The 72,089-nt window shown below is 43.0% G+C and overlaps 2 protein-coding genes across 4 annotated transcripts; one reads left to right on the top strand and one right to left on the bottom strand.

Moving 5' to 3' along the window:
• Window positions 1–12,618: 12,618 nt before the first annotated feature.
• Window positions 12,619–18,499, top strand: RFXAP (regulatory factor X associated protein). Its single transcript, XM_051778655.1, has 4 exons — window positions 12,619–12,667; window positions 13,352–14,139; window positions 16,766–16,873; window positions 18,285–18,499. Exons 1-4 carry the CDS (start codon window positions 12,619–12,621, stop codon window positions 18,393–18,395), a joined length of 1,056 nt encoding a protein of 351 aa, XP_051634615.1. The 3' UTR covers window positions 18,396–18,499.
• A 7,250-nt stretch (window positions 18,500–25,749) lies between these two features.
• Window positions 25,750–70,614, bottom strand: SMAD9 (SMAD family member 9). Of its 3 annotated transcripts, none has more exons than XM_051778895.1 (7): window positions 70,283–70,614; window positions 56,041–56,667; window positions 50,130–50,387; window positions 46,951–47,088; window positions 44,897–45,118; window positions 40,300–40,556; window positions 25,750–35,844 (listed from the first exon to the last, which is right to left on the bottom strand). In XM_051778895.1, the coding sequence occupies exons 2-7, from the start codon at window positions 56,450–56,452 to the stop codon at window positions 35,701–35,703; spliced, it is 1,431 nt and encodes a 476-aa protein (XP_051634855.1). In that variant the 5' UTR covers window positions 56,453–56,667; window positions 70,283–70,614; the 3' UTR covers window positions 25,750–35,700. The 3 variants fall into 3 exon arrangements, with proteins under 3 accessions (XP_051634855.1, XP_051634857.1, XP_051634856.1); XM_051778897.1 differs by having other exon boundaries at window positions 46,978–47,088; XM_051778896.1 differs by lacking the exon at window positions 70,283–70,614 and adding an exon at window positions 57,228–57,341.
• Between the last annotated feature and the right edge of the window lie 1,475 nt (window positions 70,615–72,089).

The following is a 72,089-nucleotide window of genomic DNA, read 5'->3' as shown; positions in this document are numbered from 1 at the left end:
CTTCAAAAACCTACTTATAATGATGTCACATCTCAGGTTTTCTTATTGAGTGAACTTGTGTCTCACTCTAAAGCCATTCTTGCACTTAAATCTCTGATGTAAAGGGTGGGGTACTTTTGGTTTATTTTTTGTTGTTGTTGTTTCCCATGTATATATTCAATTTTTATAAATTTTTTCTAAAACAGAAAAGCTCATGTAACTTTTTAGTCATATTTCACAACGAAGTTTCACCAGTGTTCCATAAGAAAACGAACTTGTCTCCCTAAGTGTGAGTATTGAAAATGACATTTTTACCTGAATATCACAGTGTGAGATTTTAGTGAGACGCATGCATATTGTGACCTTTAAATCATTTTCAGAAACTACGTTCTTGCAGTAAAAGTTCACCATTCTGTGAACTTGGCCTGAATTTCATGTTCTTAGTTTTGTACTGTGGTAAAGTACATTTTTAGAGGATGACAGGGACACAGCCACAGTCTGTAATTTACCATACCATATATCTTCATACAGTCTGCAAATTTCATTAGCTCTTTGTATTTACTTCCACACCATTAATTCAAATGTTGAAAAATGTCAGAATTACTGCAAGTCCATGTAAAATACCACTGCAGACATTCATACTCAGTTATGACTCTATGTGGACAATTCATCACTGGCACCTGTTTAAAAAATTATTTCCCACAATATTTTCTTACTGTTTCTTTACTCTTCATATACTATACTGATCTTAATCAGAACACACTGGTGTACAGCCAAATTACTTACCAAAGCCTAAATAAATTACATTTTGTACTTTTCTCAAACAAACATACACTACGTTAAAAATACAATTAAAATCACCCAAAACCCCCCAACCAAAATCAGACTCAACTTTAAAAGTTCTATTTCCTATGAAAATGAACTTTCATTGATAGTTGTTTTATGTTTGATATCCAACTCCTTGATAGCTATGATTCATGTCTAGTCTTCACTACTGAAGATTTATATACCTGTGACTTACATCAGGATAACCAGTATATATTGCTTTGAGCCATCATCCCTGTCTTTGGCATATTGCTGCAGCATTGACAATCTTCTTGCCTCTTGGAACAGCTGTGGTGTTTCAAAATTTATTAAAAATGAATTTCAACAGAAAAGAGATCCAGCTCCTCTGGTCTCTGGGTACAAATTATACAGGCCTGCAAACTTAACAGAATTTTTCTTTTGCAGATATTTAATATCCTTCTTAGTTGCTATGGAACTGAAAGATACTCTTAATTTTCTCCTATTATGGGGAAAAAAGCATGGTACATTTTTCAATGAATTAACATAAATATTTATTAAACCTCTATTTTTTTCCTTAATAGTAACTTCATCATCTCCCTTTAATAGCAGGTCTAGGAAGAATTTCTAAAAATCTTCAGCTTCTCCTTTATTCTATGTGTTGTTAACATTCTTAGCCATTTTTTTACATTTCATGATCATATATGCCTCCTTACCCATTTTTCATTACATATCATTTTATGTTCACAAGTCCTGCCCTGGTTACATTACTGTGCCAAGACTGGCTCTAAGCCAAAGTTGTCCCTTCTGATAGATTAGAACTGTCCTTTTTAACCATCTAATAAAATCTTCTTTAAAATCAACTATTTTCTATTTTTTCCCCTACACTGTTTTGCTCACAATTTTTCCTGTGTTAAAAGTCAGCTCCTATATGCATGATGTGCATCTTAATGTGTAGTACATATTTTTATAATTGCTGTTTAGGGTAATCTTTTTTTCACAGTGACTGCAATTAGTCTTGGCTACCGGTTCACCAATCTTGTACTCTGTGATTAATTCTTCTTTACCATAATCTGGCACTTAATAGTATCTCTCATGTAAGAAAATTACTATGTCAAATTTTTAGAAAGTGTAATAATGTCTTAGTACTGGCAGTCTGAGCCCTCTCTCGGTATTCTACACTTTTAATGTAATAGGATGATGTACTTGTTATAGAATAAACTGCTAAAAGATCAAAAGTTTTGTTGGTTTGCCTGGCTAGGGCATGCCTGAAAGACCATTACTTTAAGTACAATCACTTTATTATGTGGGAGTAAAGAAGTAGATGAAAGCTAGACATGGGTTAAAGAGCAATTCTCATGGATTACATTAATACACTGGGTAGTGCTGGCTGTCTTGCCTGTCAACAAGCTACCAAGAAATTAAGGATACTATATACAAGCTCAAGTCTGCTGCCAGTGGAAATAGGCCAAACACAGCTGCAATTGGCCACGTCATTGCAAACATCTGACACACTTACTCTTGTAACAAGGGATCCAGGTCATGGGCGAACTAGGAGCACTAAACACAGTGAATAAATTATTAGCCTTCAGGGATCCCACTGCAGTCAGTAGTGGTGACTTATTTTTATATAAATGTTTCTTTTTCTTTCTTTCTACAAGCAAGATGGATCTTCCAGACGTTGCCTTAGTAAGTAAAGGCATTGTGATTTCCTTGACAGTAAAGCTTGAGTAAAAGAAGAGATTGTCAACAAATAAATGGCTTGTAGGTCCCAATTCATCTCTGAGTGGTATTTGCATAACTATGTGGCAATTGGCAGGGTTGACTTTCAATCAGAGCTGAATTTTGCAATTAGAAGTTCTTCACACTAGATAGTAAACAAATACATATAGGCATAGAGTCACTTTATTCATACTATTATAAAAACAATCTAACCAATATTGCCTGTTTAAAATTGGATGAGAGGGCAGACTGTAACATCTAGATTCTCTGGATCTAAAGATCTTTTGCAATACAGACAGTTTCAGGGAAACATCATGATTTAAACTTCCAGCTTGTGTGTATTATATATAACATGGCATTTGCATTTTTCATCACCACTAATCAAGTCCAAAAATCTGCATCTGTGTACTCCTCACACTTTATTCTCAAAGCATTGGTCTAAAGCTACTGGTCGTCCTAATTTCAGTATAAAGAAGAATGAAGGAAACTCTTGGTGGAGGGAAGTGCCAAAGAGAAGCAAAGAGGAACAGATTTACAGTTTCCAGACTTTGGCATGTTTCTAAACATGACTTATAATTATTTATTGAGAAAAAGCAGCTGAGCAAGAATTACCTGGTCCTTAGTCAACTTTTACACATTACTTGGAATAAGATTGTCTTCACTAAAACTCTTTTGTGAAGAATAATTTATAATAAGAAAATAATACCACGGGAACCACTTTCCATAACATTGTACAACGGTTGCAATATAAAGAGGAACATTTAGAAGTAGTCAGATTTTTTTATACTAAATATTCTGTTGAAAAGAGGATAAGTCATAACTATCAGTATGTTAATACAGGGGAAGCTAAACAGAATTCCTCAATGGTCTGAGGATATTCAAATTGCATTTAAGCTTCCTACCCTTCTTTTAATAATTTAAATGCCAAACTCTATACAGGATGCACAAAGTAGTCTAGAAAACCAAGATGGAGGGCAGAATCATCTAGGCTGCACATTTTTCACTTCCAAACACAATTCAATGAATTGTGTGGCACAGACTGCTGTAAGACTGCTCACAAAACACACAAAAGGATCTTCAATGCTAACAATTCATTAAGCCTACAAGTTGACATCTATTTAGGACATGAAATTAACTTCACAATTACACATACAAAGTCTTTAGGGAGCACTTGTCCTTACTTCTCTCAACATTTAATATGCCAAGATTACTCAGTACTTTTTCCATGTTTCCCACACAGTTATCCATGAATCTTTCTACCTTTTAAGCTAGACTTGCAGACTCAACAACTCATTTTCTCCTCTAGGATACTACCTGTGGCCCTTGGGAAGTGAGGAATCCTACTTTTTTGCAAGTCATTTACTCTGTACCATTTACAAAGTTTATTATGTATTGTCAACTCTTTCAAGAGAAAACCATTATACAAAAAAACCCCACCACTGCAGTCCAAACAGCTTGATTTTTCTGTGCTGAACAGAGTTACTGAAAATATGCAGCAATTGAGGTGGAACAGTTCAAACAGGAAAATATGCCCTGCTTCTTTAAGGAGGTGGTCTCCTCTAAGTGCTATAACACAATAACTCCTCCACAAAGCTGCCTGACTATCTGTCTCTTCTTGGAAAACTGCTGTATCTGAAGCTGACCGTCTCCAATATACAAAGGAACATAATCTTCTTTAATGTTCCTGTACCAGAATATGCAACCAGTAGCATTACTCAGCACAGCTATTAAGTCTGCAGAGACCAAATGAACTTCTATTTTTCTGTATGCCAATAGCTGCTTCTAAAACAATAACCAGGATCTGGTCAAGGTCTGAGTGTCTACTGAATAATACAAACCATTGATCCCAACTGGGAAAAGTTCAGCCTGTGGATCACAATATTTATCCTTCAGGCTGGAATGTATAAGAATTACATAGAAACAGATGTGCCTCAGCCAAATGGGACTTCTGGGTTCACAAAAACTTTCTTTAAAAATACATGGAGGAGCTCTTTTGCCTAGAAATGGCTTTTGATGCTGAAATACAACAAAGCCTGTGACACGCCTCCAGAAATACTTGCACCAGGTGTATGAAGCTGCAATGTCAGAAGGGTAAAATGACTGCAGATCAATATGAATGCTTAAGGTAAGGTTGTGTGACAGGATGAAGAAACTCAATGTTTGAGAAAAAAGTTTTATGTGAAGTAGCAGTCCCAAGGCACTTGGTAACTAAGGAGCTGGATCTCTGAAAGAGAAGAATAAAGGCAACTGAAATTAGAAGATACAAGCTAATGACTAAGCAGTGCACTAACAGTACATTAATGACTCCTTTTTGAGCTCCCTGAAAACTGTTTTCAGGTTTCTGTGTTTGGAACCAACTTGATGCTGTTGGAAGCCTGCACCCTGACTCCTCCAAAATTAAACTGTTTAAATATCTATCTTTAATAGAATGGCTTTGAAAACAAGTGGGTCCCCAAGGACTTTCCAACAGGCTGTTTATCACAGATGCTTCAGGGGCAGCATTCAGGTCCAAATTAGACATGTTCTTGGTTGCCAAGATGAAAGGCAGAATAGCTGTATGCACACAATACAAAGACAGCATACTTATCTAGAAAATGTTACTCCTGTACCCAAATACACAAGTCTTGTAAAACCAGTCTGAGAAAGGAGAATAAATAGTTTAGGCAGAAATTTGTTATTTTCTGAGGATCAAGCCATGCTTCAGTCCTGCACAGTGATAATTCCTTCCCCTCTTGCCTGCAAAAATGAATCCCTTTTGATCTCTGATAGACTGAATCTGATCATAAAAAAGTCCCTATATATGAACTCCCATTGTACCTGTATTTGCTGAGCATTTCAAAGAGAACAGGAATAGGTCATTGAGTGGAATATAACAAAAGAGTTAAAAAGCTATGAATTTGACTCCTTTTCCCCTGACCTTCTGTGAAGCAGAGGAGTGACCTAGCAAAGCATATTATAAGGAGCCTACAAATCTTATTTACTTGCAGTTCTTAACATGTAATTTCATAAACCGGGGCATTTTGACTTTCCTGTCTCAGGGACATTTTATGCCTCTGTCCTTCCCTTTCTGGGTGCTCACCCCATCGCTGCAGTCATGGCTGGGCTTTGTGAACGAAGATTTGGGAAAGGTCTCTACCCACATTTGTCACAAGCGCGCTGGTGGCTAAAAAGGCCAATACAAGACAGGCACGTCTGATTGCAAAAGGCACAGCAGAAAGACTCCTTAGGTGGTAAATTCTGCAAGGTACGATTCTTTCTGCGTTGCCTTTTCTCCTCAAGGGTGATCCTGCGTGCTTTCTCAAAGGCATCAGCAGTGTTATAGATGGTGTGTCTCCAGACCTCCTGGTTGGAGGCCAGAGTAGACCAGTTATGTTGATCAATATGGCCAAGGCTGAGATGTTGTTTCAGGGAGTCCTTGTATCTCCTCTTCGGGGCTCCTCTCTTGCGGCAGCCGGTGGCAAGTTCACCATAAAGCAGGATCTGAGGGAGGCGGTGGTCCTTCATCCTGGAGACGTGCCCTGCCCAGCGCAGCTGTGTTCTCAGCAACATGGCCTCAATACTTGTGACTGCTGCTTATTCTAGAACAGATGTATTGGTCACATAATCTGACCAGTGGATGTTTAGGATTGTGCGGAGACAGCATTGATGGAAGCGTTCTAGGAGTCGCAGGTGGTGGTGGTAGATGACCCATGATTCAGATCCATATAAGAGAGTAGACAGCACTATGGCTCTGTAAACACTGATCTTTGTACTTTTCTTCAAGTGTTTATTTTGCCAAACTCTTTTATGAAGTTTTCCAAAAGCTCTATATGCCTTTGCTAACCTGTTGTCTCTCTCTCCGTCAATCTTACCATCCCAGGAGATGAGGCTGCCTAGCTAATTAAACTGCTGGACTGATTTGAGCTCTGGTTGGCCAATGGTGATATGGGGATGATGGAAGACTTCCTGAGGTGCTGGTTGATAGAGAACTTCTGTTTTCTTTAAACTGACTTCCAGCCCAAAGAGCTCAGCAGCATCTGCAAAGCAGGATGTTAAACGCTGCAGAGCTGCTTCTGTGTGGGCAACAAGGGCAGCGTCATCAGCATAAAGCAGCTCCCGGACAAGATGGTTTAAGGTCTTAGTGTGGGCCTTCAGTAGCCTTAGGTTGAAAAGGCTTCCATCAGTATGGTATCACTGCAGTACAAAGAAGACAAAGGGATTGTGATTCTCTTACTCTTTGAAGAATGGTGGCTTAAATAGAACAAATCAAAACAAACTTAGTTTCCTATTGAAGAACAAAACAGAAAACCCTCTGTGAATGTGTAGAAGAACTGACAAAGTTGCTATTTCACGGTTTCAACAAAGTGCTAGAAAAGTATGCAAAAATAGCTCCAGTTCAAGAAAGAAATTCCTGTTAATGGGTCAGAACCATCCCCTTCCATGAGGGGGACTTTAAGTCCCCTTCAAGTGTGAAATACATCTTTCAGAAAAACTAGACACCTTTGATAACACTTATATGTGAGAAATGTGTGGCATTAAGCCAGAAATAGAAAATATAAATTTTGCTGTCCAAATAACCACACCAGAAGTAAATCTTCCAACTTTTGCTTGAAATGACATGTAAAACATACTTATGAGAACAATACAGGAAATATTTCACTGCTCAATTAAAGTGATAAAAGACTACTCGAACACAACTTGTGGAGTAACTCCAAGGTGTAACTCCCATAGATCATGAAAGGGAGTCAATGACAAGAAGCTCAACATGACCTAGAATGTGTCCTTGCAGCCCAGAAAGCCAGTTGTATCCTGGGCTGCACCAAAAGCAGCATGGCCAGCAGGGTGAGGGAGGTGATTCTGCTCCTCTGCTCTACAGTTATGGGTACTGCATCCAGCTCTGGGGTCCCAAGATAGGGGTAGTGAGACATGGGCACAGATTGCCCAGAGATGTTGTGGATGTCCCATCCCTGGAAGTGTTCAAAGCCAAGACTGAATGGGGTTTTGAGCAGCCTGGTCTCGTGGAAGATGTCCTTGCCCATGGCAGGGGAGTTGGAACTAGATGATCTTTAAGGTACCTTCCAACCCAAACTGTTCTATGATTTTATGTATGTCAGCATAAAGGCCAAAACACATGATCAATGTTAGCAATTGTTACAAAATAGGAAGGAAAAGATGCTGACATTCAGATACAGTTATGAGTTGCTTGGCAGCCACAGCTGTTGGCAATGGACAGAGCAGCTAATCTGACATATTTCCCTGCCAACAGAGGATTACTTCCCTTATCTAGAGCTTTGCTTCCATCTAGTTTTAACTTCCTTAATAAGCAAGGCTCTCCCTACTTCTACTGAAAGAGAATGTTTCATAGTCTAAAACCAAGCTCGCTCCTTTTTTTTTATTATTATTTTGTAAATTTATCCTGTTATTGACATTTACTGCCTCATAAAGCAGAGTGACTATCCCTTTCTTTTCTGTTATTCATGGTTTCTTGGCTATAAGGAGAGAGAGATTGTTTTAAACTAGGCCTGAATTCAATGATTTAGATTGAGAGGGTATCAATCTGTGAAACAGTAATAGCTAGAACTAGCAACACTGACCTCTGCTAAGGTGATAACTGTTCCATACCACAAAGCCTTATATCATGACTCACACAGACCAGGAGACATTTCAGAACACATCCAAGGATGCTGGCCCTGCATGAGAGGAGAATAGAATGACACTGACCTTGCTCAGATGCCAAAAGCAATTATCACCCATACATTCATCATGAATGGAAATCACCTAGACTAGCAAAATGGGCTCCAGATAAGTTTTACTTCAGCAATTGAAAATGACATCAAAGAAACATTGTTCTGAGATTTAGAAGTATTCTAGTAATTAAAGCTGTTGAGAGCACACAGGCTAATAAATGTTCGGTGTGAGGTTCAGAGCATATTCTAACTCCTGTCCTGCACAGTTTTATTCAGGCCTATTTCTGATTGGTTTTATTATATTGTGAATGTGAATGTTAATTTTATTTATAAGCTGATTAATTTATGTCTAATTAAATGTAAATATATGAAAGGGGAGACTCTGCAAAATGAGAGAGGCCCTTGTTTTCTTTCAAAACTTATTTCTGATGACCATTTTATGTCACACATTTACTAAACTGTCGGGGATGAGGATGAAGAAGGCTACAAGAAATGGAAAAGAGAACAGGAGATTTGTCACGAGATCTGTGGTACCCCGGAGAATGAAACCCCTCTTTGAAATAACTGAGAATTTTAACCCCTATGCATTTTGGATTTTTACTGTTATATTCAAGAGTCCATTGTATTTTACCCTCAACTGTACTGTAAAACAGTTTTATGAAAAATCCCTCTGTCCTGTACACCCTTTAATCCCTGTCCTTGATTGGCTCCTGCTTGCTGCATCGCAGCAATTCCTTTTATGGCCATGATACCCTATATGGTAATGTCAACCCCTATTTCTCCTTTTATGGTCATTATTTGCATGCTCCTCCCTGGTTCCTCCTCTCTTTCTGGCGATTTCTACCCCCAACCCTATATAAAGCCAGAGCTCCCTTAATAAAGTGCCATTTTCTGCAACCATCCCAAGAGTGGCGAACCCCTTTTTCCCTTTGGGACCACGTCACTAAACCCAGAATACATATCCATGATGCAAACAAAAGTTCTGTTTAGTTTTTTATTTCCATGATTTGCAAAAATAAATTTGTCTGTAATTCATAAAGCCTAATGAGTTTCTGAAAATACTCATTTAATATATTTGAATGGTGTAAAAGAGGATGTTTATTTTTATAAAATGAAAAGTTTGATAAAATTGGCATCAAACTTTTGTACACTTATCTGAAAACCAAGCTTTAACAGGCTGACTACAGCAGCTTGAATTCCTTTGCTTTCTATTATTCATAAGACTTCACCACCCATTGTCACCTGGGCATTTGTATCAGTAAGTACATTGATCACTCTGAGCTTTGTCCTCCTTTGAGGGCAGATCTGTTTTTAGACTGCTGAGCTTTTGAATCTTTCCATGACTGTATCACTGTGCAATTTGACTTGAACCCCAAGAGCAGGTAGGAAGAATAAATGAGGAGTTTGCTAAGCAGTACAAGGTACAACAAAGCAGAAAAATCTCTCTTGACTATATATACTTGCATTTTGATTCCCTCATCAAACAATGTGTTTCTAAAGAAATGTGCTTTAAAAACTATTCATTCTCAGCCCTCCAGCAGTCTTCATTCCCGTGCATCTTTTGAGTACCATTCATTCCTGTTTTAAAAACCCAAATGCTCTCCTTGAGTCAACCTGTTCATTTTATAACAAATAACCAATATCAATAAGGTTACGAGATAATTTGCATTTAGATTATGTCTCCTTTGTAGGGTTATCACAACACTGGAGGTATGAATTTCATAGTTCCACATCTCATAGAAGTTCTTAGTATGGCCTGTGCTCTTACAGCAAATGATAAAGATAAATGCACTTCTGTGTAAAAGATAGATAGATAGACAGACAGATAGACAGATAGACAGACAGATAGATAGATACACATATTGAGTGAACAAAATTCATATCATAACTAATCAAATAGTGATAAAATAACTTCCAACACTTGAAAATATTACTTCAGCTATAATCATTAGTACTATCCTGGTCTGTAAGTAAGACAAATCAGCCTCTCCAATGATGATTACCTTCCTGAATCATAACCTGTATCTGTTTTTTTAATACATGTTGTTTCCCAAGACAACTAAGAACTGGATATTAAGAACTAGCATAGAAATCTAGAAATTAAAATGAACTATTTCACAAACACAAACAAAAGAGATAGCAGAAAATTACAGAATCCACTTAAACAACAAGATGTCAGCAAATGGACAAATTAAGTTATTAGATTTCAATAATTGTATTTGGCATCTCCTTTTAATTGCAGCTGGGGAGACAAAACATGATGCAGCTGGATGGCAATGATGTACAGACTGGTGTCAAAATTTTCCAAACATGACATTCCTCCCCAAAGAGCCAGACTGACAGAAGTGCAGCCCAAGGAAAGGACTATTTTCCTTTATTTCTTTTCCATCACAGATTTCTCTTTTCTGAGCGAACTAGGCGTATAAAAATAGAAAGCATCAATGGCAGCTTTTTAAGAAGGGCTTAATTTGTTAGCTCACACTAATTTAATTCCTATTTATGATTCTATGCCCTAAAGCAAGTAGATGATAAGGTTCTGGGGTAAAAAGAACAGGATAAAACTTCACGTTGCAATACAGTATTAGGCTCATTAAATATAAAATTCATTTGCTAATTAATTAACCCTTGCAGTACCTTTGTAAGGTACTGTTGGTTTTCTGCAGCTTTCTGTTGCTCTTTGTTCTTCAGATGAGGAAAATGAGAACTATGGAGTTGAAGTATGCTTCCAGGCACACTCTCCAGTGAAATCCCCATGTATTACCAGGGTGTCTAAGGCAGAATCCAACTTATTCTAAAACGGAGGGAGTTTTCAGCAGAGCATTTGGTTGGAAACCCTAACTCCACGAAAAATTTTCTCATGTAGCCTTTCAGTGCTTCAGTCTACTGGTCTGACTGGCCCATGACAAACTTATGTGTCTCAGTGGGGCTTCAGAGAAGTGGTAGTGAAGGACACAAGCAACTCTGCTTCCCAGGATTTAAAGGTTATCAGCTTTCCATTTCTTTTAGTTACCATGTGGATACGTGCAGGGAGTGTGGCTGGAGAAAAATATTATTGATTTTGATTTGTTATTACTTTGAACTTTTCTTTAAATTAATTTCAGGAGCACTTAGAATTTTAAGATGGAATTCTTTCAAGATGCATTTAAAGCAAAAAAAAAATATTTCAATGGAACTATAATGTGAAAAAAAAAACCCAAACATTTTGTGACAGCCTCTGTCTTAAGGAGCTGACATAAAAGAGATGAGGTAGGAGAAAAAGAAGGCTACGTGTAACTTTTACGTGTTTCACTACAGGCACAGATATAAGGCTGAGTTCTAAAGAAAGCTTCTGGTAAGTTGTCCCAGCATGGCTGTAACAGAGATGAAGAAGACACTGAGGCAGATGTGGGGAGGGTAAGTCTTCACTGACCAAAAAAGAAATAGTTTGTAATTCCAGTTTAAACACTACAGCTGGGAGTCACCTTAGCCATATTAAAGTTGACTGGTGGGTCAAAGGCGATGAAGAGAGAGTTACTCCGTTGACTGTAATTTGCCTGTGACTATACCACATCATTAACTATTTTGACAAATGAAGAACTGTATTATGACAAGATCGAGGGTGAAATGGAATGGTACAACTCTAAACAGCATAATAATTTACCTTAATGAAAGGAAAAGGGGACTGTGGTAATTGCCAGGGAATAAATGGAGTCAGTACTGTTCTTTAATATGGGATTAACCGATGCATGCAATGAGAAAGGCAAGAGCCCACAGACAGTAAGGAGGTAAGAAAAATGAAGGGGGGCAAACAGCAGGAGATCAAGGAGATGGCATTCAGTGGGACTTCTCTGCAGGAGTGAGGAAAATCCAGTGCCTGACACAGAAAGAGTAAGTAAGAAGAATACTGAAGGTAGGCACGACAGTTGCATTACAGGTAATGTTTTTCTTGGAATAAAATGCAAGAGCTTTGCAGAGAAAAGGACAAGATTGAGGAGTGACAAAACATCTAAGATTATGGATACACCATTCACTTACATTGCAGAATAAAGAAATTTACTTAGCAAAAATGTACTTGGCAGGAATTGGGTAAAGATAAGTTTAGCTGCTCAGATGAACCTTGTAATAGGGAAGAAGCATCCAAACCGCCATCCAGAAGTAACTCAAAGAGAGAATCGATTTCCAAAGGAAGAAAGGGAAAGGAGCAGCATGCTGAAAGCTACAGTGGCAACAGCAAGCTAGGGGAAACAAAAAGGCTAAGTGGGAGAAGCCAAACCGCATCACTTTGTCCCCCATCTGAAGTGACAGTGGCTGAAAAGCAAGGACACAAGTACAGCCTAGAGACAGCACTTCGGAAGATCAGTAGCAGGAATGTTTAGGTCTGTACAGACATCACAGGACCAGAGCAGGACAGGAGGCTGAGCAGGCTGACTGGGTGTAGAACCCCAGAAGATAATGGGCTAATGTGTATGTCTCAAGAACAGAGAGCCAGATGGCTGTGAGAGACAACCAAGGACTGTTGGTACTAACAGACAAGGATTGTTGGTACTAACAGGCTGTGACAAAGAACAAGATGTGACTGGAGAAGGGGAACATGTGGAGGTAGGGCAGCACTTTTCTGGACAAACACCCTTGTTCTGGAGATAAGCACAACACAGTACTGTGCAAGTCTAGGAATGAGGCCAAGAAATGGGCATGGACAGTAGCGGGGGATCAAGACCACCCAAGACACCTGAAGTCCTCCAACTCATTCCCAGAAAGATCTGAAAGAACAGACTGCACATGACAACTAATTTACATGGAAAGCAAGAAACCTATCTTCAGGGTCAGGAAACCTATCCATGAAATGGTATCCCCACAAGCCCAGGTGGCACCCCCAGGATTCTGAACGTCTTTTTCTCTCTCCCTTCCTTTATTTCTTTCTGTCTCTCCCCTCTCCCTCACTCCCCTTTACTTCATCTCTTCCTTTCTCTCTTCACTTTCAGGCTTCCCCTTTATCCAAAACCCACTGCCATACGCCTGTAGAGTAGGTCAGGAGCTAACACATAGATTTCCATGCCAAGTGTGCAATTTACTAATAAAACTTCGATTGCTTGCGGACCCTCTTGACTTCTGTCGTTCCTTTCGATCATGAGCATTTACGAATCTCGGGTGTTCCCTTTCCCTTAAGGGTGGGACGTCACACCGGCCCAAACCACACTGGTGTCTGTGCCGTGACTAAAAAGGCTTCCAGCCATCGTACGCCGCCGCAGCCTCGAGGCGAACCCCCCCAGGCCACCCAAGGGGCGGCGCCGCCATTACCGCCCCCCCGCGCCCCCTCCCTCAGCACGGCCGGGGCACATGCGCGGCGCGCGCGGCGCCTGCGCGCTGGGGGCGCGGCGAGGACGCGGCGAGGATTCGGGGCGCGGCGCGGTCGGGCAGGGGCGCCCCACGGGGCTGCTCCGCCGCCGCTCACGCCCCCGCTTTCGCCTACTCCTCCTCCTCCTCTTCCTCCTCCTCCTCCTCCTCCTCGCCGCCGCAACAGCTGGCGCTGCTTCTGATGCAGCCGTGCGGCGGCGGGGAGGCGGCGGCTGGGACGGCGGGGGTGGCGCTGCAGCCGGTGTCGAGCGCCGACGGGCCGCTGCCGCCCTCCTCTAGCGGCGGCTTCATGGTGCTGTACGGGCTGGGGGGCCCCGGCGGGGCCGAGGCGAGGGAGGAGGAGGCCGAGGCCGAGGCGGCGGGCGGCGAGAGCACGGCCAGCTTGGAGGAGCTGGAGGAGGAGGAGGCGGAGGCAGAGGCGGGGGCGGCGGCGGGGGCTTCGAGCGGCGAGGCGGCGGCGGGCGGCGAGTGCAAGAGCTGCACGTACCAGGGCTGCAGCGAGACCACCACGCAGGTGGTGAAGCAGCGCAAGCCCTGGATGTGCAAGCGGCACCGCAACAAGATCTACAAGGACAAGTACAAGCGCAAGAAGAGCGACCAGGCCCTGGGGGGCGGCGGGGCGGCGGCGACCGCCGGGGGAGGCTCCCGGGCCGAGGTGAGGCGGGGTGGTCGGCGGGGCCTCGGCCGGGACACCCTCGGGGGTGCCCGGGGGCTGCGGCTTCCCTGGAAAATCGGCTCCTGTCAGACCCGGGAAAGGGATCTTGCTGGCCAGGGGAAAGGGCAGAAATGTGGGGCGGTGCTACAGCTCACTCTTCCTCCGGTTTGCCGGAGCAAAGCCCGTTTCTTCTTAACTCTCTGACATAAATTGTAGTAGCATACAGCTAGACCAGGACATTCCAGGGAAAGAATTCTTGCTAGAGGATGCTTCGCTGTGTAGCGCGTGGTTTTTTTCACAGGAGGAAGGGTGAAAGTATAGATCTAAGAGAGGCTTCTTGTCAGATTTCTTGCTCAGTTGATACTGAAATAAGTTTTAAAGTCACAAAGGCCGTTAGATATCAGGTTATATTGTATATAAGAATCAGTTGTGTAGGTTTTTCAAGATGCTTTTCGGTTATTATTTTTTATATTATGTGGCATTTATATATTTAGACCACTGCTAGTTCATACTTACTTTTTATAAGCTTATGTGTATTGTTTAGATGGGGAAAAATTGTCAGTGGGAGAGCTGATGGTAACGTTCGACTTTTTAAATAGTTTTTTTTTCTACAGTTACTGACACAGCCAGGATCACACATTTTCACATTTTTGGTCACTTGTTACAGAGTTAGCGTTTAAGATCTTGTATTTAGATGAGACAGAAAGAGGGAAATGGTTTTACTCTTGAAGGTGCTGACTAGTTTGTGCTCAAAGGGGCAACTATAAAATAGTGATTGCCAGAAGGAAAAAAACATAAGCTTGCCTGACACTTAAGCTAGAAGCAACCCTTTTATGTCAGCACAGCTGTCTCTCCAGTTATGTGGCTGGCAACTGATCTAACTGCAAACTTAACCACCAAAAAACTTATCCTTTTTCTGTTTTTCTTCATATAAATATAATAGTAACCATACTGGGTGTCACACTAAAGAGTCTTTTTTTGTGTAGCTGTAAAAGCTGGCATGAAGCAGGTGCATTAAAAAAGAGAAGTGTACATGATGCTGCTAAGAAGTATTCTCTCATCTTCTCTCTCAGTTCAAAGGACTTGCTGAAATAGGTGTAGGTTTTGTAGCTCTTAAGTAATGCCTGTTCCATGTAGTATTTTGGATTTTTTGTTGAACTGTGTAAGCTCTGAGCATCTGTTACATTCTGGTAGTTTCTTCAGGTCTGCTGCTTGGTTTGTATGATCTCCTTGTTTTTGAATCTTACTGCTGTCAACCTGATTTGCCAGTTAGTGTTTACATGAGAAGATACAGTGAACAACTAATTCTGTTCAGTTTGTGACACTTAAGACTTGCCTCCTAAGTTGTTTCCTTCCTGCATTGAAAAGGCCTAACATGCTTGTTTTCAAGGAAAAAGTTACATACTTTTATTAGCCTTGCCATTCTGTTAACCTTTTCTAGTTCTAGTGGCTACTTCTCTTTTAGGTGAGGGAACAGAAGCTGCACACAGTATTCAGTCAAGATCAAAATGAATTCTAGATTTATATACTGGCATGACTTCCCCTCTTCTCTCTTTCTTCTCTGATAGTTCATCCTGCTCAGAGCCGGGTCTACAGAACTACTTCCTGCTCAGTCTACAGAAATACTTTTGCTAGTTCAGAAAAAAGGACAGTATGGGAGAAGGGCAAAATCATAGCATACTGCATAGTGATGGGTTAAAATCTTTTGATCTGTAACATGAAATAGTGATTATTGCATTTTGGAAGAAAGTGAGCTTGCTTTTTTCCCAGGTTTTGCAAATGCAGGTTGCTTTGAATGTTATGAAATTAAGGCCTGAACTTGCAGAATAAGGCAGGATATTTAGTCCTAAACTTAGTATGCTTTTTTGCAGTGGTCTCTGTTAAGACTTCACAAGATACTGTTGTCTTGTGGGGTGAGAGTTAGGTTCCCAGTAGATGTTTTCATTTTTGACTTCTGTGGACAGGATTGAAGTGAAAGATACTGGGATACTTTGTTCTTCCTTTTGATCCCTTTCAGGTAAATGGAAGTGTCAGTAAGTTATGAATTTAATACACAAAGAATTCAACATAGGTTTAAATTTTCCAAACCATTGATATTTTCTTCAGAGCGGATTGTAGAGCCATATTGTATTCATATGTCTAATTCAGATGACTGGTGATTGTACAACAAACAGAATAAACTTGCAAAGAGAAAAGTAAGCCTGGGGCTTTAGCAAGTTCATAATAGTGTTCTGAAGTATGTTTTGTTTTGGTACTAGAAGTATTGTCATTCCTACCCAGTTGTAAATGGTAAATATCACTCACTTTCAGAAGCTGGAGACTGAACTGTTGTAAGTGACTTCTTTTTTAAGAAATTCAGTCAAATAAATTCAAGGCTACAACTAGCCCTAGTAACCTGGTTACTTTTGCAGTGTGTAAGACTTAAATCAGCTGCATTGCTTTGCTGTGACTGGTGAAACGGTGAAAGGATGTGGAAAGAAGAGGCCCAGTCTTGAATAGATAAATTTCCATTCCTGTGCTGTTACTTTCCTCTGCAGATTAGGAGGCAAATGTTCTTTACTCTTGGGATTTTCTGTGTATCACTATATCAGAGTTTATAGTCTCAATTTCTCTTTTTCATGTGCAGGATAGTGTTGAAGGTTCAGTTCCTGTTACAAAGCAGAGAACAGGATCCATTGGAGATCGCCCAGCAAGACCTACTCTTTTAGAACAAGTACTGAATAAAAAAAGGCTGGTAAGTCTTGTTTCCGTAGAGGTTTTGAACTCAAAAATTGTTACACCACCTTTATTTACTTAACTGGCATTGCTGTGAAAGAAGATCAGTTTAAGATTGTTCACTACATGTGCATATTTTCAAATCTGAAATACGCTGCAGAGCAGATATGTGCCTCGGCCTCTCTGTGAAGAATACTAAGATAACTGAATTTAGTGATCACTGCCACATTAACTGAAGTTGTGTATTATGGTAGTAATAAACAGGCATAGTTATTTCTTCAGTGTAAATAGTGCTTATAGTATAACTGAGGGTTTTTAGCTTGTTAAACCAAAGCTTTAGGTAGAACAATGTATGGACTTTAGGTCTGATGTAAGATTTAATTAATTACTCTGATGTGTTTAGAAGTTGTAGATATATCACACTTAAGATTGTGTATGTATGTGTTAATAAACTGTAAACAGTATGACTCATCTGTAGAGTGCATGAATGGCATGTGTTCTGAGTTTTTAAACACTTTGTTGCTCCTTTAAAGAATTAGGCCCAATGAAGGAAAATAATTCAGTACTTACAGTTTCTTTGGCTTCTCCATTACAATTTTCAGTCCTTCTGGCTGGACTGCTGTTTTGAAGTGTTGGGAAATTCTGCACATTGAGTGAACACAGCATCATAGAATATCCCGAGTTGGAAGGAACCCATAAGGATCATTGAGTCCAAGTCCCTGCTCCTTGCAGGTCTACCTAAAACTAAAACATGTGGCTAATACTCCAGATGCTTGAACTCTTAATAGGAACGTGAGCTTTGCTGCAGAATTACAGTATTTTGTTTGTTTATTATAGTCTTTTTGAGCTATCTGCAGTGGGAAATGTAGAAATTGGCTCAAAACTGAAGACACAATTGAGAGGTGTTTGTTTTCAGTATGTCATTAGATTATTCCTGTTTGTTGTATTTGTTTTTTTTGCAATATTGTATATTCTTTACATTATGAACCCGCTTTCAGGATGTGTATTAATGCTGCTTCTGGTTACCTGGTGGTGTCTTGAAACAGTGCCTAGATGTCTTGTGAGTGTGTTTTGTAATTCTGCATTTGATTGAACTCTCGTTTGGATCGGTGTGCTGGTATTGACTGGGATACAGTTAATTTTCTTCACAGTAGCTTGTATGGGACTGCGCTTTGGGTTTGTGATGAAAAGAGTGTTAATAATGTAGTGTTGTTTTAGTTATTGCTGAACAGTGCTTCATTCCACAGCAGGGAGGGGGCAGGGGAGGGAGTGAGCAGAGGCTGCTGCTTAGTTGTCTGCCACGGTTAAAGAACAGCAAGGAGTAATGCGCAAATTAATTTAATGGAAAAATATTATAATATAAACATAATATAGCTATTTAAAATATGTGAGTTCTCTAAAGTAAAGTTCACTTTCTTTCTTTCTTTCAGTCCCTACTCAGAAGCCCAGAAGTAGTGCAGTTTCTACAGAAACAACAGCAACTGTTAAGTCAACAAGCTTTGGAACAAAGGCAACAACAGTTTCAAGGAGCCCCTGGGTAATGAGAACAGATCAATGACCTTCAGATCAGTCTGGTGCTGAAGGAGGGATAGGATCTGTATTTTGTATAAATACAAAGAATCTCAATGTTTAAAGGAAAATGAAAGTTGCTTTTGTTATGTATTTGTATCTTGTTTGCACTTTTGAGCTTTTGAGCTGCTTGGGTGTCAGCAAACTTCTGAGCAAATCATAGAATCATAGATTGGACTGGATTGTGTTAAGGAAACTTCCCAATCTGACCATTCACCAGACTCTGGCAGTCACGCTCCCAGTGCCAGAGACTTTAACTGCTGGGACCAAAGCCCCTTCACTGCGAGTGGCTCCAGTGAGCTGATGGCTCTCTGCCTTGCTTGACTCCCTACAAACCCCACTCACATGCAGTCAGACCAGGTTTCCTTACAGGTTCGACCTCACGTTTCCTATAGCAGAGTCTCAGATGTCTCATTCCATAAAGCACTTTATTCACAGCGCAGTCACACAGAAACAGCCCCAGCTGGTGCCTCTGAAGAGGGACCTCCAACAAAGGAACCCTTGGGCTTTTATACCCTCACAGTCTAAGTGCCAGCAAGTCTCGCTCTTCCTCCTGAATCTTTGGCTCCTGATGTGGCTCTGTGTCCACTCACCTGGCTAGTGCCATCGGACTTCATGCCCTTTGTTATGCAAAGAGTTGGCTTGGCAGTTCATGGTCTCTTGGCTCCTAGCTAGAGCTCAATCTGCATCTCAGTCTGCATCTTTGAATTGCAGCTTGCAAAATGAGCTACCTGCACCGGATGTATTCCTCAACAGTTGCAAGGGACCTTAAAGCTTCTTCACAGGAGAGTCGCTCCATCCCTCTAATCAACTTGGTGGCCCTCCTCTGGACTTGCTTTAACAGGTGGATGTCCTTCCTGCATTGGGAGCCCCAGAGCTGGACACAGTACTCCAGGGTCTCACTAGAGTGAAGTAGAGGGGCTGTAGTGGGTTGACCTTGCATACAGATGTATACATTTGCATTAACTACTATCCCCTGTCCTTTTACAGATAGCTATTATTTTCCCATTTCATGGGCTTCGTCCACCCCTCCAGATGTTCAAAACCAGGCCATGACTGGGACTTCATTCCATCAGGATGGGTGGTCAGGACAGAAGCAGCAGCACACTCAATCATTGGACACTACCATAGCCCAGCTCAGGGCATTGTCATGCTCTCCTTGCACCTCACAAAATCCACTCTTCATTGGTTCATGTCATTCCTGCAACATACAATTTCCACCACAGATTATTTTTCCCCCAAGGTTAAATCTCCTTGAGGCACACACCAGGTCTCCCCATCCTTCTGCATTACCCATCAAGTACACCCAGGTCCTTGAGCAAAGACAATCCCACAAATGGGTTTGCCTTTTCCCATGGGAGGAGAAATCCACACTCAGCTTCCCTGTGTGTAGTATGGGGAGCTTACCTCCCCCCTCAGTATGCAGGGGTTTTGTTTGGTTGGGACCAGGGCAGTTAGCAGATCCTCTAGTGTAAATCAATCAGCCAGCTGACTTCTGCTAAATTAGCATCTCAGTGCTTCCATGCCTCATTGCCTAATGCTCTTAACATAGTCTGCAGTAGTCCATTATACCTCTCAATTTTTCTAGAGGCTTGTGGGTGATAGGAGATGGGATATATCTACTCAATGCCATGTTTCTTTGCCCAAGAGGTTATAAGGTTATTTCGAAAGTGAGCCTGTCTGATTCAATTCTTTGTAGAGTACCGTGTTGCTACAAAATGTACCTTTCAAGGCCTAAGACAGTGTTTTGAGCAGTGGCCTGGTTTACAGGATCTGATTCCAGCCAACCAGTAGTTGCTTCACTGTGGTATGTAACGCTTACCTTGGCGTCAGTTTGCCTGGCCTCACCATATCAGAAATCCCAGTTCCCTCTATTCCAGGGTAATTTTACATGTGTAGCTCTCTTCACTGCAGCACATTTCTCATTCATGAATGATCTGCGTGATGGACTCATGGATCATGAGCCCATTGTTGCATCTCTTCCTAGATGTCCTGATGTTTCATGGGCCCTTCCCCCAGTCTAGTTCTATCTGTGCTATTTCAATTTTGGCAGCCTTAGATACCTGCTTATTGTTCTGATGTTCTTCAGTGGCATGACTTTTGGGCATGTGAGCATCTACCTGATGTACCTTCAGAGTCATATTTTCCATTTGTGCAGCGATGTCCTGCCACAATGCAGCAGTCCAGATGGGTTTACCCCTGTGTTGCCAATTGGCCTTCTTCCATTGCTGCTGTGAAAAATAGAAACCCAGTCGGGCAATTTCCAATCAGAGTTTTATTATATGATAAAAGCAAATTCAGCGCTGGGTGATCAGGGAAGGGGTTCAACAACTCCCAATGCCTGTCACACCCAAAGAAGACATTTGTTCTACATTTATTTCCAGCTACTACATGAATATTCATTGTACATAAGTATAAACATTACACATTGTTAGGTCAGACATTCCACAGATATTTCTTAACAAGAATGTTATCTATAAGCATCCATAATATATTGTTAAATCAGACTTTCAGCAGATGTTCGCTTGTTATCTATACAAAGTTATAAATTTTAAGAAAGGTGCTATTATCTAGCTAACTAAACAAAATTCTCTCACTATAAATCCTACACAAGGTAAAAGGGAGGTAACTTGTTTTATCTCTTTATAGGGGCCCAATTAAGTTTTACGACTTGTTTTTCTTTTCTCTCCAGGCCATATTGACCTTATACTGTTTTCTCTTAATTAGCTCGAATCATTTTCTCAGTTTATCACACTGCCATGCTCACATGGCATTAGCCACCATCCAGGAGTCAGTATAGAAGTACAGTACAGGCCACTTTTCTTGTTCAGCAGTCTTAAGGGCTAGTTAGATGGCTTTCACTTCTGCGAACTGGCTTGACTTGCCCTCTTCAGTGGTCTTAATGACTTGTCGTGTGGAACTCCATGCAGCAGCTTTCCACCTCTGATGGTTTCCTACCACATGGCAAGATCCATCAGTAAATAGAGCATAGCCTCTTTCGTCTTCCGATAACTCATTATATGGTGGTGTTTCTTGAGCACAAGTCACCTCCTCAGGCAGTGCTCCAAAATCTCTGCCTTTTCTTCAGTCCATAATTTCTTCCAGGATTCCCAGAAAACTGGGTTTTCCCATTCAGGCTCATTGTGGGATCAAAGCTACTCACTTATTCCACTGCTTGTGTAATGTATTGAGGGGATGTTCCCTTTGAACATCCAGTGCAGCACAGGCAAACGCAGTGCCAAGAGGAGACATGCTTCTGTCCCAACAACTTCTAAGGTGCCTCGAACTCCCTCATAGGCTGCTAATATCTCCTTTTCAGTTGGCATGTAGTGGGCCTCTGATCCTCAATAACTCCGGCTCCAAAACCACAGGGTTTCTCCTGATGTTCTTTGCCAGAGGCTCCACTTGAGACCATGCTCCCCAGCTGCAGCAGAGAGGATATTTTGTGTGGTTGGTCCTGTTCGAACAGACCCCAGAGCTACCACATGGCCATCTCTTGTTTGATCTGATCAAAGGCTTGTTGTTCAAGGCCCCACTTGAAATGGGGCCCCATCATCATCATCCCATGATGAAGAGACCTTCTGAGAGGCCAGACAGGGTAGATAGCTGCCTGATCTTCTCTGTATTCACAGTAGCTACAACAAAAGCCCATTGGTACTACTTTGGACTCTTGAAATACCCTCTCCTGAGGTAACCGATGCCAAGGATACAAGGGGCCTCTGGGCCAGTCACAATAGGGTGCTTTTCCCACTTGTCCGCTGCTGTGCTCATGTCGGCCTCTAATACAGACAATTTTTGGCATCCTCCTGTCACTCCAGAGGTCCAGTTGGGTTCTGCACTCCTGTGTCTTGATGGCATCAGTGTGCACTGTGCACCCATATCTACCAAAGCTCTATACCTCTGTGGATCTTATGTGCCAGGCTGTCAAATCCACACAGTCCAGTAGGCCCTGTCATCCCTTTCCTTCTCCTGGCTGAAGGCAGGGACCCTCTATTCCTGTTCCTGGTTAGAGTATTCACTGTCTGACCTTTGTGATGCCAGATCAGAAGTCCCCTCACCAGGATCAAAGGAGTTGATTTAAGTCCTTTCATGTATGGGAGGTTGCTGATTGCTTTCTTGGATCTCTGTGGCAACTACATTGACAGCCTTCTTGGATAACCCCTTCTTAACAGTTCTCTTTCCTCTCAATTCACATACCCAGGCTTCCAGCTTAAAGGTGGGCTTGCCATCCCACTTCCTTTTGTCTTCCCTGTGGTCATGCAGAAAGAACCAGAGTTCACTACATGGCCTGTGCTTGGGGCTTCCTTTCCCTCTGACTGGGGAGGGGACCGATCTCGGGCTTCCCTTGAGGGCTGAGGTGCTGGCCCGTAGGAATGAGGAAGCGCCTAGAGTTTATTCTATGTTTTGAAGCCAGGAGGACATCACCTCTACAGCTGGTGAACCCATCTTTGGGTAATATGATGCCACCAGGCTGTTGGAATATGATGCAGGGGCATTTTGAACCACCTTCCTCCACCTGGCCTTTGTACAAGGTTCATCCTCTGGGTCTTTAGGGGTGTTATCATGTCCTAGATTACTATAGATGACTTCTCATTAGCACTGCTAGTTCTCTCAAGTACTGGATACCTTTATCTGGAGTGGTCCACTTTCTTGGGAAGTTCACAAGATCTTCCTTAAATGTGTATCTTGCCCTCACACTTGAGATGAGCCATCTCCTGAGACTGCAAATTGCTGCCTCTTTTCCAGTGCCTCTTTAGCAAGGGATCCCAGCTCTTTGGCTTCATGACCTCCTGATTGCTGACTGTAGGCCTTGTTATTCCAGCATCAACATACAGAATCACCTCCGTTGGCCTGCTGGCCATGCTCCTTTTGATGCAGCCCAGGAGACAGTTGCCAGCTCATGTCCAGCCTCTCATCCACCAGCCCCTGAACTCCTTCTTAGCGGAGCTGCTCTTGATCATCCCCCAGCCTGTATTGATACCAGCGGCTGCCCTTATCCAGGTGCAGCACCTTGCAGTTGGTCTTGTTAAACAGTGGGATATTCCCACTGGCCCACTTCTCGAGCTTGTCCAGATCCCTCTATGTGGCATCTCATCCCTCCGTTGTGTCAACAACACCACTCAGCTTGGTGTCATCTGCAAATCTGGAGGAGTCTATTTTTTGATTATTTTTAAAACTTCATTTTAATGTTTAATTTTTTAATAAAAAATTGTTTATAGTAGTAATGTTTAGCTGTATACCCTTTACCTAACAAAGTCTTCCATTTAATTTAACCTTTTTTTTATATATACAGTTAAATCAGTCTTTGATGACAATCATTGAAGGAAGTCAGTTACTTTCTATGGAAGTTGTGAAATAAAGTTCTGAAGTTGAGCCAGCCCAGTGGCATGACCTAACAGTAATTACTCAGGGATATGAGAACTGTCCAGTAGAATCTTGCACTAAAGGCAAAGATAACATGCCATCAAGAAGTCAGTCCAGTGGCTCAGGAAAGTACAAGTAGGTGATCCTCCTGCTATCTGTTCATTATCTACAAGTTGAGTAGGTTTGAAATGCTTCATTGTGCATAGCATGTAAAAGAATTTGTGTTTAAAAGTTCCAAAACAGATAAATGGCAAAAAGCTTTAAAGAAGAATTAGGTGGAATGTATGAAACTGGAGTTACATCTTGTTTTGTGGAGTTATTTGTAATGACCAACTTCTTATATGTGAAATATAAATTAATTGCAGATTATCACTCATTTTTAAGTTACTAAATTAAATTTTAAAGCTTTTAACTCATAATAGCAAATTAATCCAAAAACTATTCTTCTAAAAAAAACTACAGTTAAAATATTGTTAAGACAACTGATACTATATCAGCTGCAGTGCTGATGAACTTGCAATTGATTGGGTTAAACATCCAAACACTATATTATGTGTTATATCCCACGTTTTGTTTTTAAAACAAAGTTCTGTATTAAACCACATTTCTGAATAGAGGTTATCCAGATGGGTAGGTGGTTATTATAAAGTACTACTTTAAAGTTATTGCAGCAGTTTGATCCAAGAAATAGTATCTTTTCAGGAGTATTTGTTAGTCTTATGGATTTTTTCAAGCTGTGCTTTTTGTATGTATAAAACTCGTTCAGTTGGGATTTATTGTATTTAGCACAAGTTGTTCTTTTAAAAAGAACTTGAAAAACTTTGTATATCTGGACCAATAAGTGTTTGAGTAAAATCTTTGTTTTTCTTTAAAATCAAAGCCTGTTCTTTTTTGTTTTGTTAAATTTACATGTTTGAGTTTTTTTCTCCATTACTAAAACAGCCAACTCTGACTAGATGGCATTCTGTTTTCCAAGGCTCTTGGTATAAAAAGTTATTTTAGCTTTAGGTAAAATCAGGTTACTTTTCAGTGTATTAGAATATATGTGAAAACATAATTGGCTGAAAGTGTAGAATAAAGTATTTGATTTTGTTTCAAATGGTCAGCTTATGAAAGGCGAATAGATCATTTAGGTGAACAGATCTGATTAAACTTTTAAAAAACTCAAACCCTCACGGCAGAAAGGTGGCACAGGGAGTGTTTGTTAGGACAGTGCTGAACAAGTTGGTTACGTCAAAACAAATGCAACTTGCTGAAGCTGTGCATAGAGATGTTCAGTACAGTGCAGCTCACCTATCCTGTACTTTTGGTGGTCTGTGATACCAGTGCCTTACAGGTTAGTGCAGGTGTTGGGAGATGTGCTGGCAGCAGGGCTGTCCTGTTTGCGCAGAGTTCCAGATGGGATTCCCAAGCTGTGTGTGAACTCAGCAGTGCCTGCATGGCTCTGAGACTCATTATGTTGTCTACTCCCTTGCTTCTTTTATTGCAGAACAAAATCTGAATTTTAGGAAGATTAAAACATCACACTTCTGTAACAGTGCATTCTTACTGTATTTGTCTTTTTCCTTGAGCATTTCAAGAACTGTGCAGCTGCAAGTCTGTCTTTCCACTAATGTCAGTCTGGTGCAGAGCAAGGGCCTCTGTCATAGGGCAGCATTACTGCTCATTGACTGCCTGTCAGATCAGAGCTGTCTCCTTCAAAAGTAAGCTGAGCCATCCTCTTAAATCACCAAATCTACCACAGAACAGTGAAGGATTCATATACTATACATCCAGATTTTATGCCATATTAATTTTCAGTACATTTTCCTGTGTCTAGCATACCATTACTCACTTAGTGCAATCACTGATTCTGTTGCCCAAGATGGACTTGTATGAATAAAGGCTTTCTAAATGCTCCAGTTCCTACAGTCACTTGTGGTCTGACTGGGACCTAGAGTTTTCCATGGCCAATCTCTTTCAAAGAGAAGAATGGCAGATGACAAGGGAAAGAGCTCTTAAATCAGAAATTTCTTTATTAACAGTAAAACACAAGACGTGAATAATCCCTTTTACAATAGAATAATTTCAGCCAAAGAAAATGGAGTGTGTTAAAAAGTGTATTGTTCAAACATCAGACTAAATGTGTTGACTTCAGAATGCCTCAAATCAAATGCAGCAGAAGGAATGGTTGTGAAAATGTCCACTTGGTTAGCAGTCATTACATCTTTCTTGATACGACACAGCATGGAATAGACTGCGCTGGGGCTGAGTGGAGTACTCGGAGCTGCCCTGATCTCTCGGGCTCCTGAAGCTATGTCTGAGATTTTTCATTCTCAAGAAGCAAGAGTCCGAGTATTGTTCTTTATACAGCAATCTATGCTGGTTTACAGAATATCATGAACAGTGAATAATACTTGTGGATGGTGCAGATGTTTTGCTTTGCTTCTGGTGGAAAAGAGAGGGCAGAATTGTTCATAGACAGAAGTGACTGTTAAATCTAGGCACGACTCACAGTGCTTTTCTGCACCAGACTGATAGCTTGTATTTAACACAACCCCCCCACACACACCTTGCTCAAATCCACCATTTCAACCCCTTGACTGCGTAGAACTTTGCAACCTTATGGCTTCATTGTTCCACACTAAAAGGCCTGTTTCTTCACTTTCTTGTCTCACTTCTCAGCCCCATTTATATCACAGAGGTGATGCTGAAGTGAGGGTTTAAATTGCTAACACTGACTTATTTGCAGAAAGTGTGCTGTGGTACATTTAGCTTGTACTTTAGAAGTACTTTAAATCATTAAAAACTCCCAATTGCTTGAGTAAGTGAAGAAAATTTATCTAAATGTGCATTATCTCTGCTCATCATTATGTTTGTTCCCTTGCTCTCTTGTTTGCAAATCTTCTCATGGACATAACTGTGAACTAATAAGACAACACACACTTTAGCATCAAATAAACCACTTTGAAATACAATCTGCTCACTCACTACTGTGAAAGTGCAAGGGGTCAGACTTTACCAAGTTTTTTTTAGCTTTTCTTTGCTGATGAGGTCTGTATTTAAAATTATTAAGTGGTTGGTCTATTTCATCCTATGCTATTCATATGCAATATTATTTGAATACTAACACAGAATATAAAATAGCAGCATCCATGGATAATAAAAACACCATGACTGAAGATCTAAAATCTGTTCACAATTAGCTGCAAATGTTCACATTGACTACAATGGAAGAGTAGCTGACTCTGGAGGATGTAGTGGTTATGTCTAACTTGCGTAAGAGACGTGGCCTGCAAATTAGATTTGTTATCTGTACAGGCACCGTTTGCAAGCATGGCCCAGGTGCAAGTGCAGGTGTCCTCTTGGTAGGACTCTTATGCACCTCACCTCCCTGACAGGGAAGTGGGGCATCAATATGGCAATGTAATGTAAGGCACGGCTGGGCAAGCTGTCTGGAAAGTCCTGGGGTGAACAGGTAACAGGATTCTGGCTGCTCCTGCCCATTTGGAGCTTTCCATGAATAGATAATGGATACAAACCAAAGGCTGTTGTGTGTGCTGGTGCCCAACATGTGTCTGTCTGCACTAGAGACACAAAAGGATTTCTCTCAGCTGAACAAAGACTAAATGCCCTCTCAGGCTTCCTGTATCTTGCAGTAAGGTACTCCTGAAGCTGCGATGAGGAAGAAGCCCTGTTTCAATGGGTGCAGTGAAACCTCCAGGTTGAGAAGCTTTTCATTCACAGATCTAAAGTCTCATATAATCTCTCTCCCTGCTGCAAGATGGGACCAACTCTTGTCAAGCTCTTTTTTGATGCTGACCTGACCTCTTAGTTGCTCTCAAGGAAGCACATTTGTCCATTCTTAAGTACTGATAAAAATATGAATCCCCATGAAAACTCCTGCCGACTCCGTTTTCCTTTGGGCACTGCAATTTCCCACCTATGCATGAAGTGAGCTGGTTTATCACAATTCCCAGGTAGATGCTCTTATACAGACCACATCTTTCAGTTGTGCAGTTTCTGTTCAGACTGCATCTTTCTTTGAGGAGCACACACTGGATGTGCTTGTAGTGTCCTTGAACATTTGCCCCAAAACTGAACTCATTAGTTTTGCAGCAAGGCAGAGGGTAATCTTTCAAGTGCAGTTCCCAGATGCAACCAGAGCCTACTTTCTGGATCACATGGGACACCATTTGCCCCAGCTATCAAATGGCTTAATCAGGAATCTGGCACACTCAGGCTGGATGTACAGGAAGAACCACAGCAAGGGTTGTCATACTCCAAGCTGCTCTAAAAGCAGGTCTTGACAATTTGGTTAGATGTGAATGTAAAAAGCTCTAGTGAACACTATAGCTGCCCAAGCACGTACTGCCTTGATACCTCCAGTAATGACCACTGAGTTTAGCTGGTCATATGCTCTCTCCTCCTCAGTCTCTTCAGCATCTCAGTGCATTTTTGGCTACTTAAACAACCATGAACTGTAAATCCTCTATAAAAATCTCAGCCCCTTCAGTGGGGCTTCCCCTCACTCAAAAGGGCTTGGTTTCAGCTGTCCAAGTAACAGTCTGCTCTCCAGCTTTCTCCAGAGCAAGGAACTCTTGCCTTTGGCTTGGAGAGCACCTGGGACATCATCATCATCAAATGGTTTGGGTTGGAAGGGACCTTTAAAGATGATCAAGTCCTAACACCCTGCTATGGGCAGGGACACCTTCCACTAGACCAGGTTGCTCAAAGCCCCATCCAACCTGGCCTTGAACACTTCCAGGGATGGGGCATGCACAGCTTCTCTGGGCAGCCTGTTCTAGTGCTGAGTACAGGGGAAGAATCACTTCCCTGGTCCTGCTGGCCACACTGTTCCTGATCCAGGCCAGGATGCCATTGGCCACCTTGGCCACCTGGGCACACTACTGGCTCATGTTCAGCTTCCTGTCAATCCAAACTCCCTAGTACCTTTCTGCCTGACTGCTCTCCAGCCACTCTGTCCCCAGCCTGTAGCGCTGCAGAGGGTTGTTGTGGCCAAAGTGCAGGACCCGGCACTTGGCCTTGTTGAACCTCATCCTGTTGGAATCAGACCATCTCTCCACTCTGCCCAGGTCCCTCTGAAGAGCCCTCCTGCCTTCCAGCAGATCAACACTCCCCCCCAGCTTTGTGTCATCTGCAAATTTGCTAATGGTACACTCAATCCCCTCATCCAGATCATCAATAAAGATATTAAACTAGTAACCAGCCACCAACTGGATGCAACACTGTTCACCACCACTCTCTGGGCCCGGCCCTCCAGCCAGTTCTTAACTCAGCAGAGAGTGCCCCTGTCCAAGCCGTGGGCTGCCAGCTTTTCCAGGAGAATGCTGTGGGAGACAGTGTCAAAGGCTTTGCTGAAGTCCGGACAGACTATATCCACAACCTTCCCCTCATCTACCAGGTGGGTCACCTGATCATAAAAGGAGATCAGGTTGGTCAGACAGGACCTGCACTTCCTAAACCCGTGGTGACTGGGTCTGATCCCCTGTCCATCCTGTAGGTGCTGTGTGATTGCACTTAGGATGAACTGCTCCATAACCTTGCCGGGCACTGTAGTTTCCCAGGTCCTCCTTGCAGCCCTTTTTGTGGATTGGCGTGACATTTGCCAACTTCCAATCATCTGGGACCTCCCCAGTGAGCCAGGACTGTTGGTAGATGATAGAGAGAGGCTTGGCAAGCTCTTCCACTAGCTCCCTCGTCACTCTAGGATGGATCCCATCTGGTCCCATAGACCTGTGAGGATCCAAATGGCTCAGCAGGTAGCTGTTTCCTCCTGGATTAAAGAGGGGCTATTCAGCTTCCTGTCTCTGTCTACCAGCTCTGGAGGCCAGTTGTCCTGAGGACAGACAGCCTGCCTTCTTGTTGAAAACTGAGGCAAAGAAGGTGTTAAGTACCTTAGCCTTTTCCTCATCTTTGGTGACTTTGTTCCCCCATATGTCCAAAAAAAGAATGGAGGTTTTCCTTGCCCCTCCTTTTGTTATTATGTATTTGTAGAAGCACTTTTTGTTGTCCTTCACAGAAGTGGCCAGACTGAGTTCAAATTGTGCCTTTGTCTAATTTTCTTTCTACATGACCTAACTATATTCCTAAAGTCTTCAGGAGTAGCCAGCCCTTTTTTCCATAGTCGGTAAGCTCTCTTTTTCCCCCTTATTTCCTTCGTAATCTCCCTGTTCAGCCAGGCCGGTCGTCTTTCCCGCCGGCTCGCCTTTTGGCACACTGGGACAGCCTGCTCCTGTGCGTTCCAGACTTCCTTCTAGAAGCATGTCCATTTCTCCTGGACCCCCTTGTTTTCAAGGGCTGTTTCCCAAGGTACCCTCTGAACCAGTCTTCTGAGTAGGCCGAAATCTGCCCTCTGGAATTCCAGGGTAGAAGTTTTATTGATGGTCCTCTTTGTGTCCCTGAGTACTGAAAACTCTATTATTTCATGGTCATTGTGCCCCAGATGGCCTCCGACCACCACATCTCCCACCAGCCCCTCTCTGTTTGGGAACAGAAGGTCTAGTGGGGCCCCATCCCTGGTAGGCTCATTTATCAGCTGAAGCAGGAAATTATCCTCTATACACTCTAGGAATCTCCTAGACTGCCTCTTCCCCACTGTGTTGAGTTCCCAGCAGACATCCAGCAGGTTGAAGTCACCCACAAGAACAAGGGCTGGCGATTTTGAGACATCTGCCAGCTGCTTGTAGAATAATTCATCACCCTCTTCATCCTGGTTGGGTGGTCTATAACAAACAGACTCCCACCGGGATGTCAGCCTTGTTGGCCTTCCCTCTGATTCTGATCCACAGGCACTCAACCTTATCGTTACTGACTTTAAGTTCTAGAGTGTCAAGAGACTCTCTAACATACAGAGCCACCCCTCCACCTCACCTATCCCTTATGAAGAGCTTGTAGCCACCCATGGCAGCACTCCAGTCATGCAAGTCATCCCACCACGTTTCCGTGATGGAGACTACATCATAGCTTTCCTGCTACATGATGACTTCCAGCTCCTCTTGCTTGTTACCCATACTGTGTGCATTGGTGTACATGCATTTCACCTGGGCTGCTGATATCACTCCTAACCCTGGCTTTCTACCCTTAGGCTCATCTCTGGAGAGCCTGGTTTCAAACCCTTCCCCTTTCAAACCTAGTTTAAAGCCCTCCTGATCAGCCCCAACAACTTATGGGCTAGAGTCCTTTTGCCCTTGTTAGACAGATGAAGCTCATCTGACTCTAGAAGACTAGGTACCATAGAATTTGCCCCATGGTCAAAGAAACCAAAATTCTGCTGGTGGCACCAACCCTTTAGCCACCTATTGATGACAAGTATTCCTACTCCTCATTCATCTCTGCTACTGCAGGAACTGAGGCGAACACCACCTGTGCTCCTGGCCCATTAACTAATCTACCCAGTGCCTTGAAGTCCTTTTTAATTAGCCTGGTACCTCTTTCATTTATGTCATCACTGCCGGCCTGGACCACGACCAGCAGTGTATAATAATCAGAGGGCCGGATTAGCTCAGGGAGTCTCCTACTAATATCCCTCACCCAGGCCCCGGGAAGGCAGGAGACATCCCTAGGGGATGGGTCCGGTCAGCATATAGGGCCTTCCATTCCCCTCAGAAGGGAGCCGCCTACTACAACTACCCTTCTTTTTTTCTTTATAGCTCTGGTTGTGATCCATCTAGTAGATGGGGTGCAACCAGGAGACCCTCCAGACAGATTCTCTTCTTGACTGCCCTCTGCCTGACTCTCTGGGTGCAGGGCCTCACAGCTGTTCTTTAAGGGCACCCGGGGAGGTGATGGCAGTCTCTCCGGTTTCCCTTCCCCCCCATCTACTTGGTTTGCTCCATCTGCCTGATGGCAGGAGGGCCAGAGCTTCACCGTCTCCTGCTGGACTTTGTTTGGGGTTGAAAGGGTGTGACTCCACCAGCCTATTTCCCTTTCACACTCCCTAATACTTCTTAGCCTCTCTACTTCTTCCTTGAGCTCTGCCACTAAGCACAGCAAATCATTCACCTGCTCACATCGTACACAGGTGTCTCTCACACTGTCCTCTGGTACTAACGCCAGGCTCACACACTCCATGCAGCCAGAGACCTGAACAGCCACATCCTTCTCAGGGGGTTCTGTCTGGGTTAGCACACTCCCCCTGATAGCAGCACCAGCAGCTTTTGCTCATTGTAAACCATTGCTGGGTCTAGTTGACTTGCAGGAAAAAACAAACAAACCACAGCCACCCACCTACGTCACAATCCACCAGAGAGAGCTGGGAGGGTGGCTGTGCCCTTCCTGCTTCCCCTGCCTGTGCAAACTGCCATGCCACAACCTCACTGATGTGCCACATCCCTGTTTGCCTGCTCCAGGTCACTTACACTCCCTTGAGCAGTTTAAATCTCCAGGATTAAATCTCAGCCAGCCAACTACCTTGGCTCCACCCCCTGGTCAGCTGATTGTAGTCTCCCGTGAGTGAGTTTAAATCTCTCAGGAAGACTACCTCCAAAGCTTGAGTATTAGTGAGTACATTTAAAGGCCTTAAATTGACTACAGGTGGATAGGTTTATGAAGACCTTTCAGCAGCAAATATCTCCTTCCAAAATGGGGAGACATTAGAGATACAAAGTTACATTGCTGTAAATTAAGAGAAACCTGAATTTTTAACCAAGTTCAATTCACATATACTAGAGAAGCCTGTAAAAGAAACTTTGTTCAAAAAGAAAGGGAAATAAATGGTTTAATAACCTTACTTTTTATCTCTGCATCTGGGCAGGGATTATCTTCCTATTTACTTGTTTTCCTCATTCACTATTATCACTTCTCTGTGAGCTCTCCCCTTCACTTGGGAAGGAGCTGTCAGCTTCTCTGTATTTGCACAGCATTCCACATGGTGGGATAAGTCCCTAGAGGCCACCAAAACAGGAAGAAATAGTTGACACAGTGATACCAGCCTTCCTAAAGGCTAACAACTCTGTGATGGCCATTGGCTTCAATTGTCCAGAATCAGGTGCTTTGATCCAATTTCTGACAAATAGTTATATTTGCTGAAATTCATTTCATTCTAATACAGATGTTTTAAATAGGTCAGAAGAATCATGCTTCAGAGATTCCTCTGTACTTATTAGTAAGGTAGTATTAAGGTGACTGCCTTAAATGAGATGCATGTATGGACTGCATGGAAGCCAAATTCCATTCATATAAGGATTACTATAAAAGTAGACATACAGGAAAGAAAGAACTGCTCTGATTTTACCAACTTTTATTCAAACAACACAGACACTTAACTGAGCAAGCATCATTATTAGGCTGGGAAAGCTACCACATCTTCCTTAGGGTCCACCTCATCTACTTTTGGAATGTCCAGTGTAGCAGTCCACATTTGCGCTAGAGACACAAGTTCCCCTTATACTCAGTGGGAAAACATAAGCATGCCCAAAGTACATTTTCACCTACTTGAAATGCCTGTCTTATGATGAAATGAATGATGTCCCAAAAGGACCTGCTTCTCTTCACTGGCCTATTTTTCAGCATTGGCAGAAACTGGGTTCTGGAGCTGCCCAAGAGCAGATACACCTCAGAACATCTCCTTTTTGCTCTCTGTGAGGAAGATGACAATGCTGGGAATGTCTTCTCTCTATAAAAGTATCTCTCTATATTAGAAGGGAAGGAGGTTTCAGCCTAAAAGACAAGGGGGAACCTAGGATAAAGGACAGAGCTAGATCCTAGACAGGAGAGGTGATTTTCTCTGGTCCTTAGCTGCTAAGAAAGCAAAGAAATGAGCTACATGAAAAGGTGCTCATCCTAGAGCAAAGGTGCTACTGGAGAAGAGGTGCAATAAACATGCTAAAAAACATGTTACCAGTACCTTGGGACAGGGTCACTGATGACAGAGGGAGCTGAGGAAAACGCATTTTTCCAAACTGATGTCTCTCAAGTCTGCTAAACAGTAAATGGCACACCTGGAATTTCTGTGTAATATTATTATTGTATTTCATTGCTGCAAGAGACCGTAAAGCTTTTCCTATCTCACAGTGACATGACACCCCTGATGTCAAATGGTGACAGAACATGTACAAATTTCATATACAACTTGCTATTACTGCTCAGACTTAACAATAATTTATCCTTCTGTGTCCTGCAAATTCCACAGGCAGCTGAAGATGCACTGAAATGAAATAACACTGTTACTTTACTTACTGTCTTTCCAGTGAATGTTATTTCCTTTGCATATGTGATGTAGCTGAAGATTTCAGGCATCCTCTTTGACTTATGCAGCAAAATGTGTAGCACCAGATATTGTGGTGGAGAAGAAAAGAAACATTCTGTAAAACATTTTTTTTTCCTCATGATACTTCTAGTGTATTCCATGGAGGAATGAGATTGGAGAAGTTATCACTCTTTCTGATCCTTAAAGCAAAACAATTTTCAATGAACTGTTATGCCTTGAAAGAAATAATACTTGATTCTTTCAGCAAAATGATGGAGACAATCAAAATGTATTAAGAGTTTCACCTGTCTCCTCAGAAAAGGTTACAAACTGAACCATTTTGTAAGGCTGGCTCTGTGGATGAGGGTATGGGCAATAGGTTTCCCTGCTTACAGAAGGAACACAGACAAGGTTCTGCACATCGACTCACTCTTTGCTTGTTCATGACTTACACTACCTCGCCATCACCTGCAGGCAAGGCAAAAGCACAGCAAATGATGGAACCTGTATCTAAGACGAGAAACCATTTGTGGGGACGTATGGAGTGACTGGCAGGGAAGCCCTCTCTCTGTCAGACCCGAGTGATGCAGTCAGATCCCAAGGATTGGCCCAGTACAGGGGATGGAGGTGGCTGACTCCCATCTCCTTCTCATTGCATCCTGTGGGCATGGGGCTTCCTGCTCCCAGTATGGAGACTATCGCAAGAAGAATGATAAAGTAATTATTTGCTTCTTCAATGCACACGTCATTTCCCTTTTCTGAATCACAGTTCAAGCCCCTTTGAGGTGTACCCTTGATATCAGCACAGTATTCTATCTACGGACAGTCCTAACTTCAAAACAAACTACATCAACACTGTATCATGGATAGGATTCAGTTTACATGCCGGATACATATGCAAGTATGTATGTACTTTGCAAAAAAGCACTGGAAGTTAATTAGTTTTTTAACTCATAGGCCTATATTTCAATTATTATTTTTTTCTTAGGAGCTTGTTGCTTTTCAGTGCAGCAATACCGTACCCTACTGTGTCAACAGTAACAGATTACTTGGAGGTGTCCAGAATGCTCTGATAAGGCTCCAGTGCTGAGTATGTCCTGAGGGTTCTCTCCCCCTGCCAAATCCTAGGGGAGATGCAGGTGCCTCAGCTCCTCAGAGGATTTGTTGTCCCATCATGCTTTGCAGTAGGGAGTCAGACTGGAATTGCAATTTAGTCCTTCAGTTCACTAGATAAAAGTCATCTCTATGCATAAATCCTGTGCACCATCTAAGGTCCACTTTTAGACCTGAAATTAGGATGTAAAATGGATATAAATGGCATAGAGATCTGACTTTGGTTGCCTGCAGAGGGGTGAATTTCACCTACTAGGAACAGCTACAGCCAGGTTTCCGAACCCACATGAAAGTGCTGAGAATTCGCACCATTTACTGGCTTGGCTGGGGAATGAAGATGCTCACAGGAAATGTTTGACACTTTTGCAGGAATTTGGCTTATTTTGCACTAGAGAACAGATATGCTATACCTGAATTTCTAAACTTGTTGTACTGGCATCAGAGTAACTAGAAACCACAAAATGCAGCATGGGAAAAAAAAAAGAGAGTAGACTATGTATAGATATATTTACATCTACATACATCTACATATAGAAGCTTCTGTTCACTGGGAATTCTATAAGCCACTGCCTGCAATAGCATCCATCCTACAGAAATTCTAGAGATGATTCTTAAGAGACTGAGGAGATGGGGTTGTGAGGTGAGCCCATCTGTGTCAGCACCTTATCCAGCCATTGCAATGGTCCATGCAGGTGGATCTCAATCCAGCAGGGCGTGCTTGTAACATCTTGGCGATGATACTCTGCTCCCCAGCCCTACAAAAGGACCAAAAAGTGAGCAGTTTTTTTAAGAAAACCAAAACATTAAATCACAACTCCAGTGCTGACAGTCTAACACAACTACAAGTAGTACACCACCCAAGTTCCCAAGATGTAATGCTTTGTCCTAGGGATAATTTTCTCTAGAAACTTTGCTACTTTTTAAGGTCATTGTTAGCACAGTTACCTATATGGTTACTCTATGGTATTAAATTAAAAATATCTTCACACTTCCAAGTGCTGAAAACAACTGGCATGGAAAGGCCTGTTTCCAAGCTTGTTGCCTGCAAACAGCCCATGGGGAACGGTCCCTGCTGTTTGCACCCCAGAGACATGCCCAGGAAAGTCTGGCAAACTGCTGTCTGGCACAGATAAAAAGCAGGCCAGGCTCTTTCATAACATTTTAACAGGAACTGGGTATGATCCTGGGCACTGCTTCATGTATTGGTAGGGATGCATTGTATGAGTCTGACACCCTAGAAGTTCTAGGTATTTATCTAAACCTCTGGAAACTTTCAGCAGTTCCTATGTACCATACCTAACCTATGTATAGATATTTTCCATAGGTTTTCTATCCTTGAACATGTCCTCTTTTCCCACAGGAGTTCCCAGCTTTCTGCTGTGGGAAGTCCTGCAGTAATTTCTCCAGCTCTTTTGGTGCGACAAGGGATACAGAGCATCTGACAGAAGATGGGGATGTGGTGCTGGCAGGGAGAAAAGAGCCTGGAGCCCCCATGCCTCAAGGGACAGCTTTAGGTTACATATCAGGAAAAGGTTTTTCACCCAGAGGGTGGTTGAGCAGTAGAACAGGCACACCAGGGAAGTGGTCACAGCATCAAGCCTGTCTGAGTTCAAGAAGTGTTTGGACAACGCTTTCAGGCACATAGTATAATTCTCCTGTGAAGGGCCAGGAGTTGGACTCAATGATCCTCATGGGTCCCTTCCAACTCAGTATATTCTATGATTCTATGATTCAAGCAGGCTCAGTGTCTACTCCCTAAGCAGGCAGCCTGATTTCACAGCAACACGAGGCCTCCGAGTCACAGCCCCAAGTCTTGCAGCTCACCGGCTGTCTCACTGGCAGAACTGAACTGGGATTTCCACAGGGCAATGTGTAAAACATGGTCCCACTACAGGATGAGGATCTTCATTTGTGGGATGTTGATCAGACACTGAGTCTTACCTATCATTATGCTAGTTAGGCAGGATGGTATTCTTGTCAAGGAAAAAGGATGTGGAGGTATATTAAGAATGATGCCTGCCAAAAGCACTTAAACTGTAGACTGCTGAACAACTCCGACAAGTGAAGGTGCTAGAGCCCACTTCTTTAGATGTTCAGTTGCAAAATTAAGATCAACACCGAAACAGGATGCCATAATAAGTGGTTTGGATAAAATTCATTGCTACTAAATAATGAAAAGGGGCTAGAAAGCAGAAGAGTAAAATATGGACCCACAAAAGCCCAGAGTACTTCTAAACAGGCAGCATTTTTCTGAACTGCAGAGCATTTATCAAGCTAGAAAGGGCCTGTGTTCACAGGACCTCAGACTGATGTTCTGTAAATGTTTGCATAAAATGCCAGTGCCGTCACACTCCCGAGATGATGAAGTTGCAAGTACTCAGCTGCAATGAAGATACACAGCCAGAAGGGCATTAGAGGAGCCGACGCACCTCTGCTGACTGGCAGAATGGAAAAGCCAGAGGAATGGCAATTGCAGGTTGAAAGTACAACCTGCCAGATTTGGGGGAGTCTGGCAGCGCATGCAGGCGGCTGGCCATCTCCCTCTGCTGGCAACTCCCAAACACTCCCAGTGATGCTGTCTCTGGCTGGAGCCCTGCCAGGGGAAACAGTAGAAGGACAAGGCCCCTGTGGCCCCTTGTATATCACTCTAGGGTTGCAGGTAGCCTCCTTTATCCCCAGGGTCAAAATGAACTCAGATTCTCTTAATGAGGGAATAAGATGAACACAACTTGCAAAGCTGTGACGGTGTTCTGCACAGATGGTAGGAAGAGGATACTAGTACCCCCACAGGGTCCTGCTGCTCCTGCCAGCCCTCCCTGCCTCCTGTGGGCAACAGCTCTCTCCAGCCCAGGCTCCAGCCGTGTCCCAGAGTACTGAGTTACCTCATGCCATGGAACACAGTCGAGTCTGCTGGGTCTTCCCCTTAGCCCCAAGACTTGGGAAAATGTGTGAGGGGTTGTGCTGGGTTCAGACCTCAGCTTAGAGAAACTCTTCATCTCTACCCTTTGTGCTTCAGCTGCCTCAGCTGTGGAGAGGGGCCAACACCATCCTGCTTTGGTTATCAGAAGTGCTCAATGGATGAAAACTGCTCTCACTGATGGTACATCCACAAGTGAGCTCCTAGCTGCTCTGTGGGCACACAAAGGACATCAGAGGGGACAAGACATTTACCTCCCTCTGTCCCATGTCCTGCCTCCAGAAGACAACACAGTCCTGGCAAGTTTCTCATGTCTTGGTCCCTCCCCATTGCTGTCTCCCAGCTGGTAGCTCAAGCATTGGTGGGGTAGGAGACAGGGTCTCCAGCCCTTTAGCTGTGCTTGTCCTGTGGGTTGTAGGTGACCAGCAGCATCTGGACACGAATCAGGGGAGAAGCCACAGCATCACCCTGCACCTGGGGGCTCTCTTGGGGGCTCTCTGACAGACAGCATGCCCCTATCTGCAACTGCATACCCAACATCCAGCGGCACTCCTGACCCCAGACTGAACACACAGGGGCTCACACCTTGGGAGAGAAATATTTTGAGAAGACTGAGTACAGGAAAAGGTATTCGTAGGCCAGGAACAAAGAACCTAGATGAGATTTGCATAGCAATTTCCCAAAGGTCATGGGAAAGGTTTCAAAAGAACTCCTTGCACTGGTCTTCTGGTGCCTGAGGCACTATAGTAGCTGCTATTGTTTCAACAAAGCAAGATGATAATATGGCAGCAGCAATATAGAGTGCATCAACATCATCATTTCTGCTGCCATGCTGAGCATGGAGGCAGATAACACATCAAACAGACTGTCCCCAAGTTGCTGAGATAATGAAAATATTGCGTAACTGGCTACACTGCCTTTACAAACAACATGCCCATTCATGTCTTCCATTAATTAAAGAAAATGTTTGTTGAGTTTCTTGCTTTCCTTTTTCCCCTAAACTTTGCATGTGAACAAGATGTCAGCTCCTTCACAAGAACAAAGCAGCAGCATGGTGATGGGCATGGAGATTTTGGCTTGGACTCCTGGGAGAAGTTACAGAGCACTCTTTATGCTCTCAGAGACTTAAGGAGATGGGTCCCCAAGGATGGCTTGAAAAAGTCAGAAAGATGTGTAGGACTCAACTCATCTACTCTGTAGAACATAAGGTAACTGGGCTCAAGCCTCAAGCAATTTTTCAGTACCTTAGAATTCAATCATTTTGATTCAGTCATTTGTATAGAAACAAATCTGCAAGACGAAAGCACATAAACAAGCCATTTTTTATGGTACCTAGCAGGACCAACTAGCTTCTAATGGTGCAGCTCCTCTAGTTTGCAGGCTGAACATTGCTGCCAGCTCTCCCCGGCAGCTCTATAGCAAGTCAGTCTAGCATATCTGCAAACAATCTTTAAATACCCACCATTCTTTGGGGTTTAGATGCTACAACAGGCACCTAAGTGAATTTTAAGTGCTAAAAGGAGTCAAGAGATCTCATTCTGGTGAGAAGGCCATTCAGAAAATTTGAGAAACTCCCACAAATATCACACAGATATCACACAGAGCAGTCAGACTGTGAAGTTCAGATATGAAAGACATCAAAACAGTAATTGCTTTGGTGGCCTCCTGTCTCTTCCAAGTAACAGAGAGAAGATCAGATATTCTTTTTCTATTCTGCTTGCAAGAAGCCCTTCTGATCCTGTGGCTGGCCAGAGGGAACTTCATCAGAAATTACAACAATCTTTAGCCAGGGATCAGGCAGATGGCAAACAACAACTCCCTGCAAGCTAAGTGAGAGATGAAGAAGGATCCAGTGTTTGTTGACTGAGACCATATATATCAGTCTATAGTACTGGTGAGACTGTAAATTAGCCTAGAGACATAAGGACATTCTTTTCAGACCTATGGCTCTATCAAGCTCTATTGCAAACCTGTAACAATATGAGAGATCACAACTGCCTAAGACATTTACATTTTGCTAAGCCCTTCCAAGTTGAGCTTTTTGTGCAATCAGTGGGGGAACTCCACCATGCATTCTCTGCCTATTTTCCACAGAGAGCCTATGGAATACCCAAATTTTGGAATCTAAGAAATTTCGAGGTTGACCTCAAAACTAATGATTGCAAGCACCTAGAAGTTTAAGGCAATACTGGAAAAGAGGCAGTCTGAATTGCTTCAGAAAGGATTTGATGGGAGCTAGAAAGTAATGGGAATTGCCTTTTCAGAAATGCAAGAGAAAACAAAGAATCCTTACTTTAACAAAGCTCATTCGAATAGTACACATCTTGGTCAGCTCATACACCACTTCAAAACCATGATTGACTGACTGGGCAAGCAGCTGGGCGAAGAGCTGGTTGTTGAAGATCTTGAGGCTGCAGCCACTGGGGATCTTGCAGACAGTGGCTGGGTGGAAACCATGCTGGTAGTTACAGTTGCGGCTTTGCACAAAAATACTGCTGTCACTGACACATTCGGCATAAACTTCCCCACCAACGTAGTAAAGATGAACACCTTGAAAAAGAAAATGTAATGTGTATCATTTCTCCATTGTTCACAACACACTTTATACCAATAATTTTTTCTTTTATCCTGGCATACAAACCCAGGATCATTCCCGATACCTGGTACCTATACATTACCTTTTAGAAGACAGTAAAATGTGTGCACATCTATGTACTGTACAAGGGGCCACTAACATTAAGAGGAAAATATCATAAACACTATTTTGAGGTACTGGTCTAGAAAAAAAAAGTTTTGGAAGGCCGTATTTTTCTTTGTTTCTCAGTAAAACTTGGTTTACTTCTTTTACCCAACAGCACAGTATTTTATCACAGACACACATACATAAGTATCAAACACATGTCAACCATATACAAACCATGAATCAAAACTATCCAAGAACTGAAAAATAAGTATTACATTACACATTGAAGTGTATTTTCTCTGTTGAGAACATGCACGCTGACCAAGACCCACTTCACTGCATGCTGTTATTTTACTACAGGATCCTACGTCATACAGTTAAAACACAGCATAGTGTGTACTTAAAATAGCTTTTCTGTATTTTGCTTTATCCATCACATCAGAACCGAGTATTTGCATTTACCTGATGTGACTGATTCGTCAGATCCTGTTCCAAGTGACCTTTAGCAAGAAAAGGACTGATTTTATTCTGAACTTTCCAGTGCCCAAGTGACTTACCAACACTAACCTTCAAATTTTGACTGTGCCTTGGGGAAATGAAGGTGGAAGCACTTCTATCCATTCAAATACTCTGATCCCCTCAGGATATCTGCTTGCATGAAAATATACCTAAATTGGTGTGAGAATTTATCTTAGCCTAATTCAGTAACCTTAAAGTTAGGGATCTTGTGTAAGCTAATTGTGTAGACACCTTCCCTAGCTGATAGATGATGAGAGGCATTGTGACCAGATGATTCATTCCATCCGCTACAGAGTGCAGGCTTACAGCCAGTTTAACCCCATGGAAGTCTGTGTAGGTGCTGAAAAAGCTCGCCCATTCCCTACCCCTGCTGTTTCTTCTCACACCTGCTTTCATGCTGGCAGCAATGGCTGAGGATCGGGAACCAGCTAATAAACTTAAAACCAAACCAAACCAAACCAAACCAAATCTATTTGCAGTGAGATCTTCATCAGTGCAAGCGCGGCAATGGGGACCCAGCCTGCTTAAACGTGAGCATGAAGCCACACCCTAAAAGGGGCCAAGTCATCCTGTGAAAATGCCCAGGCAGTCACCTTTCCCATGGCTGGATTAGGGGAAATGAACCCCTCCCATAGTCAAGAGAGGTGGAAGAACTCAATTCTTTGTTCTCATAAAAACCACCACTAAATAAAAGTAAAATCCTCCTCTCTATTCCCAGGTATGGCATTCAAACACTTACATACAAATGTACATTTTCACAGAGCCTCAGTGGACTGCCTCCAAACCTAGTGATAACTATGCTTTAATAATGCAGTTGAAATTACTTTTATTCCTGGTGTCTTTCATAAAAAGACTGGTTACATATTCCCAGTCTGTTCATCATTCTGTGGTCATAACAACAAGGGGTAGCAGCACATCCCCAGGACAAAACCAGCCTCTAAACAGAAGTGGGAAAGGCTCAGGGAAAAGCAGGTTGAGTGGGAAAGGAATCTGGGAAGATTATGTTCTCCCACAGTTTTCCAGGGTGACTCAGACAGGAACCTTTAAGTCTGTCTTCAAGCCACCACTTGACTTCTATGCACCCACAAGATCTCAAATGAGATGCGAGTGGCAGGGGTGTGGCTTGAAATACACACTGGTGCTGCACCGGGAACACAAGCAAGGGGACAGCTCCATTCCACCAGTCTTCAGGTCTGCTCTGACTACGCCAGACACTGTGGGGTGCTGCACACTGTGACTGCTTTTACTTGACCTACTCTCCTTTCCTTACCTTGGAAATGCATAAAAGGGAAGGACTGAAAACAGGAAGGACCTTGATGGAGTCCGTATAATTTTCTGAAATAATCAGGTAGAGTGAGAACAGAGGGTAAGGAGAGAAGAATAAGGACATAAAAATTCACCGCATTTCAAATCTTAAAGTGTGGCTACTGGTTTAGTGTCACCACACTTTGTGGTACTAAGGTGAAAAAATTTTAAGGCTGGGTTTTGGAAGTATATTGAGTAACCCGTTTTCTGGAAAAAATTAATTCTTTCAAAGGCATCGCCCAATCTGTCTGCTATAGTAACAAAACCACCGTTAGTCCCAAAAGCAGATGCTACAAATTGCTTTTTCCTTGTGGACTTTTTAAAAGCAGTAAATACAGCAGTAAGGAAATATCAGTATGTATTTCTATTCTTCTAGTATTCATTCATCAGAGGAAAGCACCCTCAAGGAACCAAGCTGCTAGATACATATTTGTAGAAGACCAAATCAAGGGTCCATATGTTTTAGTGGGATTTCATTGCTCCACGCAGAAGCTGGAAATTCAGCAGTCTCCAAGCATCCACATCGCCTTGACACTGATCAAAAGTCCCCTTTTTGTCCTTGAAGTCTAACTGCTGAAACAGGTCCAATTGCTAGTAGATGTTGCATTGTGTTCTGGATTGTTTTTAGCTTTGATGTGGTATTTCCAGGAAACCGTTTCACGCTGATACACTAGATGACAATTCAATCGCATATCCTTATCCTACTGAGCTAATCTTGTTTACTCACTCTTTTTTCTCCCCTGTTAACATGTGACAATTGTATCCATTTCAGTAGCTTTCATCTGTCCACTATGCTTTTGAACTACACATTTTGGAGCTGCTGTGTGCTCTTCTGCAGGCCTGTACTGGTGCCACTTATACTCCACTTGTATATGTTCTTTTAAGATTTACATAAACAGGCAAGAACAGTAAAATCACGGATCTCTGATACACTAAACTCCTCTCTGGGCAACCTGCTCCCTTCCCTTGGGCAGATTCCTAGTGTAGGACTTTAAAGGACTTTTAAGCAATGAAGACAGATCTTCAGATTTAAATGGATGAAGACCATTAGCATTTCCCTAATCTTATTTTTGTTCTGTCTCTTCCTCTTTTGGCACAGAAAGTCACAGGATGTAACATCCTCAAATGACAGCTGGGATCCTTTGTCATTCTTTTAGGGTCAGGCTCATCTTTCATCTACATCCCTCTGACAACTTACACTGATAGGGAAGCTTTGCTTTATTTACTAAGTTAGAACTAGATGTACAACACATTTGCACCTCTCACAACAAACCACTATGACAGACACTTGTAGCATCACACTGGCTTCACACAGGACATCTGCAACACAAGTGCCTTCCCTCCCAGAGAAAAGTGCAAGAGCAAAGCACATCTCCTGCACCAGCCTTCAGGTTCACTGCTGTTTGCAAAAACTGTATTACATTTGTCTCAGAGCTTCCTTGTATTCAGTCATTCAACACTAGACTATCAAGAGCCAATTAAAATATTGCTCTAGGCCTGGGAAATAAGGTGAGGTTGACAAGATAATAGCAGTGGAACAATTAGAGTTAATTAGCCCAGTGGGAAATGCATTCCCAAGTAGCTACTGGTTCGAGGCTGGGTTGGCAAGATAATGAGTCTAGACTGGATATACCAGAACATGAAAAGCTTCATCTGCATGGAGAAGTGGCTGGCACAGGGCTTCTGACTCACCATCACAAACAACAGTAAATTCTGCGAGAAAATCAAGCCCTACACAGCCCCAGTGAGCTGGGGCAGATTGTGTGTGGTCACGCATGTCCAGGTGTGGCCTCTCACCAGCAGCATATGATTCTGCACGCTGTACACCAGAAGTGGAGCATACAAAGAGAACCACTGGTGGGAGAATGGAAGCCTTAGTTTTACTGGTGAAAAGTTGGCAAAGCAGGGAATCAGACTGGTGGTGGCAGCGAGGCAGGGGGAGCTACAAAGACAACTCTGGTAAGAGTTCTTCAGCTAAGTAACTCAACTACTAAGTGTTTCATCCATTTCCCTTTGTTATTTGGTGGGAGGAGAATCAGCCCTCAGGCACCAGCAATTATCCTTGTAGTGGCATTTCAATGGCAATATTCCCAGTTGCCAGAAGCTCTAATAAATAAAATGAAAATACATACTGCTAAATCAGAACACATAACTATAAACAACATTTTTCTCTTCACTGGCCAAGTAAACAGCTTTTGTAAGGAGTTACTCTGCTGATTGTTATCCAGTCAGAAAAGAATCAGCTGCTTTTCTTCTATTTCAGAATAATCTCAGAGCTTTTATTTTAAGACAAGCGCATTTAACAAATCAGATAGGTTTGTTAATGCAATATGTGGATCTTCTGAGTTCTGAATATTCCTGAGGAGAAGGGATTTCCTCTTACCTTTTCCTATGTGTCTCCTGGTGTTTTCTATAGTAGAGTTGCGGTTTACATTTGACAGCAGACCCAGGCAGAACCTGTTTTTGTTATTTGAGGGATCTGTAAAACCATCTATAAGGATGCTTCGAGAGGAAGCCTGGAAAGTCTCCCCTACACGGTTGTTGAGTTCATAGTAGGCAACTGAGCACCAGTGTTGGGGTTCTTCATAACAAACAGGCCGAAAGTCTGTAGGAAATAAAACTTAGTCAGCTGCTCAGGTCTCAGTAATATTTTTTAAACAATCCTTCTCTGTTTTCTTTCCTCCCTCCCATTCTCAGCCCCCCATCTCTCCATCTAAACAGTCACTTATGTCATGCTTTATCCCAACAGCAGCTTCCCTTGCTTCTTAACTTTTTTTATTCAAGTCCCAAACATGCAAAAGTTTGATGCACCAGCTTAACTCTAACACATTGACATTCCTTGCTGAACTGGGGCCCAAATAATACACTGGAAATAGTAAGGGATACATCTGCTCTACACACCGGCAGGAGCTAGGGATGACAGATGGGCTCAAAGCAAGTCAAAACTAAGGCAAGCCTTCAGCCTAATACCAGACTCTGTAGTTCAGAAGTAATAAATCACTACCCCCACCTCCCATCCCCCATTCTCAATTTTTAGATGCTTTCAGGTTTTCTGCTTCCATGTGGGATCGTAAGCAGAAATGTCAGCAAGGTCATTTCTTTTGGATCTACCCATGCCCAGGTTTTCTAAGTCAGAGACAGACTGAAAAATGTAACAGAATCTCTGAGCCTCATTTTTCCTACAGAAATTAGAAGGAAACCTTATCCTGCCTGCTCACCACAGGCATGTAAGCCTGCCTGCCCCCAGAGCCTCTGTGCGTAACCTCTAATAAACTCCTAACTAATATTCAGTAGGATAGTGATCAGGGTGGTAAACTATGATAAAGAGATTAAAGTAGCTTGACAATTTATTTTAAAGTATTGGTGTCTGATAACTTATTATCATCTGGTCATTCTGTGTAATTAGCACCATCCCACTCATCTTCCTTCTGCTCCAGTTCCATGCTACATACAGCCTTCTCATTTTTTCAGAAGAACTGGCAGTAATTTTTTAATGTGCATGTGTGTGCACAGTGTTCAGTCCTCATTCTATAAACCACATTTATTTAAAAATACAATATGATGGACTAAAAGAACAATGGTGATTTTTCCTTTGCAGTAGCAGGAAGCCAAAGTAAAACCCAGCAGAGGAACTCCCATTTGCCCTTGGTACTCTCCAGCAATGGGCTTTGAATAGTGGAGACATTAGTTGCCAGTACTGGTGCAAAGGTAGCAGGGACCATGATGAAGATGACACCAAGTTGCTTTGAGGGGTGCAAGGAGGATCCCAGACCCTTCTTCTCTGACCATCCATACCCTCTCCCACTAAAGCATTCTCATAAGAGGACAGAGGTTGGTCTTCTGTAAAAATCTCTTTGTACTTAACTAGAACATGTCCTTTTCTTTTCTAGCCAGCCAGTAATGTAACATTTATACAAAGATGGCAGCAGAAAGGTTCCTACCACAAGACTTTAAAGTACTTGAAACCCAGAGCTGAAGGTGGTAAAAAAAAGAGTTCTGATATTGATAATGCTTTTGTGTGTTATACTGCCCCACCATGCTAGATTTGATATATTTATCTTTATGATGTAGATAACAGTGCTTGCTTTCATTAACAACTTTTAAATGTAATAGTACATGGATACAAATAAACTAGATAAAGTAGTTAAAGTACAAAAGTAAAGTAATAGTAGTAAAGTAGTTGACTACATAAAGTAGTTAAAGTACAAAAATACAAATAAAAATACAAAATACAGAGTCTAAACTCTGTAACTTTGCACATAATACATGGTATTCTTACATCAACCTATTCTGCTAGGTAATGGGTGGGTCTAGCACAGAGCCTTACTGCAAAACTGCCTGAAACCTATTATTACACATCACTGAACCCTTTTGTTCAAATGACAATTCTTTTTCTTAACAGCTTTTATGTAAAAAATAGTACAAATGGTTATTTACTTTCAGGTTCTCCATCGGCAGATTTACCTCCATTGGGCAAAGACAGCACTAGTTGACTTTCAGCTATTGCATCCATTGACCGTCCATTGTGCATTCCTGCAGGTTCTCTTGTGTGGTAGGGCGGAGGTGGAGTTTCCACTGGAAGAAAGAAAGAGAGAGGGAAGGGAAGGGAGGGAATGGAAGGAGTGAGGGAGTGGAAGGAGGGAGGGAAGGGAAGGGGATGGAAGGGAAGGGAGATGGAGGGAGAGAGAGAGACAGACAGAGAGAGAGAGAGACAGGGAGGGAGGGAAGGAAAGCAAAGAAAGAAAGCAAGAAAGCAAAGAAAGAAAGAAAGAAAGCAAGAAAAAGAAAGCAAGAAATAAAGAAAGAAAGAAAGAGAAAAAAAGAAAGAAAGAAGCCTAAATCAGTATGTTGGTAAATTCCTTCTTGGCTTTTCCTGGTGAATATTATACCTCTCTGGCATTGTTTAGCTAGAGAAGGCTGGAAACAGCACAAATCTGAACCTGACCTCCCTTCAGTCTCTAGATTAAGACCATTGTGTGTTCAGAGAAGATGGGAAGGAAGGGCTGTCATGTTGGACATGCAGCACTTGAGAGAGGGACAGTCACAACAGTGCCTCAGGCCTAGACCCGTGCCAAGTTCTCTCTTAACACCAGCTGTTACCCTACAAAAGTAATGAAGTTTGATCCTTCAGTTCCAGACTTCTCTCATGAATTTAAAACTTAAGGAGATGATTTAAGAGCAGAAGCTAACTTTAAATGATCCTCTGGGAGAAAGCTCTCTTCACAGTCTATAAAAAAAAGCCTATGGAAAGCATTTACACTCTAAAATCAGACTTGGCAAATCTCCTTCCAGATTTATTTTTTTTACCTCTGTCCTACAAGGGAAGTCTGTCCTCTCCTGGTTTGTTCAGTCTCCCGTCAAGGAGCAATGGATGTGTTGAAAACATTAGGAGAAAAAGTATCAACTCGCAACCTGCCCAGCTCCTGATTTGTTCCATTTCCAGCAACATGAGCTAGAAAATAGGTTACTCTATAGCAGCGATTCTCAAGAAAGACAGAAGGCTTCAAAAAGCCAAAGAAAAAAGGTCTTAATTTTCAAATTAAAAAATGTCAACATTGACTGCATAAGCACTCAAAGCATGTAGCTTTGTTCATTTGAACAGAAACCCTGTGAGCTTATGTGCTAATTATAGCCATATACAAGCTTGTAGGACTATGGATCTCTTTAAGCACTGTTTAATTTGGTTCCAGTTTGAAATTCCCTGTTGTGTCTGGGGTCTGTTGGCTGGCCCTCAAAACAGAGCAACTTCATCTGGAAGTGGATGACTGTGAACTGTCTCATAAGACAACCATTGAATCTTCCAAGTAAGTACTGAACAGGAATGTAATTTTACTTAAGCACTGTTCAGGATTTAGGAATTTCATACACCACATGATATTTCTAACATATAGGTGACATAAGCCTCCCACATAAAATACAACAAGCTAGAATGGTAAAACAAAACCAAGAAATAGTGGAAGAGAAAACAAGTCACAGAAAGGAATATAATCACACAATCATGTGGTTATATGGCTATTTTTGATGTCTATGCCTAAGCTAGTCACCATAAGCTCTCCTTATATCCACAAGAGAAACATAGGCACCCACAGAGACAGTGTATCTCAGGTACTTTGAACATATACAAAAAGATGCAATGAATCCTGTTGTAGGAGTCCCTGTTTTCCTCCACTGATTAGAAAGAGAGTATAGAGAATTGCATGAGATGCAGAAATTAGCATAGCTGACATCTATATTTGGTCACAGCAATCCTGCTCAAGGTTCTTGATGTAACTCCACTTTGCTTTAGATACCCTTCCATCCTTGATTGTTACATAGGCAAATTATGCTTATCAGCATGCCATGTGCTGTGATATACTGAAGCTCAGGTTGAGCCACTTCCATTTTTAAGTAGCTTTGCAAGGTCCCAAGTTCAGTTAAATGCACGAGTCAGAGTCATTACATAGCTGGAATGGGCCTGATTTACCTGTCAGGACCAGCTCCACTGAATCCAGCTTGGTTACACAGAGGTGAAAGAAAAAATATAGGAGAAGACAAACAAGTCTTACTACTCAATGAAATGTTTCAGTGTTGCTAAATATGACTTAATCTGAAATATAGATCTAGAGAAGAAATTAATGAAGACATATTCAATGAATGGAGAGAGAAGGAAAATCATCACACTGTATTGAAAGTATCCAGCTTAAAAGGAAGTTCAAATACTACAAATACCTTGTAAAAATAAACTTCTTGCACTTAAAGAGAAAATAGGCATGTCATTAAGGACATGCATTTAAACACTTTGCAGTTGAGATACTAAAATTTTAAGCTACAAATTTCTGATCTGAATTCATCTTTGTGGAAAAAGCTGAGAATAATGAAACTATTTGAAAGTTAAAGAGTAGAAGTGAATCTGAAACATGTTTTGATATTAAAACTATCTCTTAGCTGTGTTGCATTAACAGCAAATGCATAGTTAAATTTTCAGGTAATTAGAGCAGTACTAAGTAAGGAGTTTACAACACAAACAATCTGAGTGACATAACCCTCCCAACTTCAGAACTGTGGAACATGTTCCAAAGTCATAGGAATGTGCCTAGTGGCTTCCACAAGTTAGGCCAGATTGGTAAACACCTTAATTTATACTGTCAGTGGGATCACCACACATTTAAAAATATTTCTGCACACCAATTTCCCCATTTTATCCTCTCTCTTGATGGAGCTTCTAAAGGTTCCTACTCTGACCATCTTAGGTCCCTTACTTGGGTCTTGCAAGTGCTCTTTTCCGTGAATTGTATTGGAAGCTTGGATGGACAGCTTTAGATAGAAGGTAGCCTGGCACACTTGCTTCTCTCCTCAACTTCCTCCTCACAGTAATCATGAAATCTCACCCAGGCACTTCTAGGAGTGGAATGACTACAATTCTTAGTCCCTTAGTCCCCCTTCTGAGCATCCCTCAGAAGGACTGGGAGTCAAATACACAAGAAGCAGTAACAAGAAATCACATTCCAAGTCCACTCTGTCCAACAGTTCAATCTGTAGCTACAGCCTAAGGGAGGCATACAGAATTGTCACCTGACTCCAGGCTCTGGTAAGAACCTCGACTGCCTCAGTCAGAATGTCTAAAAGCTCATTATTACCTGTGAGCTGATAGGGACTTCCTGGTCCAGAAGAGCTTTCTGGTGAGTTGGGATAGCTGATGCTGTTAGGTGACTGGGAAAACATGTGGCTGGGTGATGATGGAAAAGGGGTGCATGGAGGATGCTGGAAAGAATCAGGATAGGTGGCATTGTGCGGCATCAGTGGCTCACTGTGCAGAGAAGTGTTTCGAAACTTGGCAAGGAGGCTGAGGTGAGGGTTAAACTCACTGTGTCTTGGAACGAGTACAGGAGGCAGGACTGCAAATAAAAATAACAACAAGAAATAAAATGGTTAAAACTGCATTCTTGAAAGTATATCTCTTTGTAAGTTAAAAAGAGGCATATTCCATGCTGCTCAAATACTGCTATCTATAGATAAGCCATTGAAAGGCAACAAACTTGTTCAAAATCCAGAATCAAAAGCTGATTCTTGGGACTTTTTTTTCTGCAGATTTGCAGCCAGTTACAGCAGTTCCTTATGCAAAACATGGAATCCTGACTTCAGCAAAGTACCAAAAAATTCACAGGTATAGCATGAGCACACAGTCCTCTTACAGAAATGCAAGTGGCACATCTCTCCATCCCAAAATTATTTATTCTTTCCTTCTTCAAAGACTGACTATGTCAGGATTTTGCTAAATATTATCACCAGGATGTGCCAAATTCACAGCCACGTTTAGTAACAACTAATAGTACTCTGCAATACACAACATATTTTACTACCATTGAGTCACAGATGGGCAAAAAGAAGTACAGACCCGAAGCTAGACACCAGATTTAAAATGTTCTCAGGTACTTGAAAATGCTCCAGCCAGACAGTGGGATTTTTAAAAGGAAATATAAATGGCAATTAAAATATTGCAGCAATATCAATTTAGCTCTTGCAATATAGTTAGAAAAGATCTAGCATAAAAAGGCATATGTTAATGGTTGGTATTTAAGACACGAAAAATGCAGGTCAGAAAACTGAAATCCAAATTAACCAATGTAAAAATTGGTCTAGTAGAAGAGAGCACCTCTCTTCACAAACTCTCTTCACTTACATCTCATACTGTCAGTGCTGTTAACACCATTGCTCCTTTGAGAAATCCAAAACGGATCCGAATTACTCTGGATTGTGACATGAAGAGGAAGAGCAGAATTGGAGTCAAAACACTTTAAAAATCCTGACTAGTGAGTTACCTATAAAGATGAAGTCCCTAGGCTGGAACACAAAGGAGCTTGCCAAGTAGGACTACATATGAGATTTCAACTTGAGGCTTTAATTGGGTCCCCCATAGTCCCTGGGGGGAGAACAGCACCTATAGTGGGCAATTCATGTAGCCTTAAGCTGTCCTGCAGATCTAAAAGCCACCAGAAGAGATAAGGAGGCAATTTGAGCTATTGTGACAAGCATGAATTGTCCCAACAGCAGGGACAATTCAGCAGGCTTGTATTGATTGACCTAGTGTGCAGAGTTCCTCTGGCTTAAAACCCAGCAGCATGTAATCTTTCAGTCTACTCTTAATAGTTTATAGAAACAAAGAGCAATGGGCACCCTTGGTCTTAAATGTTGTTGGGAATATATGGTTTGAACATGTTTTAACATACTGCTTGGGCCCAAAAGCTCTGCTTAGGTAAGGCAAATCCTTTTTAGGCAGGTTAGCTAACACCTTTTAATTATAGCAAACTCTCATTTATCCAGCTTAATGAAAGCATGGAATAATTGCTATAAAGCAAGTAATATATAGATAATGCAAAACATGTGCATGAGAAGAGGCTGCAGGAACACTCCCCTTGAAATGCACATCAACAGCTCAGAGAGCTGGGGCATTTACTAGTGCCTGGTAACAAGGACAGGTTTACAGCTTCTTGCTTGATGTAGCACTATGCTGCAGCTGGGGCAGGATTAAACCACGCATCTGCCTACCCACTAGCATATACCATTTGGGAATTTGTCAGTCACCCATAAGATGAAGAACTGAGCCCTAAAACCATACAAAAGATTGGACTGATGTCAGGGAGTTCACTGCAGAAGTCTTCTTATCTGCCTGGAAACACAGGCACTGGGATACCTATTAAGAGATTGGACATAGACCCTTCTCTGGCACAATGCATTTCTAATTAGCTTTTGGCCAGGACAAGGATTCTGCTTGGGAGACTACTTTCTTTCCTTCTGGATCTGATATGCCCCTATCTGTGGTGTAAAAATTCTGCCACCACTTTCTTAAGTCCTTTGGTAGAGAAAGGTGTTTCTGCTTCTTTACTGCATTTTTAGTTTTATGGATTTCTTAGACTCTTCAGGTAGGACTCATACAGGCAATACAAGTATTCACATCTTCACATGGATCTCTTCATAGCTAGTGGAGAGAAATAGACTCTTTTACTGCTAAGTTCATCTGCTATACATTGGGACAAGACCAGTACAACCACTGCAGATGTGTTTTTGGTGAGCTGGATTGCTCCGATCCCATGCTCTTGTGAGCAGCCCCAGGCTGTGAGCTCTTGCTGCTTCTGGAGTTTTCCTCTGCTGTTCCATGAAACTGGTATGATGCTTGGCAGGTCTGCTGCTGCTCAGCCAGCTCTGACCAGCAGCCTTAGAAAATGGGGAGCTGGTGATCCCTTTGCACCCAGCAGAGGTGCTGAGCAAGGCATAGCTATGCTACAGCAATGTCATGCAGCACTGAGAGGCTGGTACCTCACTGTGGGTACCACATGCTTTCTTCAGCCCTTTGAGAACTCAACTCCTCTAAATGAAAGCTGAGAATTCGGATGTGTGAATAATGCTTGCCAGGGAAAGCCTTTGATTTGCCTTGAGTGAGTCAGCATGCTAGAAGAATTTTCAAGCCTTGAACTTCTTCCCAGCTCTGACCTGGGTACTCTTAATTTCTGCTCTACTGTACAGTCTTTGCCACCTCACTTAATCTTTCCACTGACTGTTCTGTGACTGCCTAGAGGGCTAAAGCCTCTGTGGTGGTGAGGAATTCAGAAATTTTCTTGTTTGTGGCTAAGAGTACCCCTGAGGGCCTTGTTCTCCTTGTTCTTTTGGTAACATGCCACTCTCCAGGGCTCAACCACTCTGAAGGAAGTGTGATCAGAGGCTCAAAACTAAGTAACTGAGTGTATTTGGACTTGTCTGCCCTCATAAATTACCTGCACTTTCTTCACTCAATGGGGGTCCTTTTCTTCTACCTGCTATTGTCTACCAAGAGCCAGAGGTGGATCCTTCCTTCTATGCGTGCTCAAGTGTTGATGATATGATGATCTTTGTTTAACTGAAGACATATACGGTCATGTCTCAAGTCCTGCTACTGCCTTTCGTGCACAGGGCTTTCTCCTCTTCCCTTTAGCTTCAGCAGTTCTTGCTGGAAACCTGGCTGTGCCCAGAGCCTCTGACTTCAGAGGCTCACAAGCAAACTACCTGTCTCAGTTTAGTTCCAGGTACAACATCCACACTTCGATTTCTCACACATCAGTCCATCTCCGCAGAGTTTACTACCTTTGGAGATCTACCCTCTGGTGAGATCCACCTATTCCCTGTGCCCACAACTATTTCCAAACACCAAACACATGATCAACAGTGAGATAACTGGGCAGTCTTCCACCTGGGAGGCTATCACATCTTAGTCCTACTCCGGCTTGATGAAAGCAGTCAGTTAATCTAAGTGAAAAATTCATTTAGTCTCCTGCTGTCTAGAGCAATGGTGCACCCTCAAATTTGCAATATCTACACATGAATGATCTCATAAAAATAACAGGGTACATGTTTAGGCAGCTTCGAGATTTTTCTGAAACTGAGGCTTCTTCTGACAACAAACAATTCAGATTTCTGACGAGCTGTTTGAAGAAAACAATGAAGGGGGAAGTAGAGCATAACCACCATACCTATCTCCTTCAGACTAGGTGGCCTAACCCCTCTCTGCAGTGGGATGTTGCACAAATAGAGGAAATATTTGCTGCTTTTTTCTAACTGGCACCTGATACTCGGCAGACCTGATAAGAAATCTGCTGGGGACACTGGTAGCAGCAACAAAAGCTATGCATAGTCTGTGCAGTATTGGTCAGCATAACTTAAAATGTGGCTGGGCAGCCTGACGACATAGCAGAAGCAATGAAACCGCTGAATCTTCAACCAGAGCCTAAAGCCGCTCTCTAGTAAGAGCGGTCTAGGGATCTGCCAGGCCACTGAAGAAAGGGTGAGGCCCTCCCATCTTTGACACAACTCATTCATTCTGGATAAAAGTCAACAGGTCTGGTCATAGAGTGGCTGACTCAGTAAGAAAGACTGCAGTGATGCAAAGTGGTCCGCAGAAGGATGGACATTAAAATGAAAATAATACTGGCATGTAGATTATAAAACATTTGGCTGCCATTTAGCAGCTGCTGTACTATTCCAGTACCAGTGTTTGTTAGCTGACACTGAACAGATGACAAGACTAGGGTTGAAAACAGCACTGTGCAATGCTGTCAGCTACTGCAGAGGAGACTCTGTTAACTACACAGGAGTTACACCAGAAGAAATGAAAAGACACTTAAGACTGCAGCCTTCAAACAGAAAGATACACAAAATGGGATACTTTATGAGCATCTTCTTGTAGATTACTGAAGAGTTTATTTAGCAAGGCAGGCAATCAGCTTTTTCCACTGAGAACTGTTGACAGCAAGCAGCACTCAGTGTAGCTGTAAAATTTAAAAGCTGTGACAATGTTTACAGCAGTTCAGATACAACTTCACAGCAACAGTTCTGCTGCAGTGGAAGGACTATCAGAGGAGGAAGCGGTCCCCGTTGTTTAACAAATGTTAACAAATGTCTTTCCCTTATTTCATCTATGTGAAAAGAAGCATCCCACAGTTCACTTATCTGATCCTAATGTCACCTCAGAGTAAAGTTCATGCCAGACAAAGAGTAATCACAGAATAATACACTTACCAACCATATCCATTAGTAAATTAAATTAGTGTGATTTTTGGCAGCAAGGGAGAGCTAGGTTAGACATTAGAAATCATTTTGAACTGTAAGAAGAGCAAAGCAATAGATTCACTTGCCTGGGAAGATTGTAGAGCCTATATCACATGGGATTTTTAGAGCTCATTAGAAAAAGATCCATCAGGAATGTACCCTGTCATTTGTTTTGGTTTGGTGGTCTGGGCAGAGGAAAACAGGATGACTGCTTGAGACCTCTGTCAGCCCTGCTTTCTAGCGTCTCTATAGAAGTCAACACTGAACACCATGATTTTTTAACAGTTGTTTCATTGACATAAAGCCCAATTAAATGACCCTTCAGTGTTTTAGTGCTGGCCAAGTCCAGTCTAAAGAGGATCATCAGGGAAAATTTCAAAGTTTTATGAGAACTTGGGGGATTTATTTCACATAAACTCTCCCTTTAGGTAAGTAAATTCCATTTAAGGCAGGCCACCAGGCATTTTAGGAAGAATCAACTGATCTGGTTTCATATCCACTGCAAAATATGCGATCTTACTGCAACTCTTATCTTTAAAGGGAGAGCTAGTGTTTCCTGTGGGTTAATGAGTCAATTGTTGATTTTGAGACAATGAGACGTAAATCTTGCCAGGGTGGCAAGTCTGGGCTGGTGCCTAGACTTAATGCAAATGGACACCAGTTCACGAGGGAAGGATTCTGCACCCATATCCATGGAGAGGAAGCTGCTTTCAGCACCCTGGACAAGATCCGGGCACCCTTGGTGGTCTGATGGGATGCAGACCCCACGGGGCAACGGGTTCCTTACTCCCTCCTTACTCCTGGCTGCCAGAGCTATGATGCCACAGGGCAGGGTAAGACCCAAGATCCTTCCATTAGATGGAGCCTGCCTTTTCACATTTCAGAGCACAACTCGTAGGATGCACCAAGACTAGACCTGCTAGAGCAAGAGCTAATAGAGAGATGTGAATCATTGGCAGATGACATAATTACCTGGGGTTTCCACCCGCCGGTAATGGTAGGGGTTAATGCACACTTCTTTTTGTTTTGAGCCAAATGGGAATTCACAACATTCCAGTGGTTTCAACTCATGGTGAGATTGTAAATCAGGCCAGCGCCACACTCTGCAATATATGACGTGGGGAAGCCCCTTGCGGTGAGACACCTGCAGCCGCCCATCCAAGGAACGTGGGATAGTGACACATTTACTGGGCTGACCCGGGCAGCTCAGAGCCCTTTCCAGTTCTTCCATGGCACCCTTTTTCTTCTTTAACTTCTTCACTAAGGAATCAACAGCTTTTTCTGCCCACTTTTCTTCTTCATCTCCTTGTTTCCAGCCCAGCAGCCTCTTCACTGCAGGGCTGGTGAAGGAGAACAAGGAACTGATAGGGGTGCTGGAGTGCATAAGAAGCAGAGATTACAAACAAGCGCCAATGGAAGCACAAATTACTCTCCTGCCTGGCAAGGCTTGCACGGAGTTTCCACAGTATAGCAAGGGACACTTCCTTCAAGGAAAGGTTCTTCCACACATATGTTCCTGTAGTCTTAGGCACTGGTTACAAGTGGTCCGACAGGGTGGGTCTCAGAACTTTCCAAACATCAAGAAACTGCTGATGAAGCCTGGAACAGCAACACAATACATAGTTAGGCTTCACACACTATTTTCATTGTTCCTTCAATAAAATATTTTGAAAGAGAAATTATTCAAAATGTGTAGTTAATTTGCAATGGTTTTCTGTTTGGTTTTGATGTTTATTTTGGGTCCAAGCTTCTCCTCCCCATTACTCTCCCCACTCCTTTTAGAGTTGGATGATGGAAATTGTTAAGCATCCAGCCACTTCAACTCTGTTTAGAGTTCAATGCACCAGGCAAATTGTTGCACGACTAGGGTTATATTTACTAGAAAACAAAATGTAGCTCTTTTTTATATGCTAGTATCTGTGGGTTCAGCTCAAAGCATCTTCTATGAAACTAAATCTGTAATATCAAATTTTATGGAAGCAATGAGTAGAATATTGTACTGATTTCAAACCCCTCTCTGCCACTCCAGTCTCACAGTGTACTGTCAAGAGCTGTACAATATTAACTGCAAAACTAATTTAAAATGACTACTCTCAGGTTTCATTTAGGGCCTTTGAAAGATTTATTAGTATTCTCTAAGCTTATTTATATTTTCTCACATGGAAGAGAAAAACCTTTTTTGTCTAGACAGTCTGTTTCTCTCTCTTCAACAATTCACAGCTTTCTGGATCCAAATCACATACTTTTGGACACAGTTTGTGGATCCTCAGTTAGTTTTGCTAGGAGTTGCTACATCTGACAAAGTCCAACAGAAGGAGTTTAGTTCTTGAGAGTTTTTACTTTTTTTCCTTCATGTAGCTGGAGACAGTCTAATTTTAGCTGTAAATGACATATTTCCACTGACTGGAACCCTGAGGAAAGATGTCCTCGTATGTCAAGCTATTTACTGCTTTAAATAAACTTCATGGACCCCCTGTGCATAGGTAGTCCAAAGGTCTGAACTATATAGAAAGAGGGCACTTAAAACAGGAGATGGGAACAGGTTCTAAATGGATGCTTCTCCAAAAGCAGCTCCATGACTGCCCTGGTCCACTCTTGTGGACCTTTCCCCCCATCCAGTAAAGGCCTGCTCATAGTCCTCAGCACTACTCATATGCAGCCACTGAGGAGACACATGTCGCCCAGTTCGGGGAGCAGCAGAGCTTCACAAACCATATTATTCTGCAATTTCCTTAAACATGCAGTTCTTGTAAGAGTTCAAAGGGCACCTGGGGACACCATGTGCAGGCACAGGTACAACACATTGATACAGGAGGCCAATCCTGAAGATTTGGCATAGTCTGATACCTTCGGCACCATACAGCTCTGGAGCATGCTGCAGAGTAAGCACACACAGCCCAGGGCATCAGAGCCTCTTAGACAATCTGAGGACCAAGGATCGCCTGGAGCTGTTTTTTCTACCAGCTCTTCTGTTCCCATGCCCACCCCTCTGCCCCACTGCATTACCCTTTAAGACACCAAGCACTCTAAGAAATGCAGGTACACGGACGCATAACAAGCTTTTCCCCTTCTTCCACAACAGTGGCAATGGTGACGGCGGGGGCTCAACTGCCCAAATGCCTTCCACTGCACTAGGAAGACGGAAGCAGCATAAAAGGAACACCCTGGCATACCACAAACCCCACCAGTAGTTGCTATTCCCCAAGAGATTAATATTCCAAGAACCAGTGAACAGAAGGCTGCATGAAAGTATGCACAGAAGGACTACAAAACTGAAAGGCAGAGCAGGCCCACCTTGCTTCAGGCACCTGCCACAGTATTGAGCTGTGCCTTACGCAATTTCTACCTTATCAATCTATGTGTATGTCCATTTGTCCTCAACTATCAAGAGAGGTTCCTGACAGAGCACAGCAGAAACTCCCTCGCTCATGCCATTCATCAGTCAATGACCAATTGATTCCACAGAACTGCCCAAACTTGTCCCTTCACACCAAGAGAAACTTCATATTCCAGATTTTTTCCCTGTTCTGTATTAGTAAAAATCCAATGACCTGGAGTATTTAACTGGACACTTAATAATGCTTCTTAGTAAAAACCAAAGTCTATTTCAAACACTTAGAGGGTACATGTGAGAATGAAGTAAATTCAGAATGATTTATCACAGGAAAAAACCCCTCAAGATGCTTGTAAAACATAATGTGGATAAAATTTAGGCAGGCAGGCTCCAGCCTTTGCAGGAGCAGGCTCAGCCTACAGAGGCTACAGCACCAGCCGCATCTCGACATCCTGTGCAGTGGAGGTGTCTGTACCTCACTGCCCCAGTGAGAATCTCTGGAGGATCCACCACCACACTGCCGTCACTGCTTGGCAGCACCAAACCCCATCCTCACATAGAAAATGAATCAATGCTGGGATCGCTGTGGATAAGCCCTGAAAGCAGCAACAGGAAGCAAGGAAAGCCTAGGATGAAAGCCCACTGGACCAGCAGCAGTAAAATCTCTGCTCCAGGCTGAGAGGGAAAATGGCTCACACTTCTTATCTGAGGGGGTCTCTTGGGCATTGGCATGTGTAAACAACTGCTTCTGATAAGTTAATGCAACATTACAATCATAGATATGAAAACATACATGTTCACGTAAAAGTATTGTCCCAAGATTTTCTTTTCCATTTTGACTAAGGTTTTAAATAAACACATTAATCTCGTACAGTCAAATTAAATAACTCAACAGTGACATCAGTATGAGTCTGAGTGCTATTGTTGCTAGTGGGAGAGTAGCCAAGACTATGTGTATGAAAGCAAAAGCCATGCTTTGCAGACCATGTGATGTAGTCTCAGATAAGTACTTGCACAATTTCCTACTGCGCTCCCCCCCAGTTTCTTCTAAAATCTTTTTCTCCCCAAATTCAACTGACACATAAAATATAAATGGTATTAAATAAACAGATTTCAAATAATATTATCTGAACATCCTAGTTTAATGTTATTAAATTACATAATACTGTATACTATTCAGCAGACTAAGTCCTGTGTTGCTACACTTAGATTCTCCATTATGAAATACCTAGGCAGCCACTCTGCTCCAGGGCTGCAATGACAGGGATGTAAATTCACAATTTAATTTTAACAGTCTTTTAGAACTAAAGCAGTTGCTTCAGCTCCGTGCCTTTGGTAACAGGCAACGTGCCTACCCAACTGGAAACTTCCAACACTGAAATGTTTCAAAACCATGCTTGATGTATTTTCTGTGCCGATGATCCAGTGTGCTTCTTGATGTTCAACAATTTAGAGTGGCAGTGGGGAGGGAAGCGTTACAGTTTTGATCCATATCCCCACCACGTGTGTAAAGCCATACCATGATGGTAGTTCTGGTCTGATCACCTCTATCTCCCTCAGTGACAGCATGATGTGCTACCCTGAGTATGAGTCAGGCATCATTCAGGGTACATTCCTAACATGATTCCCTCTCCTCTGGGACTATAAGGAAGGCTTTATCTGTCTGTCAGCTAAGTGACTGGCCAACACTAAACATAGTCAGTCTTCCATGCCATAGATCTTTATTCCATCACCGAGTTTAGTCTAAGGTCTGAAGCTTGATTTAGGGAAGAGGCAGAAGACATATGGTATGTGAGCATGGACCTTTCGCTTCTGAAGGGCCTGCAGGAGAAGGTGGGACTGGAAATGCACTAGCTCAGTTCACTGGCTCCATTCCCCCTAAGCACAGGGTGCCTACCTTAGCTATGGCACAATAGTGGTGGGAAACTGGAACTTTATTACCTATAGCATGTTATTACCACAGCATCTGGAATAGCTTTGGTCTGTTACAGTAGCACACCTCCAAATCACTCTTGTGTGTAGTTCAAGAGTTAGCAGGGAACAGGGGTCACTCCTGATAAGCCTGCACAGAGCCACCCTGTTTGGGAGGTTGAGACAGCCATTGCATGGAAGTAAGCCTCAAGTCAAGGAACAGTATAAGGCAGGTTTTTCCTAATGTTTAATCTACACCTCCCCAGACACAGCTTCATATCATTCCCTCAGGCTGGGGGAATTTCCCTACCATAGGCACAGCAGGGAAATTGTACCAGTCTTTGTTACATTTCACCCTAAGTTTTCCGCAGAAGTCAAAAAGGAAAACTGCATGGATGCTAACAAAACCAGACTTAAAATACAACTGTATAAAAAGCAAAGGGTCCAGTCTCCCTCAAAAGCATATCTGTGCATGTGTGTGTAAGCACACGTGCATGCAGATTGTGTATGCTTTGGAATAAAGAGTCAACGTGCTGCCTCCACTGGAAGCGCTTGTCTGGGCTAACTGCGCCATGAGAGGCAGAGGCAGGGCTATCTGTCTCGAAAATGGCTGACATCAGTCTTGGTGTCACTGCAAAAGCTATGTAAGGCCACAGAAGGAGATTCCTCAGAGGGTTGTCTAGACATAAGCTGTGCAGTTCTTGGAGATGAATGCGGCTGGAAAATGGAGTAGTGCGACAATTATAGCTGGAGTCTGCCACTCGGCGACTAAATCACAACAGAATTGGAAGGGAGAAAATAATTTCAGTCAATCAGTAAAGAGGAATGCTGTGAACATGCTCTTGGTTAGTTATTTTTACCTAGCACTGATTCAGTTACTTCTACCTACTATGAAAGAGAGAAGCATGCAAGTTTTCTTAAAGCTGAGTCTTGATATGTTTTCAAATGTGGCCAGATGGCAGCAGCCAGCACACACTCAGGGCTGGCAAAGAACCTCCTGGGTTTCATCAGCACTGCCATTCGCTTATGGGGATGTTCCACACATCAGAAGGGGAAAGGGCTTTAAAATAAATAAATAAATAAATAAATAAACTAACAGAAGTGCGTACAAATACTTGGGCCTCAAATGAGCGAGGAACCTCACCAATCTTGCTTTGGGCCTCATGCACAACCCTTTTTGGTTTTTTTGCAAGCACAGTAGCTCAGAGTTAGGCAGGAGAGTTTCACACGTGCACTCACTCTGGAAGAGCAGTGTGGAAGCACACACCTGAGCTGCACAGTCATGAGTAACCAGCTCATGGCTTGGGAACGGTGGCCACATGTTACTCTTGACACATGTAAATCATTTGAAGACTCATGTTCCACTCGTGGCACCCACAACATCATTTGGGATTCCCCGAGGCTTCTTGCTGTGCTTGGGACCTGCCAGGCAAGGGTGCTGTTATGAACCTATCTGAAACCACTGTCTTTCACACCCAAGAAAATACAGTGAATGAATTATTCATTACAATGTCACCTTCTTCTTCTTACTGACAACCACAGACCTGATAGCCAGCATTTTAATTACATGGGACATAAAGGAGGTTGGGTTGTTTGGGTTTTTTTTAATTAAGAAACTAAATTTCTTCTTGATTTGACCGTGATCTGCTTCAACTGGAAACAGCTGCAATGATATGAGGTAGAGTGCTCGGGATTTAAATATATCCATGTTTCACACAGCCCTGGCAACATCTTGTTGTTTATTCCTATAAACTTAAATGAATAATGCAAACTTGTCAAACTCATTTTCTTGAGTCTTTTCAAGTTTGTTCGGAAAACCCTTCTACAATGAACTTTACATGCAGGCATCAATATCAAATAGAAAATCCCACAGCACCTCATGCCTCTCCAACCACTCATCTACCCTGTGAAGCTTTCACCAGAACTCACTGCCCTCCAAATAAAGCAAGGACAAAATTTGATGCTAGTGCCTAAAAATCTGTGACATCCAAATCATTTCTCTGAACTTTGAATTTTGAGTGCAATTACTCAAATATTACCTCATCTGCTCCGCATCATTTAGCTTCTCTTGACAGGAATAACACATTCTCCTTTGATATAAAGAGGGAAAGATTCAGGTATATAAGCCGCACACCTTAGCACAGCTGCAGGCACTTCCATAGGCCAAACACTTGTGGAAATGTTTAAGATGCATAAATTCTGTCACGAAAGAAAATTAAGCACCAAGGTCACTTTTGGTATGCCCATGATGCCTGACTAGGAAGAAGGGATGTACCAACTCCCACAGTGGGACTACTCTGGGTGAGCACATTTACTGATGTTTCAACAAAGCTTCATTGGTGTGGCATAAGATGGGGAGAGCAGAAGGGCATGGACATGGTAACAGTTCACCCATGTGCAAAAGGCTGTTGCAGGCAGGATAGGGGCAATCTGTCTTTCATGTCCACTTGAGAAACAGGGAGAGCATATGAATAGAATAGATACATGTTAGGATAGCTGCTGCTGGAAGTCTGTGAGTGCATATTACACAGCTTGCTTCAAGAACAACTGTGTTGACCTTGGGGAGGAAGAAGAGACTGGAAAACCCCTTGAGATGAGCCCTTATGACCCTACATCCCCTACTATGACCAAGCAAAAGAGCCCCTCTCTTCAGGTGCAGCACTAGGCTAACGTGGCTATGCTGGCTTCGGCCCCTGGGCTACTTGCATCCAGCTGCTGAGGGTAAACCCAAACCAGAGGACTGGATGTTATCACTGATTTTTGCCTTCAAAAATCTCCCACAATATTTAAAGGTACCCCACAAAATTACCACAACCAATGTCTGTGCAAAAACATTAAACCAGACCACTTTATCACTATGATCTCTCTTTGACTGCACTTCCTTCCTTGATATTAATTCTTAAAGGAAACCAGTGACTGTGATGTTTATAAGGAGTGAACTGCACTGTGTTCCCTGGCTGGGCCACACTGAAGTTTCTAAGATCCAATTGCACAGGGACACATCCTCTTCTCTGCCTCACACCCTGCTCCCTGCAGGCAGAAGGAAGACTCATTCACCCAGCCCCTGTCTCACCCCTTCCTGTGGCTACCTTGCTCAGCCTCAGACCAGCAGCTCTGAGGAAGAGCCCCTCTCCCTGCTGCTTTCCACCAGCAGAACTGAAGGTTAAGGAGCACATATGCCATGGAGGAGCTCTGAGTGCGTATTTGTGGGAGAAGGCACGAGGCAGTGGGGTGATGGGGAGGCACATCAACCTGCTCTGGGAAGCCAAAATGTCTTCTCATGGCTCTGGTTATCCCCATTTTGTAGCCAGTCAGTCCTACATTCTCCACATACCCACCATTCCCAGAGAAACTGTAGCAAAGCCCATTGGTGTTTCTAAAAATGGAAAGGTTAGAAATGCCCAAAAAATAGAATTCCTGCTTTTAAAATAAAAGCTGACTCGTCTCTAATACAAAACATGCAGCCAAGTGCCTCCAGAACAAACACTTCACAAAGGAAGCAGGCGACTTGAAAAGAATTTCACCTTCAGTGCTGGCCTGAAGTTTATATCCACACTAATCAGATGCTGTAACCCTCATTATCAATCACTGGCATTCTTGGAGTCATTCCCAAATACCCATTTTAGGAAAAGGATTTCCTTAGAGTTAGATGTTAAGAACGTTGTGAACAAGGATACATCTAAAGAACAATTACTTCACCAAGGATGTGGCACTCCAGTCTGATGGAAACCGATTCTGGAAGTTTAGTGTTTTAAGTTGTTGAATATATTTTGGAGCTCTGGTTGTGAATTTATGGTACACACAGGGAAGAAGGGTAAAGCAAACACTCTCCTCATGTTGCAACGTAGCACATCCACCTACTTACAGGAGACCTGAGGGCCAGCTGAGTGAGCACCATGTCAAATACCTTCATTTCCTGAGAGAATACACAAAACTGGGAGGCTGGCTCCCACTGGCAGACCTGCAAGGTCTGATCCCAGCAATGAAACCTGGCGCCAGGTTCAATCCATGCAAGGACTACATCTCGTGTTTCTGAGATCTGCTGCCTAATTGTGCCAGGAATCTAATGCCACAAAGTCAGAAATAACCTATGGCACTGGGCATTAGCTGTGGAGTCTGTTGTCTCCAGCACCCCACACTTACGGGGCACCCTGAGGCAAGCTCCTGGTTGTAGCCTGGCAAAGACACTCCCGTGCGTAACACCCAAGGTCCCAGAAAGACACACATCAGGGAGGTCTGCCTGAAGTGTTACTTAGTTATGGTATTAACACAGCAGACATCTTTTGCTGGCCATTTAGCATTACACAGTTAGGCAAGTGAACTACAGATCATCAGATCATATAGATCATCAATAAAATACTCAAAAGGAAGAACTTCCAGAAGTGCTTCCCCTCTGACTGGCGCAGGCCTGGAGAGGGAGCAACAGTACTGCTGGTCACCCGGCTTTGCAGGTGAGACAGCCTGGCTAACTCCATACAGGGGGATAGGTTTCACACACAAAAGACTTTCCATATACATCATGTTAGCAGTTTTCCATGGAATTGCATTAGCATTTCATTGTGTTCAAACCATATCACATTCAAATCTGTTTTTCCTAAAAGGTTTTCATTGTACATCACTGTGGGAAATTGCTAATGCAATAAGATTGACATATAGGTTCTCCTGCATGAACATCCGCAGTAATCTGTGCTAATTGAGCTCTCAGTGGCTTGTGAAGCCCTGGGGGGGGGGGGGGGGAGGAAGGGTGGAGCATCCACAGGGTTTACATCTTGGAGAACTGCAACAAATAAAGAGTGTGGAAGACAGGTACGCACTAATATTAGTGTGCTTTATCCACATAAAGATCTGATTCAGTGGCAAGGATTGCCTTGGATGAGGGACCAATGCTCCCAAGCAACAGCACTGAGGCATTTTCTATGAAAAATATGTGGACATGCTTGGACTTTCTATGGAAGTTATTTCACAACGACAGAACTAAGAACAAAAGGAGCAAGAACTTGCCTATCTAGTTCCCTTCTGTGGGGGCAAAGGAGGAGATGGCTGGCTATTCCCACTGACTTCAGCTGAAGATGTGGGTGCTCAGATTCTCTAAACCAGAACACTTATGAGATTAAACAGTCTTCATATACCTATATTTGAGCCTGGGAGTGTAAAACCAGGGCTGGATTCTCTTCAGCATGTAAGATGACATGTCATGTTAACTACCAGCTTCGGAAAACACTGAGCAAAAGGCACAAATTGGGCCCTGAGTCTTTAAAAGAAAACATCACTCTTCTGTAAATCCATCTCAGGACTGCAAGGAATACCCCCTTTCTCCAGGGCTGCTTCTCCCCTCCTAGCACTCAGTTCTGCCCCATGCAGCCCCTACAGCCCAAGGGTCCCAAGGAGGCCACCACCAAGAAGCCTGAGGTGGTCCTATAGGACATGCAGCAGGGCAGGCATGGGAGTCACAAACTGAAGCCTCCCACAGGAATGAATTTTGGCTTCTCTGCTCTAGATGTCTCTGTGAAGGCCTCATGCCCTGTATGAAGTAATTCAAGATCTGCTGATGAGAGAGATAAATTAGATACCTCATATATGCTGCAGGGTAAGAAACTGCACATTGGTAGCAGAGTAATTTGACAGAGACAAGTAGGTTTGGATAGACAAGACCAGCAAGTAACCATAAGAGAGTCTTGAAAAGCCACATGAACTGCTTGTGCCTCCAGTCAGTTCTGCGTCTACTGGGTAGCGTGTGGGATCACCTCCTGCCACAGGCCTCTGGGTGAATGGCTTCCCCTCAGGTGCCTTGATTTCTGCATCTGTCTTACAGGCACCCTGACAGGGATGGCTTTGTAAAGCACTATGAACTCTCCTGAATGAGGAACGCTCCACAGGAATGTTTAAAAAAAAAAAAAAAGGATTTTTGTTAAGGAAAGGCACAGCAAGAAAACACACAAAAAAAGATTAAGTATTGTTGAAATGTATTGACCTCATCATCAGGGTTATTCATGTTATAAAGAAGTCTTCATTACGCGGAGTTTTGCTGTTTGCAGATGTCGCCTTCTGGAAAGAGTCTCTCCATTGCCAGCTCCTGCCTGCTGTTCTGCACAGCATGGCTGCCTGACCAAGCACACCACCAGACCGAACAAACACAGAACCACCGTTATCAAGAAATGGCCAATCTGCCTCCTACTGTAGCCAGGTAACAAGGGTGAAAGGAAGCCTGATGCAGAACAAACTCTAATGACCCGGGCGTCTGTTAATTTTCTTTCCTCTGTATTTCTCTCTTTTAATGGACAGACAGTGAGTTTGAGGCCAATAGTTCTAGGGAACTCTGGATGCAGGGAACATTTTCAAAGCCTATAAAAAGACCAGGCGTACAGATACTCCAGAAAAGGGGATGTTTCAGAAAGAAAAGCAAAAGATGCAGGATTTTGGCATGGGTCATGCTAACTGGGAGCAGAATGTAGGTGGGAGAAAAGAGCTTGTTGGGAAACTGGAGGTTGCAGTATCAAGCTGGAAGGCTGCCATAGTGTGGGACTAATGCTTTGGCACCTGCGAACAAAAGGAAGGAGGAACGTAAGAAGCAACATGAAGAAAAAGCATCAAGAGGTATCTGGAAGTATCAAGACCTATGAGAAACAGAAAAGGCAAAGATGATGCTAAGTTTGGCAGAAGGGAGGATGGCGTTGCTACTGACAAGGAAAAAGAGTGTAAAGGAAACAAGTTCTAGAGAAGGATGTGGGAAAGATAAGGCATTGCTCCGCCCAATCAGAAACACACCTCAATCTTAATGCTGTCTCAGAAAAACAGAAATCGTCAGATTTTCTTCTTTTTTTTTTTTCTTGTGTTTTTTTTTTTATGTAGGAGTGACTGCATAAACCGGGAAATCTCTGCTCTATGTCCACCTCCACCGCGTCCTTGATGTGCCCTTGTCCAGAGGAGCCTAACTTCAAAGTGAACTGCTCAACCTGCCATCTGTCTAAGATGTTGCAACAGTTCCTGAAGAAACCTGCAAGTGGTCCTGTAGAACAATCTGTCTAAAAATCACACGCATCTGCACAACATTTGGGCAGATAATGTTTCACCTGCTTTGATTTAAATGCGAACATGTATTAGTCAGGATCTCAGTCTGGGCTCTGATCCCGCAATCTATTAGATCCACTCATCTGCAAAAGCACAGCAAGGTTTTTAGCTGCGCTAATAAACACACAGGACCCAAGACTCTTTAAGTCACCTGTCTGTCTGTAAAATTCCCACAGTATTAACCATTCAAACATTACAGACAAAATATAAGACGGGAAATAATTTGGGATATTTTTTTAAAATTAATTTTATTGTACTCTATTCAGAGTCTAATGCTTCCTTACAACCAGTGTTCTTGAAGACAGTAATAGGGCTGCAATGATTATTTCAAATTGTCATTGTTATTGCTATCTTTTGGTATTCATGTACAATAACACTAATGATTCTTTATACATGCCTGTAGCAGGAAATCTGGCAGTCTAAGAGAACAACCTTTCCTATGTATGTTTTTGCTGTGTTGTTTTCAGTTAAAATATTTATGATGGGTTGTTTTTTTTCCTTCCCTGTAATTATTATTTGCAAAGGGTATATTGTACAGCAAATGGAATATCTGTACACTTTCACTGTATTTTTTGCAGCAGACAAATTTCCTAGAGCATATATATATTTGTCTTCTGGTTCCCTTTATTCTTTAAAGTTTCTTTCAAAGGGGTGCCTAGTACTGCTGATGCTGGAATTACTGTTAGTCAGTATCAGCACCGGTGATAAACTCTAGCTAGTGTTCTGGTTAGAGGTCACTCGTAATTAGTAGTCATTGTCCTTTGAATTTAACAATGGAAAAATAAAACTTTATAGCGACAGATTAGCCTGGTCATCAAAATTACAGCACTTTAGCATTCAGGAGAGAAGATTACATGACACACTAACTCCCAGATTGATAACAGCAGATAACTAAGGATTCACATGTGAGATGCAGAAAGTCTGTAAAAGAATAAAAGGAGAGAAAGGAGGATTAACTGTCCAGATGTTATGTGATACATTATAATGAGACTTCTACACTCCTGTTTTAGTGAGCTGGGTCTCCTCTTGTACCCACTGAAGGCAAGGTGGGACACTATACTACAAGTTTCTGTGAGAGTAGCTTTCAAACCCAAGTTGCTACCCAGTTGCTCTACACACATCCCCACCTTCTGCAGATATCTGGCACATGTGTGCACGACTCTTAGTCTTGGGCAAGTGTGTTAATAAAATACTAATACTCAACTTCTTCACAAAGTTGTGCAGTTGACAGCTTTGTGCATATTCGTTTCATATTCATATTATCTCCACCTCATATCAATTTACAAATCTTGATATGGATGTGATACATAAATTGGTAAATCTTCCAATTTGTGTATATCATATATAAGGATTTATGACAAAATAGACTTGACCCTTACTCTAGTCATTTTTGCAGAATTACCGTTTATCAGCTTACGTAAAAGTTAACCAAGTCAAGAAAAAAAACTTTCTAATTCCATTACAAACAACAGGCAGGAATGGGAACCAGTGCCAAACTCAGTAAATACATGATATCCTTGATACAACTGACTTTAAATGTATTTTTGGGCATGTTTATTTTAGCTACTAAGTCAAATTAACTCAATATTTAAAAAACCAACAAACAAATCACAAACCTCCCCAGCCTCTGCTTTAAAATCTAACAGGAAGCAAAGATGAACCAGCCAGACACTGGTACTTATCAAATCTGAAAGAAAGGAGTTGTCTGGCTGGATTAAAACGGATGAGGTTTGTTTGAGTGATGACATTTGTCCTTCCATTGCTGAGGGGAAGAATTTTGCAGCGTTTTCTTCAGCTTATACTCCCGAAGACGAGAGGATTAGTCCTACTACACAAATATTTGCACGTAAAGAGAGGCACACTCTCACACCTCAGAGATAGAGAGTACTGAAAGTTGCATTATCTGCAGTGTCCTTCCCAAACCACTACCAACTTGAATACATTCCCGAGCGGTGCACATCATTTCTCACTTCTGCCAAGGGAGAATTCATTCACTGAATAGTTGATCGTTTGAGGCTGAAATTTTTTTTCACTAGTTTATAAAATGCAATTAATTAACAGTGCACGCGCATGTGTGTGTGTGTGTGTGTGTGCACGCACGTCCATGTGTGATTTATTTTCATTCCCACTAATGCCTCTTTTAAAAACAGACCTGGCTACCATCAAATAAATTTACCCATAAAAATCAAAGTTACCACACAATATCCGAATTGTTCCAAATGAGCCAAACTCCGAATTCCCTCCACTTAGAGCTGCCTGGGCATAGAGATAAAATTACAATGATTTATAATTTGCCATATCGAGGGCTATTGTTTTTGGAAATGTTGGGTTTGAACTTAAGAGCCAAACAATAACGTTTGAACTTAAGAGCCAAAAAACCCCAAAGAACACAACAACAAAACAATCAGAGTCACCGTTCGTAGCTGGAATAAAAACCCCAAATCCCAGTAATTCTGCTCCGTTTTGCCTGGGAGCGTGTCCAGGAGTGGGATTTCTTGAACAGAATATAACCTCTAAAAGGAAAAGTATTTCCAAACGTGTCATGTGGGGCTCTGTTGTTTCTTTTCTTTTATTCCCTCTCCTACTTAAACGAGGAGGAAAGAAACCCTGACAGCGGGAAGACTTGTCAGCGTTTAGCCATCCATAAAAATGTTTTTCCCCGCGCTCCTCCTTTCGCTCGCCGCCCTGGCGTCGGTCTGTCTCATCTCGCTGCTCCGCGGCCCCAGCCCCCGCCCGCACAGCGCCCCAGCCCAGCGGGGCCGGGGCCGCCAGCCGGGGGGACACGGCGCGGGGCAGCCCCGGCGCGAAGTTTGGGGCGGCGACGGCGGCGGGACTGTCCTCCGTCCCCCCCGCCACCCCCTCCGCCCTTCCCGGGACGCGGGCGGGAGCCCCGGCTCTTACCTGCCAGCGGGCACGGGCTGGGGTCTCGGCGCGCCGCAGGCGGGAGCGGGGCTGCAGCTGCGCGGCGGCGGCGGAGCCAGGGCGCAGCGGCAGCGGCAGCGGCAGCAGCAGCAGCAGCCCCGGCCGGCGTCAGTCAGGCGGGAGCCGCCAGGCTGTATTAGTGCGCCGGGCTGGACCGCGGCCAGCAGCGCCGCGGCCGCCGGCCCGCCCCTGCGCCCCCCCGGCCGCGCCGCCCCCGCACACAACTCACAACCGCACACACCCACCCAGGCACATCCACACACGCGCACTTTCACACGTTTGCACGCTCGCACACGCTCACACAGTTACACACTCACGCACACACAGTTACACACTCACACACACGCTCGCACACCGCGCACCTCCCGGCACACGCACCCACCGCACGCCGCCCCCTCCCCGGCTCACCCGTCCGCAGACGCCGAGTTCTGCCCCTCTGGCGCACGGGCACACGGACACCCCTCTGACAGAGTTCACCGCAAGGCACAACCATACGCCCCCCTGGCGCGGAACCCGCCCTTCACACACACACACACACACACCCCCATACATGCTCCCACTCGCCCCCAGCCCAGCGCCCCGCGGGAGCGCAGCCCCTTGAGGCGCCGGTATGTGCCCGCCCCGCGGCTCCGCGCTGAGCGGGCACTCCGGTCCCTGCCCTGCCCGGGGCTGTGCGGGGGCGGCGCGGCGTTTGTGTGCGGCCGCCGGGTCTCCCCGGGGCAGAGCCTCCGCTCAGTGCCCCCGCAGCCGGCCCTTCCCCCTGGCCTTTTTCGCAAGCCTCCGAGCCCCCGAGGATGGACACAGCGGCCAAGCGGGGCGTGGGGCATCTTCTCCGTCCTGCGCCGCAGTGGGTGCTGCTGAGGACCCCGGCCTCTGAGGATAGGGACAAACCCCGGCTGTGGGGAGAAACTTGGACAATGTCACTCTGGAGCGGTTGGACAGCACAGCTGCAGAGGGGTTTGGAGGCGAGGCTGCACCTTTCCACACCGACTGTACAGGGATTCCATCATTGCACAGGACTGGTCAGAAAACAGCAAACTGCAACCGGCACTGGGGAGCAGATGAATTTTCTGCTCCAGAGATTACCTATTAAGCCCTCATATTACTTAGGAGTAACCATGTAGCATATTGTATTAGCTGTAATAAGGAAGGGCTGAAAGAGAAATATCAGCGAAGTCAAGTGGCTTCAAGGACACTACACATAAAAGCTACTTGTGGAATTGGGGCTCCAGGCAGTGCTAGGAACAGGCACCAGCTGAACCCGGCCGTGGCTGCACCGAGGGGTTTCAGTTAAATGGCGCTGAGCCTTTTGAGGTCGATCAATAAATATGATTAAAGATACAATCCTGCTGACATTTTCACCAAAATTTTTTTACATTGTAAACGTGACAGCAAAGCTAATATTGTTTGAGTAGACATCAAAAAGCCACAATGGAATTACAGCTCCACAGCACAAATTTATCGAAGCATGCGTGCCTGAAGGTTGTGGTGCAATAAGGAGATATACAATGTGATGCCCCAAAATGTCTTTCTTTCCCACTTTGGCCTGAAACATCTTAAAATACCAGCAGCTTTCCCACTGCTGTTTGGCTTCTACAGGAGACTTTTCGACAGATGAGTGGCAGAAGAGATGTTGTTATTTATAAATCACTGTAAACATTAATAAAGTGCTGGTCACACATTCTAACTCGGCATGATTTCAGATTTTATATCCATAATGATGTTTATTTTTAACTGAAGACATCACACTGTAAACGCTACACACACAGACAGTTAGGGTTGCTTG

This window comes from Manacus candei, unplaced genomic scaffold (assembly GCF_025592945.1).
Source record: "Manacus candei isolate 608988 ecotype Guabito, Panama unplaced genomic scaffold, ASM2559294v1 h1tg000014l, whole genome shotgun sequence".
NCBI lineage: Eukaryota > Metazoa > Chordata > Aves > Passeriformes > Pipridae > Manacus > Manacus candei.
The sequence above is the reverse complement of the archived record's forward strand: the minus strand, read 5'-3'. Positions and strand labels throughout refer to the sequence as shown.

Bases quoted from the DNA above. Each gene is read 5' to 3' on its own strand.
- SMAD9 (XM_051778895.1), bottom strand. From the start codon at position 56,452: ATGCACTCCAGCACCCCTATCAGTTCCTTGTTCTCCTTCACCAGCCCT. The intron at 50,388-56,040 runs GTAATTATGTCA...TTTTATTTGCAG, and splicing joins CCGGCGGGTGGAAACCCCAG to TCCTGCCTCCTGTACTCGTT. The intron at 35,845-40,299 runs GTAAGGATTCTT...GTCCTTTTGTAG, and splicing joins TTCGAATGAGCTTTGTTAAA to GGCTGGGGAGCAGAGTATCA.
- RFXAP (XM_051778655.1), top strand. From the start codon at position 12,619: ATGGCTGTGAGAGACAACCAAGGACTGTTGGTACTAACAGACAAGGAT. The intron at 14,140-16,765 runs GTGAGGCGGGGT...TTTCATGTGCAG, and splicing joins GGGGAGGCTCCCGGGCCGAG to GATAGTGTTGAAGGTTCAGT. The intron at 16,874-18,284 runs GTAAGTCTTGTT...TCTTTCTTTCAG, and splicing joins TACTGAATAAAAAAAGGCTG to TCCCTACTCAGAAGCCCAGA.